Raw genomic sequence first — 51838 nt, 5'->3', positions numbered from 1 at the left:
TGCATTGTAAAAAACAAAAGAAATAGTATTTTTCAATTCATCTAATACAAGTAGTGTAGTACAACCTCTTTACCATGAAAGTTGAACTTACAAATGTAGAATTATGTACAAAAAATGCATTCAAAAATAAAACAAGGTAAAACTTTAGAGCCTAGAAAGTCCACTCAGTCCTACTTCTTGTACAGCCAATCACTCAGACAAACAAGTTTGTTTACATTTGCAGGAGATAATGCTGCCTGCTTCTTGTCATCTGAAAGTGGGAATAGGCATTCGTATGGCACTATTATAACCGGCATCACAAGATATTTACGTGCCAGATATGCTAAAAATTTATATCTTCCTTCATGCTTCAACTACCATTCCAGAGGACATGGATCCATGCTGATGACGGGTTCTGGTAGATAATGATCCAAAGCAGTGCGGACCAATGCATGTTCATTTTTATCATCTGAGCCACCAGCAGAAGGTTGATTTTCCTTTTTGGTGGTTTGGGTTCTGTAGTTTCCACATCAGAGTGTTGCGTTTTTAAGACTCCTGAAAGCATGCTCCACATTTTGTCGGTCCCAATTTTTGGAAGGCACTTCAGATCCTTAAAGCTTGGGTCGAGTGCTGTAGCTATCTTTACAAATTTCACATTGGCACCTTCTTTGCATTTTGTCAAATATGCAGTGAAAGTGTTCTTAAAACAAACAACGTGTGCTGGGTCATCATCCGAGACTGCTATAACATGAAATATATGGCAGAATGCGGGTAAAACAGCAGGAAACATATAATTCTCCCCCAAGGAGTTCAGTCATAAATTTAATTAATGCATTATTTTTTAATGGGCATCATCAGCATGTAAGCATGTCCTCTGGAATGATGGCTGAAACATGAAGAGGAATACGAATGTTTAGCATATCTGGCATGTAAATACCTTGCAATGTCAGCTACCAAAGTGTCATGGAAATGCCTGTTCTCACTTTCTGGTGACGTAAATAAGAAGCGGGCAGCATTATCGCCTATAAATGTAAACAATCTTATTTCTCTTAGTGATTGGTTGAACAAGAAGTAGAACTGAGCGGACTTATAGGCTCTAAATTTTTACATTGTTTTGTTTTTGAATGCAGTTATGTAACAAAAAAATCTACATTTGTAAGTTGCACTTTCACAATAAAGAGATTGCACTTCAGTACTTGTATGAGGTGAATTGAAAAATACTATTTCTTTTATTTATCATTTTTACAGTGCAAATATTTGTAATAAAAAATAAATACAAAGTGAGCAGCGTACACTTTGTATTCTGTGGTGTAACTGAAATCAATATCTTTGAACATGTAGAAAAATACCCCAAACTATTTGATAAATTTCAATTGCTATTCTATTGTTTAATAGTGCAATTAAAACTGTGACTAATTTTTTGAGTTAATCACATGAGTTAACTGCAATTAATTGACAGCCCTAATAAAAATATATTAATTTCTTTCCTAATAATCTTATTTTTCTATGGGTATGTCTACACTACGGAATTAGGTTGAATTTATAGAAGTCGGTTTTGTAGAAAGCGCTTTTATACAGTTGATTGTGTGTGTCCCCACACAAATACTCTAAGTGCATGTAGTCGGCGGAGTGTGTCCACAGTACCGAGGCAACCATTGACTTCCGGAGCGTTGCACTGTGGGTGGCTATCCCACAGTTCCCGCAGTCTCCGCCACCCATTTGAATTCTGAGTAGAAATCCCAGTGCCTGATGGGGCTAAAACATTGTCATGAGTGGTTCTGGGTACGTATCGTCAGGACCCCCTTCCTTCCCTCCCTCCGTGAAAGCAAGGGCACACAATCGTTTTGCACCTTTTTTCTTGAGTTACCTGTGCAGATGCCGTACCACGGCAAGCATGGAGCCCACTCAGCTAACCGTCACCGTATGTCTCCTGGGTGCTGGCAGACGTGGTACTGCATTGCTACATAGCAGCAGTTTATTGCCTTTTGGCAGCAGACAGTGCAGTATGACTGGTTGACATAGTCCTGGGTGCTCTTTTAACTAGGCGCCTGTGCAAACATGGGAGTGACTCAGCCAGGTCAGCCTTGTTTCGTCTCATGGCAATTCAGTCCCGCACTGTCTTTTAATCTGCAGCTAGCAGAAGATGATGGCTAGTGGTCATACTGCACCGTCTTCTGCCGCGCATCCAGGTGTTGACGATGGCTAGCAGTCATACTGCACAGTCTGCTGCCAGCAAGATATATAAAGATAGATGAAGTGGCTCAAAACAAGAAATAGACCAGATTTGTTTTGTATTCATTTTCTCCTCCCTCCCTCCCTCTGTGAAATCAATGGCCTGCTTAACCCAGTTCTGAGTTCTATCCTTGAGGTTTTGAGTTCTGTCCTTGAGGGGGCCATTCAGTTTCTCGCAAAGCCACCCCCTTTGTTGATTTTAATTCCCTGTAAGCCAACCCTGTAAGCCATGTCGTCAGTCACCCCTCCCTCCATCAGGGCAACGGCAGTCACCGTGCCTTTTTTCTGTGCAGATGCCATACCATGGCAAGCACGGAGCCTGCTCAGATCACTTTGGCAATTAGGAGCACATTAAACACCACACACATCATCCAGCAGTATATGCAGCACCAGAACCTGGCAAAGCGATACCGGGCGAGTAGGTGACGTCAGCGGGGTGACGAGAGTGATGAGGACATGGACACAGACTTCTCTCAAAGCACGGGCTCTGGCAACGTGGGCATCATGGTGCTAATGGGGCAGGTTCATGCGGTGGAATGCTGATTCTGGGCTCAGGAAACAAGCACAGACTGGTGGGACCGCATAGTGTTGCAGGTCTGGGATGCTTCCCAGTGGTTGCGAAACTTTCGCATGCGTAAGGGCACTTTCATGGAACTTTGTGACTTGCTTTCCCCTGCCCTGAGGCGCAAGAATACCAAGATGAGAGCAGCCCTCACAGTTGAGAAGCGAGTGGCAATAGCCCTGTGGAAGCTTGCAATGCCAGACAGCTACCGGAGTGGGCAAATCTACTGTGGGGGCTGCTGTGATGCAAGTAGCCAATGCAATCAAAGATCTGCTGATATCAAGGGGAGTGACCCTGGGAAATGTGCAGGTCATAGTGGATGGCTTTGCTGCAGTGGGATTCCCTAACTGTGGTGGGGCCATGGACGGAACCCATATCCCTATCTTGACACCGGAGCACCAAGCCGGCGAGTACATAAACCGCAAGGGGTACTTTTCAATAGTGCTGCAAGCACTGGTGGATCACAAGAGATGTTTCACCAACATCAACGTGGGATGGCTGGGAAAGGTACATGACGCTCGCATCTTCAGGAACTCTGGTCTGTTTCAAAAGCTGCAGGAAGGAACTTTATTCCCAGACCAGAAAATAACTGTTGAAATGCCTATAGTTATCCTTGGGGACCCAGCCTACCCCTTAATGCCATGGCTCATGAAGCCATACACAGGCAGCCTGGACAGTAGTCAGGAGCTGTTCAACTACAGGCTGAGCAAGTGCAGAATGGTGGTAGAATGTGCATTTGGACTTTTAAAAGTGCGCTGGCGCAGTTTACTGACTCGGTTAGACCTCAGTGAAACCAATATTCCCACTCTTATTACTGCTTGCTGTGCGCTCCACAATATCTGTGAGAGTAAGGGGGAAGACGTTTATGGCGGGGTGGGAGGTTGAGGCAAATCGCCTGGCTGCTGGTTACGCAAAGCCAGACACCAGGGCAGTTAGAAGAGCACAGAAGGGCATGGTGCACACTAGAGAAGCTCTGAAAACCAGTTTCATGACTGGACAGGCTACGGTGTGAAAGTTCTGTTTGTTTCTCCTTGATGAAACCCCCCACCCCTTGGTTCACTCTATTTCCCTGTAAGCTAACCACCCTCCCCTCCTCCCTTCGATCACTACTTGCAGAGGCAATAAAGTCATTGTTGCTTCACATTCATGAATTCTTTATTCATTCATCACACAAATAGGGGGATAACTACCAAGGTAGCCCAGGAGGGGTGGTGGAGAAGAGAAGCACCAGGAGGGGTGGTGGAGGAGGGAAGGACAAGGTCACACAGCACTTTAAAAGTTTAAAACTTATTGAATGCCAGCCTTCTGTTGCTTGGGCAATTCTCTGGGGAGGAGTGGCTGGGTGGCCGGAGGCCCCCCCACCGCATTCTTGGGCATCTGGGTGAGGAGGCTATGGAACTTGGGGAGGAGGGCAGTTGGTTACACAGGGGCTGTAGCGGCGGTCTGTGCTCCTGCTGCCTTTCCTGCAGCTCAACCATACACTGGAGCATACTGGTTTGATCCTCCAGCAGCCTCAGCATTGAATCCTGCCTCCTCTCATCATGCTGCCGCCACCTTTCAGCTTCAGCCCTCTCTTCAGCCCTCCACTTACTCTCTTCAGCCCGCCACCTCTCCTCCCGGTCATTTTGTGCTTTCCTGTGCTCTGACATTGTCTGCCTCCACGCATTCGTCTCTGCTCTGTCAGTGTGGGAGGACAGCATGAGCTCAGAGGACATTTCATCACGAGTGCGTTTTTTTCGCCTTCTAATCTTCACTAGCCTCTGGGAAGGAGAAGATCCTGTGATCCTTGAAACACATACAGCTGGTGGAGAAAAAAAAAAGGGACAGTGGTATTTAAAAAGACACATTTTATAGAACAATGGGTACACTCTTTCACGGTAAACCTTGCTGTTAACATTACATACATAGCACATGTGCTTTCGTTCCAAGGTCATATTTTGCCTCCCCCCCAGTGCGTGGCTAGCCCCTCCACCCTCCGTGGCTAACAGCAGCGAACATTTCTGTTCAGCCACAGGCAAACAGCCCAGCAGGAACGGGCACCTCTGAGTGTCCCCTTAAGAAAAGCACCCTATTTCAACCAGGTGACCATGAATGATATCACTCTCCTGAGGATAACACAGAGAGATAAAGAATGGATGTTGTTTGAAAGCCAGCAAACATACACTGCAATGCTTTGTTCTACAATGATTCCTGAGTACGTGCTACTGGCCTGGAGTGGTAAAGTGTCCTACCATGGTGGATGGAATAAGGCTGCCCTCCCCAGAAACCTTTTGCAAAGGCTTTGGGAGTATACCCAGGAGAGCCACGAATGCCAGGGCAAATTAATCATTAACCATGCTTGCTTTTAAACCATGTATAGTATTTTAAAAGGTACACTCACCAGAGGTCCCTTCTCTGCCTGGTGGGTCTGGGAGGCAGCCTTGGGTGGGTTTGGGGGGTACTGGGTCCAGGTCCAGGGTGAGAAACAGTTCCTGGCTGTTGGGAAAAATGGTTTCTCCGCTTGCTTGCTGTGAGCTATCTACAACGTCCTCCTCATCATCATCTTCCTTGTCCCCAAAACCTGCTTCCGTGTTGCCTCCATCTCCATTGAAGGAGTTAAACAACAAGGCTGGGGTAGTGGTGGCTGAACCCCCTAAAATGACATGCAGCTCATCATAGAAGCGGCATGTTTGGGGCTCTGACCCGGAGTGGCCGTTCGCCTCTCTGGTTTTCTGATAGGCTTGCCTCAGCTCCTAAAGTTTCAGGCAGCACTGCTTTGAGTCCCTGTTATGGCCTCTGTCCTTCATGCCCTGGGAGATTTTGACGAAGGTTTTGGCATTTCGAAAACTGGAACGGAATTCTGATAGCGCAGATTCCTCTCCCCATACAGCAATCAGATCCCGTACCTCCCATTCAGTCCATGCTGGAGCCCTTTTGCGATTCTGGGACTCCATCATGGTCACCTCTGCTGATAAGCTCTGCATGGTCATCTCTGCTGATGAGCTCTGCATGGTCACCTGCAGCTTGCCACGCTGGCCAAACAGGAAATTGAAATTCAAAAGTTCGCGGGCCTTTTCCTGTCTACCTGGCCAGTACATCTGAGTTGAGAGTCCTGTCCAGAGTGGTCACAATGGAGCACTCTGGGATAGCTCCCGGAGGCCAATACCGTCTAATTGCATCCACAGTACCCCAAATTCGACCCAGCAAGGCCGATTTCAGCGCTAATCCCCTTGTCGGGGGTGGAGTAAGGAAATCGATTTTAGGAGCCCTTGAAGTCGAAAAAAAGGGCTTCGTCATGTGGACGGGTGCAGGGTTAAATTGATTTAACGCTGCTAAATTTGACCTCAACTCCTAGTGTAGACCAGGGCTATGTAAGAAATGACTGTAGTTTCCATAGTGATGACGTGACCATAAATAGGAGGGCCATGTGACTATGAATGAGAGGAGTGGTGTTTCATGAGACACTCTATTATGATAATTAATAACATATATTTGAGAATTCCTAATCTAGCTAATTATCACTCTAGTCTGATACAGGGAAGATGGTGTAAAAGAGGAGGAATCCCTGACTGGAAAGGGTGATAGCAGGAGAAGAAATTCGGTCTCACTAGAAGCATGATTGTTCTAATTTAGGCCCTAATCCTGCAAATACTTATACACATTTTTAACTTTAACTTTGACTTCAGTGAGACTATTCATGTCCTTAAATTTAAGGATTTGCTCAAATTTGCAGGGCTGAGCCCTTACTGTTTAGATACAAACTTCAACTTAACCATCTTTCTTAACCAGCCTGCCTTAGTCCTCCTGCTGCGACGCTGATCGGGAGCTGCCCGAGATAAGCCTGCGCCCCAACCCCGAACCCAGTGAAAGTGAGTGAGGGTGGAGGAGGGTGAGCGATGGAGGGAGGGAGTGGGGGGCTGGGCCTCAGGGAAGGGGTGGGGTAGGGAGAGGGCAAGAGTGTTCAGTTTTGTGCAATTAGAAAGTTGGCAACCCTATGTCCTGCCAGGATGATATTAAATGGATGGTGGTGTGATATATCTTTTTGCAGCTCTGTAAGAAAATCAAGCCAAATATAGGAGAGAGCAGAGATGTGCTTAAAGTGGCTGTTTCTGCCTCAGTTCCATATACATTAATTGGAATTTTCCATTGATGTGGGATCAGGATTTGGCCTGTAATCTAGTAGAGGGGTTTGCAACCTTTTTCTTTCTGAGGGCCATCCCCCCGACATGCTATAAAAATGTCATGGCCCACCTGTGCCACAACAACTGTTTTTTTGCATATAGAAGCCAGGGCTGGCATGAGGGGCAGCAAGCTGGGCAATTGCCTGAGGCCCCATGCCACAGGAGGCACCGCAAAGCTAAGTTGCTCAGGCTTCAGCTTCACTTCGGGGTGGTGGGGTGCAGATCCCTGGCTAAGTTCCCTCTAAGTTGCGTGGCCACGTAGCTGCCTATTAAGCCCTGTACAGGGGCTTAGGGTTGTGGCCGGGAGAGACACCTCTCCCAGCCTGCCTCAGCATGGAGCTGCCGTGGCGGGGAGAGACACCCCTCCCCCCGGCGCTGGCCCCAGCATGGAGCTGCCGTGGCTGGGGAAGAGGCGCCGCCCTCACCCCGCTCACCCCAGCGCGGAGCTGCCTGCCCTGGACTTGCCGTGGCCGGGGGAGAGGACCCCCTCCTTTGGCCCAGTCCCACTGGAGCTGCCGCAGCCAGGGAGATGTGCCTCTCCTCCAGCCCCGAGCTCCTACGGTGACAGAGGGCTGGGGAGGAGTCCTCTCTCCCCACTGTAGCCCCTGGGCAGCCTGCACCCCAAACTCCTCATCCCTGGCCCCACCCCAGAGCCCACACCGCAACACTCTGCCCCAGCCCTGAGCCCCCTCCTGCACCCCAAACTCCTCATCCCCAGCCTACACACCCCTGCATCCCAACCCTCTGCCCCAGTCCTGAGCCCCTCATCCTGCCCCTTCCCACCCCTTGAACCTCTCATTCCCACCCCAGAGCCTTCACCCCAAGCCAGAGCCTTCACCCCCACCCCAGCCCTGAGCCACCTCCCACACCCCGAACTCCTCATCCCCAGACCCACCCCAGAGCCCTCATTCCCTCACCCCCACCCTCTGCCCCAGCTCTGAGCCCTCTCCCACACACCCAGGGCCGGCCCACAACATTTTGGCACCTGAGGTGGGGAGCTCAAATGATGCCCCCATGCCCCCTCACTTAGGCCAAAACTTTGAAAGATCTCAATTCTGCCTTCTTCCTGTTCTACTCCTCTCATGGTACTGCTCTGCTACCTACCCCAATAAAGGAGAACTAACAACTTAAAATGCCTTGTTCAAAAATTTTAAGTAACACTTAACTTTCAAACGCCTGAACAGGAAATGTAAATTTTCTTGCCTGCATAGTAAACACTGGCATTTTTATCTGTTTGAATAATCAAAGTGGTGCTTTCCTTGCCTTCTTGGTTGCAAAGATTTGAACTGCTTCCTGAACATCCACAGTCTGGGCCAGCTCATGCTCTATTGAGACGGTTTTAAGGTCCACCAGCCTCTCCTGTGTCATTATGGAGCGTAGATGTGTTTTTATTAACTTCAGCTTGGAGAAGCTGCGTTCTCCACTGGCAAATGTTACAGGAAGTGTTAGAAGTATGCTTAGAGCAACAAAAGCATTTGGAAAGAGGGTGGTCATCTTATTTGTGCACAGATGCTTATATTCCAGAACAGCCTTGGGAGCTGATCCCGCTGAAATGTATCTTGAAAGGGTTTTCAGTTCATCACCTAAATCACTCGCATCAATATCGCACGTCATCATGTGTCAACACTGTCTCTAGTGCCCTGCATTGCTGGTGTAGGTCTTCTTCGGGTATAGTGAGAAGTTTTGGAACATCCCAAATATACCCCTGTGTTCCTTAAGCTGTATGAAACATTCTTCAACTGACTGTATTGCACAATCTAGCACATGGTTAAAGAATTCAACTTTGAATTGTTGTTTGGGGTCTCTTATGGGATTATCCTGTGTCTCTTAATCAAAATGTCTTCTTCGGTGACTCTTTTATTCTTGAATGGGTGGAAAATAGCTTCAGTGTGAAGTTCCTCTGCCAACTTCTGTGCACTCTTCAGAACGTTTTGAAATCCTTCATCAGACCGGTAAGTCTGTAGGTATGACTTTGCTTTGTCTAGTTGTTCCATTGCTCCAGATATATCAAGGTCAACACCTTGGAGTCTCTTGCTTACAACATTTATTTCAAACAGTATGTCATGCCACAACACTAAGCCACACAGAAATTTCAAGTTATGTATTTTTCTGGTGATTCCATTTCCCTCTGCCACTGTTCTCCAATGAGCAGTTCCTGCCATAGCATTATCCTCCATAATGGCAACTATGGCATCATCTGTCTTCCCAATTTGGTGTTCAATAGGCTTAATCACCTCCACTCAGCTTTCCCATCATGTGGCACTCAGTGGTTTCAGTGTCAGAGAGGATGTTCCCAGATGTTACTTCGAAATTTGCCATTTATGAGTTGATGCAGGGAAAAATACATAGATGCTTTGAATTACATTAAAAAATTCAGCAGCCTCACTCGAAGCTGATGCTGCATCACTGGCCACCAAGTTCAATAAATGAGAACTGCATAGGACAAAAAAAGCTCAAGGGTTTAACTCTAAGTGTCTGCACTTCTCTGTTCTGTCCTCTCATGTTGGCACCATTATCGTAGCCCTGACCTCTTTCATGTCAGCTATCGCAATTCCCGTATCTTCCAGCTTTTTAAGAAGCACATTTGTCATACCAGCTCCTGTAGTATCATCAATGTCAATTGTGAAGGGGCAAGGCCAGATGGCTATAGAAAAGTAGTGGGAGATAGATATATTAGCTCCAGGCTAAACAAATCCCTGGTACCAGGATAAGTTAAATGGCAGCTGCTCCAGGTCAATTAAGACACCTGGGGCCAATTAAAAACTTTCCAGAAGGCAGGGAGAACACTAGGTTGATTGGGACACCTGAAGCCAATCAGGGGCTGGCTGAAACTAGTTAAAAGCCTCCCAGCCAGTCAGGTGAGTGTGCATGTCAGGAGCTGTGGGAGGAAGTTGTGCTGTTGGAGAGACTGAGCAGTATACACCATAACAGGCACAAGGAGGGAGGCCCTGAGGTAAGGCTGAAGTGGAGCCTGAGGAAGTGGGGGCTGCTGTGGGGAAACAGCCCAGGGAATTGTATGTGTCATGTTTCTAAAAGGTCAGCTACCATAGCTGATACTATTATGGTCCCTGGGCTGGAGCCCGGAGTAGAGGGCGGGCCTGGGCTCCCTCCTTTGCCCCCCCCACAATTAATCACTGAGACTGGGAGACAACAGAGACTGTGCAAGGGAGGGTAGCTTCTTCTCACCTCCCTCGCTGGCTTATGATGAAAATGGCTCAATAGACTGAGACCCTTGTCTCTAGAGAGAGAAGGGTTACATGGAGGGTCACAGTGAGCCTCTGAGGCTAGCGAAATCTGCCAGGAAACACAGGACCCACGGAGACAAGGACAGAGCTTTGTCACACAATAAATTCTAGAAAATGCTCTCTGACAGTCACCATTGCAGGGACATGTTCACTAGGTTCTGTTGTTGTTACAAAACACACCATTAAAGTCATTTGTTCCGTATGGCTGATGTCAGGTGTGCAGTCCAGAATAACAGAATAATATCTTGCTGACTTCAGATGTGCCACAATCTTCTGTTTGACTTTTGTTGCCAGTAACTGTATGATCTTATTTTGAATAGTTTTTCCAAGTTAGTGGTGTGTGTACATTTCTTGGGTGGTGACTCTTCTTAGATGCTCCTGGAGTACAGCATCAAACTCAGCCGTCAGCGCCACAATTTGAAAGAAGTTTCCATTGTTTGGCACATACAGTTGATCTGAAGTGCCCCACAGTGCTCAGTTTTGGGCAGCAAGCATTCTCACAATGGCAATGAGCCTTTTCAGAACATTTTGCCAGTAAAGAGACTCTGATGCAATCTTCTCTTGAAGCTGATCATCTATGGTGGCCTTTAACCTTCATCTCATCTCAAGCTCTTTCCACCTCTGGAATGCTCTCTGGTGATTTGCTGCCTTCTCATGACATGCCAGATTTCTAGCCAGATTTTTCCAGTCCTTTGTTTCTGTTTTCTTTTCCAATGTGGCTGGAACATTAGACCTGAAGAGTTTGCAACAAAAACACTATGCAGCATTCTGGGTTTTTGAGTACATAAGCCATGGCCTCTCCACTTTGTCACCATTGGGGATTTCATGCCAGTAATGTGTTGGATGGAAACTTCTATTTTCATTGTCTTTGGGGAACATGAGTTTTTTCACTTGCTGTGGCCCATGCAATACAAAGAAGTCCCTCTGGCTACTGCTCAAGTGGGTCCACAGTCCTGGATCATCTAGTCTTAAGGAACTAAACTCATCAGCAGCTGTTTCTTGCGCCTCCACCACACTCTTCTCTGATCTACACTTTTCTTCAGGAATGTGCATGGTTACATCCATTTGAGATGGAGATATGGATGCTGCAGTAGCTGCCAGGTCACTCTGACTAACTGGAAGATCAGGCATCTCCTCACCACTCACTTCCTCACTGGGGGTGGAAGGCTCACCACGAACATTTGTGTCTATGTATCTCAGGAGAGCTCCTGCCTGCTTAGATAGGAAAGTTTCCTTTGCTTTTCTTTCTTTTTCTGAATGCTGCCCCAGAGGGGCGTTTTCTTCTTTCACTCATGACTGCTGTTCTGTGCCAGCTATAGTGGATCTCAACACTCAATTGAAGGGGACAAATGAGCAGGCTGGTGGCAGGGCCTGAGTGAGGGAAGATATCAACGCCTTAAGGATCTAACTAGCTCCTACTACTTCAGTTGACTGCCTCTTCTCCTCAAGTGGGTTCAGGGAAGCAGTAGGAAACAGGAAGCTCCTTGAGAAGCTGGTGTTAAGCAGTCCAGGCTCCTGGGGGTGCTAGAGAGGTACATAAGAGGCTCCTCCTCCTCTCTCTCCCTGCAGCTCCTGCTGCTTTCTGTTATTCCCTCTCACCTTTTCTCCTGCCTGCCTGTTATGTCTCTTGTCCCCTCCTTCCTCCAGCACAGCACTCCACCATCTCTGTGCATCTAGAGCAGAGAGAATACATGTGCACCAGCAGCAGACACAATTTTCTACACTCTGGGTCCTTTTGACAACTGTATGTGTTTTGCATCTTCCCACCCTCCTGTGTAACTTGTTTTATTTTTCACTTGGACCAACAAAGAAATTTTATGCAACAGGAAAACAACCAAGCTTGCAGTGTTCCCTTCATGCTATAATGTCACAAAATGCCATGTAATAATTCAATCGACAATGCCAAGTAAGAGGTGTGGGCTAAAAATAACACAGTCTCAGCATCCATTCATAACTTGCAGCTAAGACAAATGTATTTACTTTAGATTTAAAGTCCAAAATGTCTCATCTAGATGTAGAATGTCTCATTACATGTAGATTCAGGAACAGTCGTTCACGACAAAAGTCTGGTAACCTTGTGCATTGAGATGTGTGATGTTTGCATTTAGCTGTGAATTTACAGCATAGTGATACAAAGTCACAGGATTCTGTTACAGACATTAGCCAAATCGACTTTGCAACGCCCACTTTGGTTTGTCAGACTCAAACAAACAATGCTGCCTCACACAGGTTTGGAGTTTTCCCAAAGCACTAATTAAAGCCTTGTCTGAACATGATCAAGTTCAGAGAGAAGTGGCTGCTATGTCTATAACCATAAAACTTGATGCTAACAAGAGAAAGACGAAGCATAACATAGGCCAAGGACATATGGAAAACGTTCACAAATGGCTCGTACATGTACTAGGCTTCAAAACTAATCAAGCAATTTTATAAGGCAATCTAAAATGTAACTGAAAACAAGAGAAAGGCCTGTAAGGAAGGATCAGTTAAAACCAACTATTTTCATACGTCTTAAGCAACATTTTCCTTACACTTCCCATTCTGTATTGGACATTAAGGAGAAAAGGGGAAAAAACCTGCTAGAAATACTATGCAGACATTACTGGCCAGTTCCTAATAGGTCAGACAGGAATTTTTGTAAATGAACATAATTTTCTCTAATGTGCCTGTTTACCACTGTACTCCAGGTGCCAAAGCATCCTCTGCATTAGTACTTCAGCCTGACTTTTAAAAATACACAGTTCTGGTATGCATGTTCTTTCTACTCCTTTAAAAACAACGGAAACATGGCAAGACAAACACTGGAGCAGTCGAGTACATATAGTTCAATGTACTCTTCCCCCTGTAGAGCCAAAATAATTACTGTTACCATTACTATGAATCAAACACTAGTCACAATTTTTCAACATGTATATAAAAGAAAATAGGCCAAAATTTGCAAACCTGGGTGCCTAAGGTTAGGCTCCTAATTCTATATTTAAGCACTTACATAGAAGTAGCCAAATGTTCAGAGGTGCTAAGCAATGCCAGCTGCCATTGAAGTCAATGGGAGCTATAGTTGATGAGCACCTTTGAAAATTAGGGCCCCTCTAGTTAAGTGTCCAAATATGGATTTAGGAGTCAAATTTCAAGCACTCATGTGTGAAATTTTTTGGTCATGCCATTATATTAATAACATTTCAAATGGTGATGTCTTCGTCAGGTATCTGGTCTTGCAGATCCCATACTGATGTTTCAATAAACCAGTCTGTTTAAGGCTCATGGAATTTTAGACAAGGATAGTTTTGCATTATCAGGGATTAAATAGGGAATAAGAACATATCACTGCCAACAGCAGCCCCATAATTGTATTTCAAATGTCACACAGATCTAGTTTAGAATGAACAATGACTGTCATTAGGGCCCAATCCAATGTGCACTAGTCAATGGAAAGACTCCCATTGACCGCAGGGAAACTGGATCAGGCCCTAGTGACCAAAGTGATGTGCTGTTTCCCTGGCAATAGCATTCACAGCATTGAAGTTAACACTAATGCCACTGGAGTTGCAGCCACTTGCACCAGGTATGAATTTGACCCATAATACCAACCTCAGGTTTATATAACAGAAAATACCCTGAGATCTAATATGATAATGGGAAAACCAAGTAAGCTTGAATTGCCCATGTTTACATTTTCCAAATAAAGATTAATAAAATCCTGTTGTGACCTAAAAAAACCCAACACCACAACAAACCTTGAAAGAGTTTACATTATTACTGGATAGTTCTCTGCTTGTGAAGTACTATGGGGTGGGGGGGTTCATACTAACAGCATCAGTATTATACTTCTACACTCTTCTTTCAGACAATACTAAGTCACCACAACATCACAAGAGCTTTCTTCTTTACTCTGTGTTGTCAAAGCACTGCGAATTAAAAGACAATGAAAAACCAGTGTAATACTGCTGGAGTCAGCCAAATCTGAAGTCAGTCAGATTTCAGAATTTGCACAAAAATATTAGTTCCCACAAAGTAAACTGGTGATATGCCAACCAATATTCAAAAGCCACATGATGAGGACTTGTCTTCAAGACTTGTCATCTTCTCTGAGTGTCTCAATAATTGATAGGAGTTGATGAAATGTGGGGCGCTTTTCTGGTAGCTATATGAAAACAAAACAACTTATGTGGTTACTTAACACTGAAAATATAACATAGTTACTGTAACATTCATTTTTCTTAGCTCAAACATGCAGAATTATGGAGAGGTAATGGCATTTATGTGGCAAAGCAATTAATGATTCCAACCACTGTATGCTTTAAATCTTTCTTCTATTGCTATTGTTTTCATTTTTCTTTCTCTTTAAAATTTTTGTTCAAGTAGAACTTATTTTTGTCATGTTTGGTGTGAGTCATATAAAAACTAACAATCACCATTTTATGGTAGCACCAATAATGTGCCAGGCAGTTACTAGATACTCAAGAAGGGACATATCACTGTTTAAAGACAGGTAAACAGAGGCAGGAAGAAGAACAATAAATTGGGAATTTTTTTGTTCTGTAGGCGGCATGGCAGCATTGATCTTTAAGAGAAACTTAAATATGGATACAGAATGATCAGTGTTTGACCTACAAACCTTGACAGTGCTCTAACATTTAGAATTTCAGGCATAGAGACGTTATGATGAATCACTCAAATTCTAAATCTGTCATCTAATTTGAGGCATATTTTAAAGTTATCATCATAAGTGAATGGTACAGCTTCCTTAAAAGGAAAATCAGCTAGTTCTCCTTCATGCTTAATTTTCCACACATTGTCCTCTTATTAATTATGGGCCCTTCCTCTGGTGTACTGTAGTTGAGGGCTTTATGGAAGCTAGTTTCTCTCTACAATCGATGTTCTTTAACAGAAATAGTTTCCTGTATTGCTTTTTTCAGCTGACCATCATGAAGCCCATCAATTGTTTTAGATAACATCTCCAATGCATATGGACCAATGTACGTACCTCATGCCAGCAGCTGTACATTAACTGGTATATGGTCTCTGAGGCGAGTTGTGGTCGGTAAAGCCGATATCCCTCAGAAACCTTCTCAATCACTTGAACGTTATCATACAGTTCATAGGGTTGCTTTCCCAAAGTGAACACCTCCCACATTAAGATCCCTGCAGAAATTTCCAGGGTTGAAAGACAAGAAATTTAATGAAAAACCATTCCAGATCTTAACTTAAGCAATACTCATCTATCAGAATGGTAATAACAGATGAAACTTCTAGCAAAAATTATTTTTCTAGCAAATGTATGGGGCTGATTTGTATCCAGGGTATGATGAACGATATTAGTGTTAGTGATGCTGTACTCAATGGCAAAAAACATGCTGTTGTAGTGGTAGGTGAAGTTGAATGATACAGATGTTTGATGGGGTTGTTCAGTGATAATGCCCAAGACATGGCTATTTAAGAATTGTCCTATGTCAACTTTACAAAATAATATAGAATAAGTACTATGGGCATTTTGTAGATGATTTTCTCACGTGATTTTACAGATGTTTTTAAGGGACTGGGACATTTAGTCCTTTAGTGTTAGAAGACTTAAATAAGATTCCCAAAGGACTTACAGTGGTTATATATAAGGCTGCGAGTCTGTCACAGAGATCTTGGACATCACGGATTCCGTGACTTTCTGTGACTTCTGACTTCCGCAGCTGCCGGTGTGGCAGACCCCAGGGCTGCCCGAACAGCTGACCCCGGAGCCAGCTGCTGGGGTGGCCCTGGGGCCAGCCGCACCGGCCGCTGCTGGAGGAGCCCCAGGCAGCTGGCCCTGGGGCCGCCAGAGCAGCAGTGGTCACGGAGCAGCAGCGGTCCCAGGGGCCACCCCAGAGACCATCAGAGCAGCAGTCCCCATGGGCCTTGGAGCAGTGGGGGGCAGTCAGCCCCTGCTACCAGAGTAGGGGCTAGTCATCGGCCCCTCCACCCCCATCCAGAGCATCAGTGTCCTCGGGGCTCCCAGAGCAGTCCGCCCTGGGGCCCCAGGAGCTGCTAAGTTTTAGTTGGGATATTTATAGTAAAAGTCATGGACAGGTCACAGGGCCGTGAATATTTGTATATTGCCCATGACCTGTCCATGACTTTTACTAAAAATACCTGTTACTAAATCTTAGTCTTAATTATATACCAGGGGTCGGCAACCTTTCCGAAGTGATGTGCCGAGTCTTCATTTATTCACTTTAATTTCAGGTTTCGCGTGCCAGTAATACATTTTAACATTTTTTAGAAGGTCTCTCTCTATAAGTCTATATATTATATAACTAAACTATTGTCGTATGTAAAGTAAACAAGGTTTTCAAAATGTTTAAGAAGCTTCATTTAAAATTAAATTAAAATGCTGATCTTACGCTGCTGGCCCCCTCAACCCTCTGCCAGCCTGGGGTTCAGTTCACCTAGGCTGGCAGCAGGCTGAGCAGGGCCTGTCGCCAGAACCCCAGACCAGCAACGGGCTGAGTGGGGCCAGCAGCCGGGACCCCAGACCAACAGTGGGCTGAGCGGGACTGGCGGCCGGGACCCCAGACTGGTAGTGCGCTGAGCGGCTCAGCCTGCTGCCACTCAGCCCGCTGCCGGTCTGGGATCCTGGCCCTGCCCACACAGAGTGGGTACCTACCTTCTCCCTGGTTCTAGCCCATTGTCTTCCTCTCTCCCTGCACTGAGCTGAGGGTGGGAGGGCACTGAGCACAGGGCTGGGGTTGAAGGAGCAGGCTGGGGGTTGGGGTGTAGGGCCTGGCCAAGAGGTAGAATGAGGGAGGGGGCTCAGGGTTGGGGCAGGAGGTTTGAGGGTGGAGTGCTTACCTGGGCAGCTCCCATTTGGTGCAAGGGGTGCAGGTGGGAATGTGGGGGTGTGTGTGCAGAAGCTCCTGTTTGGTGCTCAGGGTGGGGGTGGCAATGTGGGGGGTTTAAGAGTCAGGGCATCAGGTGTGGGGGGGTGCAGGAGTCAGGGCAGAGGCTGGGGGCATGTGAGGGGGGTGCAGGAGTTAGGGCATGGGGTGTGGGGGGGCTGGGTATGTGGGGGGGCTGGAGTCAGGGCTGGGGTTGTGGGGGGTACAGGGGTCAGGACAGAGGGCTGGATGTGTATGAGTGGGGTGCAGGGGTCAGGGCAGAGGGCTAGGAGTGTGTGAGGGGGGTGCAGGGGTCAGGGCAGAGGGCTGGGGGTGTGGGCTGGGGTCGTGGGGTTGTTCCCAGCCCCCTGCCCAGAGCGGCTCACTGCAGGGGGCTGGAGGGGATATGCCCTGATTCCACCCCCCTTCCCCAAGGCCCCGTCCCCACCTCTTCTCTGCCTCCTCCCCGAAGCAGCGATCGTGCTGCGGCTCGGCTTCTCCCCCTCTCAGGAAAGGGCCATCAGCTGATCGGCGGCCGGGAGGGAGAGGAGGAGGGGCAGGAACCCAGCACGCTGGGGGAAGAGGCAGGAGCTTGCCTGCCCTGCAGCAGTAGCCGGCAGAACCAAGCTTCTTCACCCTGTCCCCGGGGGTGGAGAAGAGCGGGCCAGGGCGGGCAGGAGTTGTAATGGCACTCTGCTGCCTGCCAGGGTCCTGGCCTGGGTTCGGCAGCGGGCTGAGCAGGGCTGGCGGCTGGGACCCGGCAGGCAGCAGCGTGCCATTAAAAATCGGCTCGCGTGCCATCTTTGGCACGCGTGCCATAGGTTGCCAACTCCTGCAGTATAACATAATAGTATAGGGCACATGCAAAACATTTTCAGTATTGCAGTCTTTCTTTTAATGGGATAGGGTGACTAGCTGGAGACAGAGCTGAAAGAAAGAAGAATTTGGAAAAACCTCTCTTCTATCTTGTTCACTACAGCTCAGTGCCAGGTTGCCATGAGAAGATCAGCTGTTTGAGCTCTCCTGGCTGGAAACAGGTTTGCATCATGTTCTAAGTTCTGGCAAGAAGCTAGCATTGCACATGTATCCCGTGATTACACAGTATGGCATGCTCTTCCATGCTACAGGCTAGGCTTGAGATTTATGAATCTGCTACAACCTTTGAACTAACTGAACAGGTCTTTTAGCTTAGGCACTAGAGGCTGGTGCTTTTAGAGCCAGAGGACTCAGGTTCGGTCTCTGCTCCAGCGACCCACCCCAGGCATTGGACTAAACACATATTGTACAACATACGGGTAGTGGACCAAATTCTAGCCTGTGCACCCACAGAGAAGCCATTAAGATTACATCAGTTTGGTCTATTGTTGTTGCATGGTAATATTAAGCAGAATATACACGCTATACGTAGTAAATACCTATCTTAGACTTTTGCATAGTAGTTGTTAAAGTCTGTCAGTCATTTTTTTGGCTTTTCAAATATGCAGTCAAGTTTGCATTTTTTGAGCTTATTAAGCATCTCCAATATGAAAGGTCAAATCCCATACGTACCAAAGGCCCATACATCCGACTTGCTGCTAAACTTAGTATAATGAAAAACTTCTGGTGCCGACCACTTCACTGGAAACTTAGTTCCTAATGAACTTACATACAGGTCATCCAGAACATACCTGCAAGGGAAGAGCCAGTCTTCAGGCTATGACAAATAGCTAGTGAAATATTGCTTCCTGCTTCTGCCTGGAATGCCCCACAACAACTCCCCAACAAGCCTGTGAACAAAGCCTGGCCAGAAACCCAGGTCTCCAGAGGTAACCCAAACGCTAACCTCAAGCTACAGAGGTATGTTGCTGCAATCAAATTATCAAGGGACTCCTTATCATGTCTTTGCTAGAGGGATCAGAAACCCACGTGAATCTCTCACAAAGGGGGCATTATAAAAACTCTCTTGCACACAGAGAACATTGTTGAGATTTCTTTGACAAGCATGAAACAGTGATGTGCATACATTACATTTGCCCTCTAACCTTTAGAGATGCCAGGAGTCTGCACCTTCTGTTTGTCGTCTCATTGAAAGCCCCAGAATGGGTTACAATCATTAACTCAATGGGACTAAAGAGAACTAGATAGTCCCTGTGGTTTAACTTTATTAATAACAGTTCATTCACTGTTGGTTTCATGGCAGCACTGGCTGACTAACACCAATAAACCATTCAGGATTGACATTATTGCACTACAGTGGTTGAAGATTCAATCTGTAGCTTACCTAGCCATCCCAAAGTCAGACACCTTCACAGTAAGATCACTGTCAACCAAGCAGTTCCTAGCAGCCTTTAGTGGGAAAACAAGAAAACAGACTGAGTGACCGAAATTCAAGTGAAATAAGAGTTTGGTTATTTTCAAACAGTATTTCTTTCCTGCAGAATTCCTTTGTAAGGGTCCCTGGGCTAGAACCTGGGTCTGTAGAGCCTGGGACAGTTACAGTCAGGGGGAACTGTGGAGAGTAGGTGCCGCAGGAAGTACCACCCAAGTACGTGCCGCCCTCTGATTGGCCAAGTGCCCCTGTTTAGCCTCAGGGGTTGCCCCAGGAAGTTGTCTGGACAACCACACACAGACTTTGGCTTGCTACAACTCCAGACTTTGCCTTGTCCCCTGATCTCTTATCCAGCCTAACTCTGACCCTGATTCCTGCCCCCTGATTCCAGCCTGGTGCTATCTCGACTTCCGCTCTCTGACCCCGGCCTGACTCTGATCCCAACTCTTGCTTACTGAACCTGGCTCTTGTGATTCATGCAACTCCTGCTCAGTGACCACTGTTCCTCACATGCAGACCATGGTGTAAATGTGACTACTAGACCACATTGCCTATGCCCTCATCACGTATATCCATGAAGTTCTTTGATTTAAAAAATGATGCACTATTTTTAATTTGTAACGATAATAATAGCTAGCTCTTCTATAGCACTTGTCATCCATAGATCTCAAAGTGCTTTACAAAGTATCATTATCCGCATTCTACAGATGGGTAAACTGAGGCACAGGGATGGGTGGTCACCCAGCAAACCAGTGGCAGAGCCAAGAATTGAAGGCAAGTCTTCTGGGTCCCAGACCAGTGTTCTAGCCATTAGGTAACACCTCATCAAAAGTTGCTAGTACATCAAAAGCAAGAACAACATGTGTATAATAGGAGAATGCTGACTTGGTTATTTACTATTCATTATAAAGAGAATGGAATATTGAGAGATAATTTAAGCAGTATGAGCAATGAATAGGCCAGAAAAGCACCGATCTGCACAGACTTATTTATGTGAGCATTTACCTAGAGCTATCATCCCTGCCCTGAGGGTTATTAATCCCAGGGATATGGTTCACCTCCTAAAGCCAAGTTCTGCTTTTATTCTTGGCTCTCTATGGGTTGTAACAATCAGTAACAAATTTTCAGAAATTGCCTTTATAATTGAATTTTGTACTGATAAACTGCTCGGCATCCTGGATTTCGGAGTTGAATGTCCAAACTGGTTAGTTACATGTCCAGTTACTTGATTTGTGTACACAAATAAATAATTGCAAACACTAAAACGAATATTTAAAATGATGGTTGGCGGTGGAGATGTTGGGCTGAGGCTCCTTTGAAAATATAGCTCTCTCTATATTGTAGATTCTCACACATTTTCCAGTGGCTACAGTTAGAACGCACAATGTCATGACTGAGTCTGGAACATGAGTCTCCAGGAGCTAGGGAGAGTTCTCTTTCAGTGATCTCACACCATAACCAATCTGATTCCACCCGACCCTGTCTGCCAGTGTTCTTGCACACACACTCCTGCACAAACGGTGGGCCTAGATACAAGGTCCTGATTCTGCTCTCAGTTACACTAGTGTAAAGGAGAGCTAGATCACTATAAAACCAGGGTGAATAATAGAAGGAACAAGACACAACTGGGTAAAATAATGGCTTATTACAACAAAATCTGAACGGTCCAAGTTCTTGACACAGCAGCTGTTCTTATAATAGTAACAAAACACCACTAAACAGAACCTTCTATTCCAGTGGCCTACATGTCCACACTATTACCCTTGTTTTATGCCAGTGTGAGTTACACTGGTATAAAATAGGAGTAACAGAACACAGAATCAGGTTCTAAATCTCCTCCTCCTACCCGGCTGGAGCTTACCAAGTCTCGATGAATGAACTGCTGGCTCTCTAAGAAAGTCATAGCTTCACAAATGCTATAACATATTTCCAGCAGCTGAAAGGGTTGCAGTTCCTTTCCGTGACTCCTCAAGTAGTTAAGCAAGCAGCCGTTAGCCATATATTCTGCCACTATATAGAAGGGATATGTCTCTGTGCAAACCCCATAGAGCTTAACAAGTTTGGGATGATTAAGTTTCCTGAAACAAAAAATTAAGAAATAAATATGTTACTCTATGTTGTGAGCTTTTATTCCTTATCATTACCTTGACATTTGTAAAGTAACTTTTGGAGCAATACAAATAAATAATGATTAATAAGAGTTCTAGCCTAGTTAGTAAAGTTTGGGTTTGATCAATGAAATCTCAGACTTAAAAATTTCCCTTTCAAGCAGAGGTTAATTTCGTTCTCCATGCTAGCATGAAACAATTGCACAAATAATCAGGAATGGTGAAACTGACTATTTTAGGTTCCAGTAGTGCAGACTTCTGAGCCTGTGCACCGCCCCACTGGCACGCACGGAGAAAGCTGAGTTAGTGTATTGGCAACTGAGATTTAAGGATTCCATGCCACAGAATGGACTAGGCCCTTGAAGAGGGAACTAGTCCAGCCCACCTGTGCCTTATTAACAGCCTCTCAATATGGGCCAGACAAAGTGCAGCTGATCTCTATAAAGAGCCGGAGGAAGGCAGGAAACAAGAAGGGAAAGCTGTGGCAGAGAGTGAGAGACTCCTGCAGGGAAGATCATGCAATCAGGGGAGTTGCTCCAGCTACGAAGGGCTGAGGTTGGCCTGCTGAAGCAGGGAAGATCCTGAGACACTAGGAGAGTTTTGAGACAGTACCTCGGGGAGGATGGGTTGTCCCCAGCTTAAGTCTGGGGAAGCCTCATTTTGAACTTTTTGCTAGTAAAACCAGCCTCCATGGAGGGGTACCACTGAACAAAGAGAAGCCTTTTTTGACTTCTTGAGGAGTCCAAGAGGGGAAACTGAAGCACGGCATAACAGAGTCATCCCAGGTCACTAGAAGGCATTCAAAAAGTGGCTATGTTCCTACTAAGCGAATGTAGCAAAGTAGAATCAGCTATTATAACCATTTCAGCTAGCCAACTGACAGGAGCACAGCACATTTCCTTATGTTGTGACATACCTGAAATGCCCTGAATAAAACTACTTGCAAACTGGTATCTGACTGTGGAGATTGGGGCGGTTACCTCCCCATTGCCAACGTGAAATATACTGCAGATGCATTCACTGGTCTGATATGTCCCACCTACTCATGCATAGGTCATTCCCACTTGCTTCTGATGACAGAAATAGATAATTCCATACATGCATGTTGAAGGAGGCATTTCAATAATAAAGTACATGTTTAAATCACACATGCAGAAGCTCAGCAGTCAGTGAAGCTGAAGAGCAGTATAACACTGGTTACTGGTAACCCCAGCAATCTCTCTACTATTCTGTTGATGCCTCTCTAAATGTGATGCCCTAGGTGGTCACATACTCAGCCTATATCTAAAGTTGCCTGTGGTACTTATGGTTTTATTTTGAGGAGGAACTTCTTTTTCGATGACTTTTTTCGGTAAAAGAAGCAGTGAGAGATAAAAAGGCATCTTTTAAAAAGTTGAAGTCAAATCCTAGTGAGGTAAATAGAAAGGAGCATAAACATTGCCAAATTAAATGTAAAAATGTAATAAGAAAAGCCAAAAAGGAGTTTGAAGAACAGCTAGCCAAAAACTCAAAAGGTAATAACAAAATGTTTTTTAAATACATCAGAAGCAGGAAGCCCGCTAAACAACCAGTGGGCCCCTGGACAATCGAGATACAAAAGGAGCACTTAAAGACAATAAAGTCTTTGCAGATAAACTAAAAGAATTCTTTGCTTCAGTCTTCACGACTGAGGATGTTAGGGAGATTCCCAAACCTGAGCCGTCTTTTGTAGGTGACAAATCTGAGGAATTGTCACAGATTGAAGTGTCACTAGAGGAGGTTTTGGAATTAATTGAGAAACTTAACAGTAACAAGTCACCAGGACCAGATGGCATTCACCCAAGAGTTCTGAAAGAACTTAAATGTGAGATCGCGGAACTATTAACTACGGTTTGTAACCTGTCCCTTAAATCAGCTTCTGTACCCAGTGACTGGAAGATAGCTAATGTAACGCCAATATTTAAGAAGGGCTCTAGAGGTGATCCTGGCAATTACAGATCGGTAAGTCAAACGTCAGTACCGGGCAAATTAGTTGAAACAATAGTAAGAATAAAATTGTCAGACACACAGAAGAACATAAATTGTTGTGCAAAAGTCTACATGGTTTCTGTAAAGGGAGATCATGTCTTACTAATCTATTAGAGTTCTTTGAGTGGGTCAACAAACATGTGGACAAGGGGGATCCAGTGGACATAGTGTACTTAGATTTCCAAAAAGCCTTTGACAAGGTCCCTCACCAAAGGCTCTTACGTAAATTAAGTTGTCATGGGATAAGAGGGAAGATCCTTTCATGGATTGAGAACTGGTTAAAAGACAGGGAACAAAGGGTAGGAATAAATGGTAAATTTTCAGAATGGAGAGGGGTAACTAGTGGTGTTCCCCAAGGGTCAGTCCTAGGACCAATCCTATTCAACTTATTCATAAATGATCTGGAGAAAGGGGTAAACAGTGAGGTGGCAAAGTTTGCAGATGATACTAAAGTGCTCAAGATAGTTAAGACCAAGGCAGACTGTGAAGAACTTCAAAAAGATCTCACAAAACTAAGTGATTGGGCAACAAAATGGCAAATGAAATTTAATGTGGATAAATGTAAAGTAATGCACATTGGAAAAAATAACCCCAGCTACACATACAATATGATGGGGGCTAATTTAGCTACAGCTAATCAGGAGAAAGATCTTGGAGTCATCGTGGATAGTTCTCTGAAGACGTCCATGCAGTATACAGTCAAAAAAGCAAACGGGATGTTAGGAATCATTAAAAAAGGGATAGAGAATAAGATGGAGGTATCTTATTGACCTTATATAAATCCATGGTACGCTCACATCTTGAATACTGCATACAGATGTGATCCCCTCATCTCAAAAAAGCTATACTGGCATTAGAAAAGGTTCAGAAAAGGGCAACTAAAATGATTAGGGGTTTGGAACAGGTCCCATAGGAGGAGAGATTAAAGAGGCTAGGACTTTTCAGCTTGGAAAAGAGGAGACTAAGGGGAGATATGATCGAGATATATAAAATCATGAGTGGTGTGGAGAAAGTGAATAAGGAAAAGTTATTTACTTGTTCCCATAATATAAGAACTAGGGGCCACCAAATGAAATTAATGGGCAGCAGATTTAAAACAAATAAAAGGAAGTTCTTCTTCACTCAGTGCACAGTCAACTTGTGGAACTCCTTGCCTGAGGAGGTTGTGAAGGCTAGGACTATAACAGGGGTTAAAAGAGAACTGGATAAATTCATGGAGGTTAAGTCCATTAATGGCTATTAGCCAGGATGGGTAAGGAGTGGTGTCCCTAGACTCTGTTTGTTAGAGGGTGGAGATGGATGGCAGGAGAGAGATCACTTGATTGTTACCTGTTAGGTTCACTCCCTCTGGGACACCTGGCATTGACCATTGTCAGTAGACAGGATACTCGGCTGGATGGACCTTTGGTCTGACCCAGTATGGCCATTCTTATGTTCTTATGGCTATTCTATATTACTGAGATGACTTGTGGAAGAGCCTTATTTGCAATGTTATTTCATTAAGCAAAGTGCAGCTTACATCATGGTGTGAGCTTCCTCTATGAATTCATCTTCTGACATTGATCCTTCTTTAATCATCTTAATGGCAACATCGTACTTTCCCTTCCATTTTCCCCACTGCACCACTCCAAACTGGCCACTTCCTAATTCCTTGAGCAGGACGATTTCCTCTCGTTTCAGCTCCCAGATCCCTAGAGGGACAGAAGCAATCCCCTTTAGCTACCAGACTGATATATGCAGTCCTGGGGTCCTAAAGGTGTCCATTTGTTTCTTTTGCAATGCATGAAAGTGTGCCACATGAAGTCTATGGGTTTTGTCTGCAAGTGGCAGCAGAAATGGGTACCCTGCAGCACAACCCCAGAGTGCCATTTGATACCACAGCTGAGGTATGTTAGTTCACAAAACCAGACAAAGTTTGTGTGACTTATGAAGGACTTTTGGGCCAAACAATTGAAGTATCGCCAGGCTGTTTTTCAGTTGGCTTTACAAACAAATGCAATCCCACCACATAATGTGCTAGAACATAATCAGAAAGGGCCAGATTGAGATGGCTGTGGCATGGGTGTGCAGATTGAGGGAGTGCACAAGGAGCCAGTCACTTGACCCCAGAGGGAGTTGTGGAATGTGGTCCCATGGCCTCCCAACATCCACACACATAGCTGCCTTGGGAGTAGGCTGCATGCGCTGGTGGGTGGTGACTACACTAGCATTAAGAATAATGCACCTGTGCACTCCCCATACAAGGGAGGGACTGATCACGAAAGAACAATCCCTCTCTAAACTCTATGTGCTGCAGGGTGGTTCTGCATTACCTCTGACACAGAGGTGGATCTAAGTGACTGCCAACCAGAGAGTTTAAAGCTTCTGCAGCCTTCTATAAGGCCAAGATTGGAAGTAAGGAAAATCATAATGGTTTCTTTTTATTGACAAATTATGGTGGTGTGACGATGTGAGGAATCTATCTGTACAACCTAAGGAATTCTGTGTGAGATTATGAACTCTCTCTCTGTGTCTTTATCAAACTCTATTTGGAATGTGCAGCCCTTTGTCTTCTCTGTTGTCCTTTTACCTCATCTTGGACAGAAATTCCATGGGAGTGACACAGGACTGGCAATAGAGGGTTGTGAAATCTGGGTGGTCCTCTATTCAAATACAAGTGCTCTAAGCAATAGGCAGCTTCCTACCCAGGAAAAAATAGTCTGTCAGGGGAGAGGTAACCTGGCCACAGAGTCATCTGGTAGGGGTCTGGGATCACCTGTGGAGGCTGATCCAGGAGTCACAGGACAGAAGGACTGGAAGGTTATAAAAGGGCAGGAGCCGTTTTCCTGGGGGTCTTTGGCCATTTTCACCAGCTCAAGCAGAGGGAAGCTGCTGCAGGAGCCTGATGGGGAAGTGGGGACCCCAGCCCACCTGAACTCTGATGGACCCCAAGGGAGAGGTGAGTTAGTGGGGCATTGCATTCGGGGTGTTCAGTGTTTTCTAAATGATCTGTACCCTCTTGTCCTTTCTTTCTTAAGTAAAGAGCAATGGTAGTTTAGAATCTTGTGCAAAATCTGTCTGTGTAAGTTATGTACAACACCTACCACATGTCCCGGAGGGGTTAACCTGTTTACCCAGAGTGCCTACAAGGCTGGAGTTCTGGGAAGAGCTGTGCATAAAATGGGGGGGGGGGGGAGGGGAATTGGGAGGGTCACTCCTGGTTGCAGAGGCTCGGCAGTTGGACCACAAGGTCTCAGCTCTCAGAAGCGAGTGCTAAACAGAGAATCTTCATCCCAAGAGTGTGCCTAGAGCCCCCAAGCCAGGGGAAGTCCCTGGACTCCATTTAGACTCTAGAGCACTGGTTCTCAACCTATTTACCATTGTGGGCCACATATGCAGCTCTCTCTGTGTCATGTGGTCTGCATTCACACAATATATATACTACCTGTATGGCCCTGAGGATGACACATGGGCCGCAGCTGTGTTCTGCGCCCCGCAGATTGAGTACCACTACTCTAGAGGATTAGAGGATTTGAGGATTCAGCATTTGGATTCCCTCACAGCAGTCTGGTGAGTGTCCAGCAGGGGGAGCTCAACCAGTGCTGTGACAGGTGGCAAACAGTGACAATAGTTTTAAAAGGGAAAATCATCTCCATACCATTTCCTAAGGATGATGTCGATGGGACCTTATTTGCTTTTGTAGTCACAGCATGTCGAAGCCTTGTAATCATACCTACAAAGAAAGCCAGTTAATGATCACAATACATGCAGCTCTCTTAAATAACAATAATAAAAATCCTAGGCAACTAACACCCCCCCCCATGAACAAATTCTCAAGATCAACACCTAAAAGGGGGGTAAATTTATTCTTAGTATTTAGACCATTCAGTATAGCAAGAGATTCACCATAAATACTAGAAACCCAACAACCTGAGTCTCTCTAAATCTATCTATGGTAGGAGAAAAACATATGATAGGAGAAAAACACATTCAGAGTCACCAGAAGGGGCAAGGAGAGACAGACGTGGTTTACCTGCTGAGTTATGCTGATGATAGTGAATTAGTTGGGGAACTGAATTAAAACAGTAATTTTCAGCCAGATAATATTTGTTTTCGTAGTTTGTGTGCACATGGTAATGTTTGACAGTTCCATTTTTATCTCTGAAAAATAGCACAAAGTATTCTTTATGTAAAAGCCTTGTTAAGTGGACTCAGTAAAGTCCAAGTCTTATTTAGTTAATTAGACAGGTAGTCACCAGACTCATGAGGCACCAGTTACAATTTTGATAATATTTTTTCTTTGCTGCTATCAGCTGTCATTTAGTTAAGGGGACTCTTTGCTTAATAAGTGGTATCTAAATATTTACTCTAGTAAAGGGGCTATGATAAAGTTAATTGGGCCACCCAGAGTATGATGCATCACTCCAGCCCTCCTCCAGAGCATCACTCCAGCCCTCCTTTACTTTCTGTTCTGTGTGTTCCCACTCTATTGTGATGCAGTTGAATAAAGCAGCAAGTTCCCCAGCCTGCAGTCCTGTGAGTGAAGTGTTATTTTTTTTGCACTGAGTGGTCCCTTTACAAAACTACGTGTTACAAATTCTCCATATTTCCGTAGCTTCCAATACGTAGTATTCAAAATGCTGGTCATATTTATAAGGGATATCGGCTGTCCCACTGCAGGACACTAACTGCCTAGGAATAGGAAAAAACTTTTCCCATGAAAATCATAGAACCATAGCGTTAGGGTCATATAGTCTAACTCCCTGCCAAGATACAGGATTTATTGTGTCTAAATGTTATTTAATGCAAACAATGGTGGTGAGGAATCAGGGTATTATATCTTCCTCTGTTGCATCTGGTACTGGCCACCTCTGATTACAGGACATTTGACTAGAAGGACCAGTGGTTTGATCCTCTAAGGCAATTTTTCTGAATGTTTACAGTTCCATTTCTAACCACTCCTTCCTTTTTCCTACCTCTCCCAAGCTTGATCTTCCCCCCGCTTCCCCATTTCTCTCTCTGTCTCTCTCTCTCTTCAGTTTCCCCTCTCCTTCCAGCCATTACATTCATCTCCCATACAACATATCCTTGGAGATGCTCCATGTTCAGCTGGCAATGAAATAATAATATATCTACCAGCTCTCCCCTACTCTCTCTCCCCTGCAATGAGCACACCTCTTTGTGGTGCTTTCTGTCACTATAGCACTGGACTCAGCAAAAGGGACCAGAAGGTTAAGGCATGGATGGATTTAGAGGGATAATACTGTTTAAAAGCCTGTTTCCAAACTTGCCCAAAGTTCAGCCCAGATCTGGTGAAGTAACTTTGGTATGGAATGACTCCCCAAATGAACAAACCCGACTCCCCAAAGGAACAAACCCATGGAGTGGACAATGGAAATGAAGGCAATCCTTTGAATACTCACTCAAGAGCCTTGCTGAATACAGACATGGTGTACTTGCCCACTCGGCTTGAATTTCGAACCATAAAAGAACCTTCTTTCCCCTAATAATAATAATTAAAAAGGGAGGAAAACATCACAAGAAACACCCACTATTGGAGAAATATTTTGTAACTTTGCCTTGATGCATTTCCATAATGCCTTAAACTCACATCAGTTTTCCACTGCCTCAGTATATCTGGGTGACTAAACAGCTAGAGAGATTTTCAGTGCATATTCATTTTTAGGCTATTTTTAATGTGAGCGGCAGCTAAATCCTACTTCTTCCCTCTTTCCCATCCCCCAGTTTGGCACTATAGATTTCTGCTTTTGAGGATGGTCTCCCAGGTAGGTGCTGAGATTCTGGTTCCCAATAGGACTTTCCTAGCAGTACATGTAGGAGCGACATTGGTCTTGTGCTGGAATTTGGTTGGTGTGTGGCTGGAACAAGACACTTACAAGTCCAGCTGTAGTCTAAGATTCAATGCTGCAAGATGCTGCACAACCTCATGTCCCATTCAGATCGATGGGATTTGGGACTGTTTAGCCCCTGATTGGACCATAGGTGACTAGTCCTTCTACTGGTGCCCCCTTCCTCCTAGAAATACACAGTGATTTGCCAGGATTATACTTCCTTTCTGAACTTCTGGTGCAGGCAGCTGGAAGGAAAGTTGGGCCATGGCTCCGTCGAGCATGGTGTGAGCTGCAAGTGGCTGAGCACCAATGGGACAGGCAGTACACAAGGAGTGAGTGTCACGGGAGCTCGGAGGTGTAAGAGGTAAGTGTACTAGCGGCTAACATGCCATGTCTCCGATGGAACAGAATATGGCAATGCCATTGTCCAGTCGTCTCCATTTGTACACGTCATAGAATCCCCCCACAGTATTCTCTGATTGGCAGTCTGTGCTCCAGAAATACCAACATTTGAAATAGCAACGTAGAGTATTGTATGTCAGGAATGAAAGCCACTGGCAGAGCTTTGGGGGAGGGCGCTGCCTGCCCTTTGCCTAGTTTAGATTAGTGCCATTACTTAGCCACCTCTAGGGACCTTACATTCACCCACAACCTAATTACTCCTATATCTCCAAACTACATTAATACCTATGTCAGTTTCTGCCACTCTCACTGTAATACTAAAGTTATTTAAAGAACATTCGCACCCTCTAGAGGCGAGGAGCAGCACTGATAACAATAGATTTAGAGAGGGGTTTAAACGCAGTTAATAAAGATATTTCCAGTACCTTCTGTCGCAGCAGTTCCTCTGACTGGGCCCTGGAGATATCACCAGCATACCAGCTACAACAAGAAATATTGTTTACAGCATGATTTCCGAATAATGGTTTGGCAAAGTAGACCAATGAAAAACCCATACAAGATGCCTCATTTTCAAATTTGCTTTTAAAAAGCTTTCGAATTATCTATCTTGCATAGCCCCCAGTAGTAGCAGCAGCATGTTAAAGAATGGTCCATTTTCAAACACAAAGTTCCTCACCAGTGTTTTTAATAAAATCTCGGATCATTAAAATTAAGCATCTGGGGTGGCCGCTGCCTCTCCACGTTCCCTGTTCAGGAGCTTCGGGTCACTGAATCAATGTAAATAGCCCCACTCCTCTGGCCCTCTTCACCCGGCTCTAACTGGGGCCAGCATGGCACCCTGCTCTGCAGCCTTCAGAGAGTGAGGATACTTTCTTTTTTGGCAACTCTGCCATGGAGAGCCCTGCATGCACCCCCACACTGGGGGGACTTTCAACTGAAAAGCGTAACCCCTACAACGTTCAAACCTCTTTGTGATAGGCAGGCTTTACCTTACATAATATGCTCATGAGCGGCAAGCTCCCAGACGCAGGAGACAGCGTCTTCATACATGTTTTCAAGTGACACTCCCCTCAGCCTCATCACAGGGATCAGTCTTTTGTGAGCACCCCCTTTTATCGGGATATCAGACAGGCTTTTCTAAAAGCCTCCCCATCTGCTGCTTTGTTGGGTGAAAACATATTCATTCCATTGGAAGCCTATGGAAGATTATTTATAATAAGGATGATTTGTATCACAGAAGGGTTGAGAGGGGGATAAAGGCTCCACTGTGCTAGGCACTCTGCAGACATCTAATGGAAAGATGGTCCTTGTCCCAAAGAGCTTAAGATTTACACATGAAAACACTCCACATACTCACTCATGCTTAGCAATGCTCTCCTCTTCTTCTGATGAATGGTCACTTCCACTGGAGTTTCTCCTACAAAGACGAAACACCCCATTGAAATCATGATTAAATACGCAGACCTTCCTCAAGTCAAAACCCAAATTAAATGTAGTCACACTGAACTAAGGCTAGGCTCAGCCCAAAGTGGATTTTTCCCCCTTTAGGCAAATTTGAGGATATATTTCATTTTCTTTCCATTTCTCTTTTGGTTTGGTGAGGGTGAAAAAAGTACACACTTTCCCATGGTAAAATACTCTAACCTCAGTTTTAGAGCTGCAGCTGAATGTTGCAAATGAACATGTTGCAGGTAGAAAGTCCTTTATAAGTAGTCATGCCTTGGCTAGCTGTGGGAGGAAATTTTAACTTGAGTTTTAAAAATTATCATTTGAAAAATCAGGAGCCTGCTCAGAGGGCATTCACAAGACTTCTGAGCAGAGCCTAAAGCGGCTTCGCCCCCTTTGTGATAATACCTAGTGTGCTGCAAGACTTAAACACTTTCTCGGCTCGTCCTGCTAGGCAGAGGGGCTGAACCTCTCTGATGCAGTTGTTATGAGGAGATTGTAATTGCCTCATTGAAGCTTACACAGAAATTCTCCAAAACCCCACAAGCTCAAAATCGTCCAATAAATGTTTTTAACATCAGGGACAGAATTAAAATAGCACATGCCAAAACAAGTTACAACATAGCAAATACCTCCCCTCTCCTCTCCCTAACCCCAACAACAAACCAATAATTTAGGATTCTAATTTTTACTGCATTCTACGGCATTCAGGAAATTATAGGAAATTATATGATCACATTTTACAAAAAAGTTGTGGGCCTGATCCAACTCCGCTTACTCAGACAAACCTCTTTACAGTCTATGGGATTACTCAAATGCTCCCTGCAAACACTCAGGCAAGTGTTTAATTTTATGCACAACGTAAGTGTTTGCAAGATCAGGGCCAAAGACACTTAAAAAAATGGGTCTGATCTGGCAGGCTTCATTTAAACAAAATCATGTTACTTTCTATGGGACTACTCACATGCATAATGTTACTTACATATGTAAATGTTTGCAAGGTTGGGGCCTTAATAGTGAAGTGAGAATATGTAGGGTGAAATCCTGGCCCTATTGAAGTCAATGGCAAAACTTCCATTGATATCAGTGGGGCCGATATTTTACCGATAATTTTTTTCATTAAATATGTATACAGCAAGGAGATGAAGATATAGTCTAGCTGATATCATTCATGACACTTTATGCAGGGTACTCAGAAAGCCATAGAATGATCATAAACCAGTGAAACATTCTGGAAATGTGGCCTGGTCTTTCCTAAAATGGTGAGGTGAAAATTTAAGCACTGAGTGGCTGGATGTTGATTTACCCAGGTTCATCATCATCCCAGGAGATCTCTTTCAGATAGGGACTTGGTGCGAAGCCTTCATTCCTGCAAATTAAACAGTTCATGATTCAGTTATCTTGTATAATTCCATCTTAAATTTGACCTTTTCAAATAGGAAATGGGATTAAACAAACTCACTCACTAACTTTTTATAGCGTCAGAGAGATTTTCATGTTTAAAATATTTTAAACTAGTCCTGGTGTTTATATGCCACATAGAGGAAGGCATGGGGAATTTTGTTGTTGTAGGAAATTATTTTTTAATACATTAAAATCTGTAACAGCCATTGAAATAACTTCCATCTTAGCGATAGGCTTTCTCAGCAGGAGTGGAGCAGGCAGTTTGTAGGTAGGGCTGCTCAATCATGTTTTGATGTACTAATGGCTGCCAGCAGCGGGTTCTCTGATCCAAAAACAATTCCCAGACATCAAAAAGTCAATGGCTGTACCAAGCACTCTCTTTCAGGTTCAATTCAGTCAAGCATCTTTATGAAGCAAAGCAGCTCGGGCTGTGAGGAGACCACCTGAGGCACCAGGCAGCATGGCAGGGCAGAGCTAAACTGTGTCGACTGAGGCGGTTTTCTGGTTGGAGACACAGGGCAACCGTATCAGTTGCAAGCTGTGTCTGTTGGAGGGACAGAAAGACAGGACAGTAGCAGTGAATGTGACCGTGACTGAAGCAGAGAGACTGGGCATCTTGAGCAGAGAACTCAACGGAGTGGAAGACTTGAAGATTGCTGAGTAAGGGAACTGCCTGCTGTTTGTTTCCTCCTGTGTTAACGGAAAGAGGACAATGTGGGTCATTCGTTTCGGTAAATAAAAGAGATTACACCAAAAATATACCTGACTTGTACTTTCAATTTCTCATCCTAATAGCAACGGCCCTCCAAGGCCCTGACTCCAATTAGTCACACAGGTCAAAGGGAAACACCATGCATAATTCTCTTTCTCTCTCTCTGCTCCTTCCCTTCAGCTCAGGATGCAGTGTTTGAGCTGTGAGAGCCTGGAGCTGATTGCATCAGGTGTATACATACACCACTTAGCCATCAACCAAGCAGTCATGCACTCTGCACTCTGTGCATTAAACTGGGTAGCCCCTCACACATACTAATTTGTTGCTGGCCTTCTGCTTTCTTTGATTCCATGGAACTTTTTACAGTGTGATGAATATCAAGCTGGGTATTGTGTGTTAGAAGCTAATGTTTCTTTATTTGTTTCTTTCTTTATTTACAAATTGTACTTGAATCAATGAGTTATTAGTCGACCAGCCAAAACTCCACTCAGTCCAAACTCTCTTCAGTCTGTCTGGGACCTCTCTCAGCTGAACATAGGTATTACTCCCAGCTGGAGATTAATGAGAAAATACCTTCCTTTAATTTGCTGAAGGAGGTTCCTCCCTTTGTGGACCACAAGGGAAATAACCAAGAAAATCTATAGAAAGGGGTCCCCAGTCATTGCGGTAAAACATTAAGGGCTTGTCTACATGGGGGTTTTAATCCAGACCAAATCAAGTTAATGTGGTTTGAAAACACTTGTGTACACATGACGCAACCAATCACTGTGTATTAATTCCACATCTATCAGGTGTTCTGGAGTTGTCCTGCCCAGTGGACTAGGTTCACTTCAAATTGTATTAGTTTGGTCTTTTGTTTGTATGCATGCAGTTGCTGTGCACCACTTCTTGTATGCTTCCACTGGCAATCCCATAGTGCTTTGCAGGTTGACCATTACTGACCTGTCTGTTTACTTGTGTGCACACCCTGCCCTGGGATCAAGTTTACAGGATGTCCCTTCCCCCTTTTAAAAGCTGGTGCAGAGCTAGATTTTGCTATTTGCTCCTGGATCCCAGTGTATCATTCTGGTGATACCACTGCGATAGGGCTCCAGAAGCCCACATCATGCCTTGTGCAGCCCCTTGGATCTCAGCTGAGACCCTGGATCTCATCATCATCTAGGGGAGCAGCTTTGGTTCAGGAAGCTCTTTGCGGCCAGCTACAGGAATGAGCAGTTTTTTGTGGACACTGCAAAGCAGATGTCTGTGAGGAGTCATGAGTGGGTTGCCACCCAGTGCTGGATAGAGCAAGCAGCTCAGAAGAAAATACATTGAAATGAGGGATAAAAGGAGACAATCTGGCAGGGGACATGTGACCTGTCCATTTTTTGATGAACTGGACAGGCTTCTACATGATTATAGTATGACCCTTCCCAGGCACTATTTGGAGCCTGCTGCCTGTGTTCTGCCCTCCACCCACGATGACTGGCTCAACCAGTTGGAAAATGAGAAGGTGGATGCCGGAGAAGAGCTGCCCTGGAAAACCAGGATCTTTTTGGGACTAAGAATGCTGACGATGGCCAGCTGGAAAGCCCGCCCCAATCCTGACCTGCTACAATGGACCCTGATTCCTCTGTCGGAGCCAGAGTCCCAGCCAGAAAACCAGGCTGCGACCGAAGAATCAGATCCCTTGGAGGGAACTTCAGCAGGTTGGAAACCTGTCCTTTCAATTTATTATTATTGTTGGCAGATGTGAATTAGAACCCTCCCGTTCCCTACCCCCTTTTGCTATTTCAAAATGGCACATATCCTGACCCTCTGTGCCCCGTCCCACGGCAGAGTTGAATACAGAAAGCATTCATTTGTGCAAAATCCCACAGTTTGTTGAGACACTGGTTACAGGAAAATAATTGGGGTTAGTTTTCATAGTTCACCTGAGGTATGAGTGCACATTGCATGGGCAGACCAGGCTGAGGTACAAATGCCATGTAACAAGCAGCTTAGCGGATAACCATAGCAGCCCCCCAACCTGAAGCAAATACTCACCAGCAACTACACACCACACAACAAAAACACTAACCCAGGAACCAAACCCTGCAACAAACCTTGCCTGCATATCTATTCAAGGGCACCATCATAGGACCTAACCACGTCAGCCACACTATCAGAGGCTCGTTCACCTGCACATCTACCAATGTGATATATGCCGTCATGTGCCAGCAATGCCCCCCTACCATGTACATTGGCCAAACCGAACAGTCTCTGCACAAAAGAATAAATGGATACAAATCTGACATCAGGAATTACAACATTCAGAAACCAACAGGAGAACACTTCAACCTCCCTGGTCGCTCAATAACAGACTTAAAAGTAGCAATTCTTCAACAAAAAACTTCAAAAACAGACTCCAACGTGAAACTGCAGAACTGGAATTAATTTGCAAACTGGACACCATCAAATTAGGCCTGAATAAAGACTGGGAGTGGATGAGTCATTACAAAACCTAATTTTACCATAGCAATCTCCCCCTACTGTTACTCACACCTTCTTGTCAACTGTTTGAAATGGGCCACCCTCATTACCACTACAAAAGTGATTTTTCTTCCCTTGATATTCTACTGATAATTACGTTGTCTCATTAGACTGACCCCCCCAACCTGGTAAGGCAACTCCCATCTTTTCGTGTACTATGTATAAATATACCTTCTACTGTATTTTCCACTTCATGCATCTGATGAAGTGGGTTCTAGCTCACAAAAGCTTATGCCCAAATAAATTTGTTAGTCTCTAAGGTGCCACAAGGACTCCTCATTGTTTTTGCTGATACAGACTAACACGGCTACCACTCTGAAACCTGTAACCATAGCAGGGCGTTTCTGGTTTTCTCTGTGCTGTCTCCATGTCTGCAGGAGAGGTATAGCAGAACTTAAAACTGAGAAATTGCTGAATTTTGTTTAGCACGCTATACAGAATAGTTGCATGCCCAGTCCCCACCCCCTAGCATAGCTTGCAAGCCCCTTCCACTCCTGCAGCACTTCTGGGGGGCCATCCTGGTGAATAACTTCACACCATATGTCGCTGGTCTGCCTTTTGCCTTTAAGAATAAGGCCATTCTGTGCCTCCTCGTCACCCTCCTCAGCATAATGTCACTGAGAGTCAGGACAGCCTAAAGGGGATGTAAAGAGGATTACAATCTAGCTCGCCCCCTGATGCTCCCCATAGCCCTCCCTTTGCACCACAGACACGCCTCCAGTGCCCAAACAAATCTGCAAAAGCAAACCTGGAACATGGCTCTGACCACCCCCACCCCTACCAACAGCCTGAAAGTAGATACAGGACACTGAAATCCAAATGCAGCCAGCACCTTCTCTCCATGCAAACCACTGACCATCTTTGAGATTCCCCCAAGACTGGGAAGAGACTCGGGGAGGAAAAGTCACATATACAAAGAAGCTATTAGGATTTGTCTGGCATATAAACAGTACACAACTGTTTTTTCCCCTTACTCCCACAATCCCTGCAACAGCCAGACCATCAAGGCCTCTATATACTGCTGACAGGCTGGTCAACCTGACGGGGAGAAAAAGGAAGACTCGCAATGAGACATTTGCAGAACGCATGGCTGAGTCACAAAGGAAAACCAGACTGGCTGAGAGGTGGAGGCAGTACATGAGGACTGAGTGGGAGAAAGAAATGCAGCTCTCCCAGGAGATAGTGACAGTGGCCAAGAACAGAGACCAGAGAAAGCATGGCTGTGGCTAAGGTCAACATCGCCATGGCCAGGGAGCACACGGTAAAACACAGACAGATGCAGAGGCAGCTCATGGATGCTGTCCTGAGCCAGAATGCCATTCACTTCTCAGATCCAACCTCTGGGCACCGAGAACACTGACTCCTGGGACCTCTGCGGCACCTTTGACAACTTTGAGCCATGGCACTCAACCCCAGAATCTAGAGGCAAGGTGTATTCTCGCTTGTGACTTTATGCAAACCCCCCACCCCCCAGTGTTGTATTTGAAATGTTCACACTGTTGCATTAATGAAATGTTTGTGTACAGTTGGTTAGCTAGTAGATTGGTTAGTTAAATGCATTTCCAAATACAAATACATTATTTTTTCCATTGGCTTCATTAAAACCTTATTATTGGTTTTTGTTGTTGTTTCATAACAAAAACAGTTCACAGTGCATCCATTATGAGTCATCATTGCATTTAACACAGAAAATCCTTTAAATAAAGCTGAAATAATTCATAGGGTTTTACATAAGTACACACTTCAATCACCTACACACAATCCCCCAGTGCTCACAATGTCTGTATCCCAGCACAAGCCCCCTGGGCTGCCACATTCAGGCACAAGACTCAAAATATGAAAACAGGCATCCCTGGCAGCATTCTCCCAGCTGTTAGTGTTCTCTAGGGGATACTCTGCTGGCTGCTTGAACCTCCAAGCAAGTCTGTCTTAACATCAGCCTCCCACCCATCAGCATGGTTCCTTCCCCCCTTGCTCTCACAAATATTGCATAGAAGCATGATGTGCAGCTAAAATGCTTGGAAAAAAAATTCTGCAGCTTCCAAGCTATTCCATGAACAGCACCATCTGCCTTTCAAATGACCTAATATACACTCGACCCTCATTCTGCAATTACTGAGGCAATGGTTAAAATGTCTCCTCCTTCTGTCCCAGAACAAGTGTATGGCTTCATTAGCCAGGGCATCAGGGGGTAAGCCAGGTCTCCCAGAATAATCAGCCCAACCTCCATACTATTAATGTCCACAATGCTTCTGAGGGGGAATAGTCTTTTCTCCATTAATCTAAATAGAACTGAGTTCCAAAAGATCCTAGCATTGTGGATGCTTCCAGAGCACCCTGCATTTATGTCTGTCATGCTGCCATGGGAGTCCACTTGTCCTTGGTGAAGCTTGGAGAAGTACCCTCTTCTGTTTATAAATTCTGCAGCCCGGTGGGAGAGGGGGGCAAAAGATAGGCATATGGGTCCCATCACTTGCCCCTATACAGTTTGGGAACCCCATGCATGCAAAGCCATCAGTAATCTCCTGAGCATTATACAGCTTCATGACCCAATTAGACAGCACCTGATCAATGACCTAGTAGAGAATGGTCCCAATGATTGATCTCCCTGCACTGGATTGGTTGGCTACAGACTGTTAACATTCTGGGGTGGCCAACTTCTGGATGGTAGCTATGACCTGCTTCTCCACCAGTGTGGGGCACAGCATGTTGGCACGCTGTTGCTGCAGCTCTAGGGTCAGTTTCATGCAGATCTCAAAAAAGGTTTCCCATCTGGTAGTTCTATGGCCACTGCTGGTCACCCCGGCTCTGCAGAACGATCCTCTCCCACCAATCCACACTGGTTTCCTGAGCCCAGAAGTGGCACTGAATGCTGTGCAGGTGATCCAGGAACTCGCCCTCTTGTTCCAATGGCATCCTCCTGTTCTTCTACCTTGTCCTGCTGCCCCCGCAGTAGAGTATCCCCCTGATGCTGGAGGAGCTGTTGCTGATGCCATAGGATATTCTCCGGCTCCCATGTCATTCTCTTGGGCGGTGCAACAGGCATTCGGCCAGCTCTGAGTGCTGTAATACAGCCCAAGCAGCCTGTGCATACTCATGCTTATCACCATAGCAGTGTGCAGCATTGTGGGGTCCATGCTGGATGACAGTATTTTAGAAATGTTGCGAGCCCGCCCAGAAAGGAAGTATGGGGCGGAGACGGTGAAAACGTGATTTTTTAAATAAAATTGAACCTGCCTGCCTTTCCACACTTCACAGAGAAAGTAATCCCAGGATTCATGCTGCTCAGCAGGGAAGCCCAGACGTATCCCTTGGAAATACATTCCATGGGACACCTCTGGAGAATGCTGTGCCCTCAGTTTGCAGCAAACTGCTGTCATGTGTTCACATGATGTGAACTGAAAATGGAACAGTTGTTCCATATGCACACTGTTGGTGCAACTCACATCCTGCCAGTTACATGATGTGCAACAGAAAGCTTCGGGTTAACTCCCTTTCCCAGCCCTCCGCCCCAGGTGGATACCCCAAAGGTGAAAAGTGCTTCTTTCCTAATAGTCTCCATTGACTCTAAAGTTGCCACTGCTATTGCAGGTACATTCCAAAATAAAAACCACTAGAGACTGTTCAGATAATAGGCTACTCAGCGATTATTGTCACTCTTGCCTGATCTGGTAGCTAAAATTCTAGTTATTTCACAGGGAGAAGTGGAAGTAGGTGAGATGGAAGCAAAGATGGGGCAGGACAGATTTTTGAACAGCCTTAAGGAATGCAACCCCCCTTCTTTGTACATATGGTTATATGGTTTGCAAGTAGTGGACTTTTTGTGAGCCTTTGAAATGAAAATGATAAATCCTGAGGAGGCTTGACTTGCCTCTAAATTCCACAATACACATGCATCAGAGAGACACTGTACATGTCATGTATATAAGATTGTGGCAAGGGTCAAAGAGGGGCAAGTTAAAGGAGAAAAGAATGGAAGTTGTAGAGAAAATTAAGGCTCATGAGATCAGCTGGAGCAAGTTTAAAAAGCCACCAGGGTAGTTCTTAACCGGATCCTGGAATGCACCAGTGCCAGCAGGGTTGTTTAAGGATGGGTGTGATGTGGAATGAGGGTCATTGCTGAACAAATATTCTCTATTAAGTGTGCAAAGTAAACTTACCCTTCCAGGTCCCTTACTTGCCACCAGTCAGGATCCTCTTCTTTCAGAACATAATACTTGTTGTTCCTGATGAGCTGGATATCAGAGTTTCCTTTGGGTTCATAGTCATACTCTGCCACAGTGATCTTCAGTGAGGATTTACCAGGTGCTAGAACTGGAGGCAGACTGTCATGCTTCAACTTTTGAAGGCAGAGGAAATAAAACTACAATGAAGTGCATTGCAGTAGAAAATCATTTTTAGCATTTATATTGCAGTTTGCATCTTCAATAAGCTCTGTGACGGCGAAGAAATTAATGCAAGCTAACAAGAAATGCATAGTGGGCTGAAGTATTTTTTCCTTCATCTGTTTTAAAACACATTCCAACAGCTGTAGTCCAATATAAATAATGAACTACAAACCAAACTCTATTACAATAATATTCAAGGCTTGGTCCTGCTTTAATATATGTGGAGTTGTTTTTTTTGTAAAATTAGCAACAGCACAGACTTTATGTTACAAGACCCAAGGAGCATGGTTTTGTATTATAGCTGAGAACAGGATTCAGCCCAGTGGGTTAAAAATACACCAGAAGAGGTAAGGACATTCTCAGTTGAAGCTAACAATTTGTGAGCTCACAATGAGCTCAAACTGCAACATGTTGCAGGTGGCTCAGCACAGAGGATGAATTTACATAACCTGGAATGGTAATAGGATTAACTGATACTTATACCTGGGGTATATCTACACTGCAAAAAAAGGTGTGTTCCTAACTCAGGTTAGCTAACTTGGGATAAAATAGCAGTGAAGACATGGCAAGTTGGCATTTAGCTTGGGTTAGCAGCTCAAGTTCAAGCCTATAAGTTACCCTGGGGTTGAACTCAAAGTACTAACCCAAGTTAAAAACACATCTTTTTTTGCAGTGTAGACATACTTGTAGTGTACATTGTGAGTCATGAAGCGTAAGTACCTTCCACCGTATGGAAGTGTGCTGATAGCAGACCGGACCAAAAGACTCTGCTGTAACATGATACGATAGCATGTCACATTTTTTAAAAATGTGCCTTAGGTCAATAACAAGTATAATAGTCACCGTTAAAAATGAAATCAGCATTAGCCAACTGTTACTGCACAGTGGGGCCTGTTATTTCCTTTTCTAAACACGGTATGGAAGAAATTGATATTTCAGATAATCAAGGCTGATTATTTGTCATGGAATAAAATGGGAAGAGTCGGGGCTTTGCTGCAGCAGGAAATGCAAATGTTAGTTTAAAAGAGGACAGTCATGGCACACAACTTATTTTGCTTAATATTAAGTTGTCTGTCATACGGAATTATGAGAAAGTCAAATAATTGTTTAAAACTAGGTAATAACAAGCAGCTTAAAATAATTAAAAACTCGTAGTCAAATACAGTGGGCCTATGTAGATCTAAGCTTGCAAAAATTCCCAGAGGAGTCCTGGTTTAGTGGTGGGCTGGCTGGGATTATAAAAACCCTGAATTTTTGTTGAAAAAAAATCCTGTCAGTGGCGGTTCCAGTCTTGGAAGGCATGGCCATCACAAACATATAGATTTGCAGGTAATATACCGCCCTAAGCCCTAGTCGCCTTTCAGTGACGTCAGTAGGAGTTTTGCTGTTGACTTTAATAGCAGTAGGAATGAGGCCTAAAGATAACATTTTCAGAAGTGCCCAAGTCACTTATGAGCCTAAGTCCCATTGACTTTCAATGAGACTTAGGTGCCTACGTGCCTGCCACTTTTGGTTACCAGCTTGGATTTGATGTGGAGAGCACACTGTGGATAAGTTCAATTTTCCCCAGAGGGGTGTGTGTGTGTGTGTGTGTGTGTGAGAGAGAGAGAGAGAGAGAGAGAGAGAGAGAGAAGAGCAGGCTAGAATCCTCACACTAAGGCCATAGAGTAATTAATAGTGGAACTCCTCAATGGCTCTGGCTGCAACCTCAGGGATGCAGGAAGGGGGTAAGGGAATGACTGGAGTGAGGGCTAGGACTGGCCAGTTGATCTGCCCCTGCCCACTGGCTAGGAGGCGTGAGGGCGCAGGAGAGAAACAGCAAGGGCTACAAATGGGGTGCAGAGGACTAACAGACGTGAAATGCTGCCTCTCATGGCAGGAAACAACTGCTGCTCCCAAAGAGTCGGGAAACTGTCTGGCGGCTCCAAGGCACATTCATGCCCATTAACCCGGCTGATGGTCCCCAACTCCCATAATTGCTCCTGGAGTAGCCTCTTCTGTCAGGCCCCAGCATAAGAGGGCAGAGGTATGATGTTGGTCTGAGGAAAAGGGACACCAGAGACCCAGGGATGTGGGGAGAAGGACAGCACCAAGAACAACCTGGACAGGGAAGAGGGGGACAGAGTCCCTAGAGATTTGGAGGAAGGGTGAGGGGAGGGGCATAAGCCAACAGAGACTTGGAAGGACTGTTAGGAGATTATGGTGTTCGGTATGTTGAGCAATTTGAATGGGTGGTAAAAGGGGAAAGGGAAAAAAGGAGAAAGTTATTCAAAGTTTTGTTGGGGGCTTGCACTAGTAGTTGCTGGACTAAGTAGATGCTGCTCCCTGTCATTTGACAACTTTTGTAGTCCTGACCTGTGCCATGTGACTGGGGCCAGGAAATAAAGTTGCTTTGTCTCTGACAAGCACTGGAAGGTATTTGAGCTTTATATTAGGGCCCACTTTGAATTTGTATTTGGGGACCCATCTGAGCATTGTTATGCCCCTGCTTTTTAAATTTCCCTTTCAAAACATCTCCTTGAGAATGAGCTAGGAAGTCCTAATATGAGTCAACCCGTTCAGTGGCTGATATCCATGACTGATAATCTCTTTAGATAAACAAAATCCTTCGACAGGAGTCAGGGAGGATGGCCCATGGCATTTGAAATTTGTTTATTCACAGTCTCAGTATCCTCAAACTTCGTTATCAGAACCAGGATCAAAAGCCCATTTGCTCAGTTATAAATGCTTTCCAAGTCCCTACTCAGACAAAAATACTTAAAGCCGCATTGACGATTCTTATGATTTTATCATGAGTCGTGTGATATTTGGTACGTTTCTTAAATCCCCTGCTGCTGGAGTCAAGTTATTGCGTGAGAATCTCAGCTTTCATTTTAAAAAAAGTTTCTATGCTGGTGGTTGCAGAGAAAAGCTGGAAACTGTGATCTGAGTGTATCCTAGATCAGGGATCGGCAATCTTTGGCACGCAGCCCGTCAGGGAAATCCGCTGGCAGGTCAGGACAGTTTGTTTACCTGCAGCGTCCACAGGTTCGGCCAATCGCAGCTTCCACTGGCCGCGGTTCGCCGTTCCAGACCAATGGGGGCTGCGGGAAGCGGCATGGGCCAAGGGATGTTCTGGCTGCCACTTCCCGCAGCCCCCATTGGTCTGGAACAGCGAACTGCGGCCAGTAGGAGCTAAGATCGGCCGATCCTGCGGACGCTGCAGGTAAACAAACCGTCCCGGCCTTCCAGGGGCTTTCCCTGACGGGCCACGTGCCAAAGGTTGCCAATCCCTGTCTTAGACGTATGACATATAAGTGAGCTCTTAGTCACAAGCCCTCTCCCCAGTTCCAAGCCTGAGTGACTTGTCTGGACACGGATGCATTTGGTGGAGATAACCCCAATCCCCGGCCATGGAACAACAGTGAAGTGGCACTCCAGTCACTACCTGGGCCTAAGTGCTGGAGTGACCTCCATGGATCTTGTGCTCTACAGAGAGGAAAGGACCAGAGAATCAGTGTAGTAGCCGATCCTCAAGCCCCATCCTGACTCTTGTCTCTGACAACCACCACCCTTCCCTCTAACAGGCCTCTTCATGACTATAACAGGAGCCTCCATGGAGCTGGACTCCGTGGCTGGCAGAGGCTGCACATTTCCTGTACAGACACACGTAATCCTGCCCTCCCCCCAGTACAGGGGCACTGCAGCATTTCCACTCAGTAGGAGGCCCTCTGCAACTTCTGGAATGGGAAGGATTTGGGCTCTAGAGCAACAATTTTGGGCCCAGGCCTGCTCTCACTGAAGCCTGTGGGGTAAAATTCCCATTGACTTTAATGGAAACAGGCACATAAAAGCAAATCTGTTCAAACAACTTCACAAGAAGCAGAGGTTTGCTATGGCCCAAACTGACATACGCATACTGCAATGCATTGAAACTATCTGAGACTTTCCCAGCTTTGCAGGCACTCCTGCGTGACAGCCCAGAGGGGAGCGTGGGCAGGGTGAGGAATGAGTGGAGAAAGGGTAGAGCTGGAGGACTGCTAAGTGCACCCTCCTGTCCTTCCCCGGGTTGTGCTGGTGGCCACTAAGGACATTGGTGCTACTCAGTGACTAGATTGGAGTAGCCGCTATTCAACAGCTGTCTGGGGGAGAAGGTTCCTTATTCCTTCCCCAGTGGATCTCTCCATCATTTATGTGGGCTGGATGCTAGAGAGTGGATTTGCCCGCAAAAGCAGAGTTCATTGTAGGCAGATACTAAAAGTTTGTCACCTACCGGTTTTGCAGGGACAGGAGGCAGCGGTTTCACAGAGCTGGTTGTGCTAGGTAGACTCATATCTATAACTGGGGGGAAAGTAAAAATAACACAAGCCATTTACTGCATGACTCCAAGGCTTTGCGTGCAATAGGCTTTTTCACTTATGTAGCTTCACTAGTGGCAGCAATGGTGGGACTATTAGAGGAGACAAACAGAACTGGTGATCACCAGTGTTTTACCTCCACGTTGGGTTAACGTGCTTTAGGGAATGTGATAGTTAATATGTTGGAGGCTGCCTGAGATTTTCCCTCCACTAGCCCTCTCACATTGTTGGCATCACAAGTGCAGCTGCACCATCAACAATAGCTGGTTTTCTGAAGCAAATTTAGCATAGACACAACACCCTCTTGCCTTCTGTAGTATTTCAGACAGAGACAAGGTGTTTGATACATGATGACCCTACTTTTTGGAAGGTTTCTTTTTCTACCTACTACTTTGTGTAGAAGTCCAGTGGCAACCAAATAGTTACTTGTGGCAGTGTGTGGGTTTTATAGCATTATTTGCATATATCGTGTTTGGTTTGGAAGTTACAGAAGGCCATTCAAATGACAAAAAACCAACAACTGGCAACTCTTTAAAATAGTAGGGCATTGTTCAGTGTTCCTCCACTGTGTCCATACATAGGACACCGATGTTAATTCTGAATAGTGCAGCTACATTTTCAAAAGGGGCCTCTTATATTTTCACTTGCAATCTCTCACATACAAATTGGGCTCTTAGGTGTTTTGGCTTTTATTTTCAAATATGTCCCTTAAATATGGGTTGCCTGTCATTTTGAGTACCCATCTTGAAACAACTGGGACCTGATTATCAGGGGGGCTGAGCACTCTCAATGTCAATGGAAACTGCAAGAGTTCAGCACCTCTGAAAAATCAGTATTTCAATATCAAGGTAGGCTCCCAAACCAGAGGCACCCAAAACAAGTGTCCACTTTCAAAAAAATGTAAGCCTCAACTATCCAATGTGCATGCAATAATGTGTGTGTGGGAGGGGAGGCAGGGTGCTTACGAATATGTAGATCCTGGCATGCACCCATTTTGAAAATTTACTCCTCAGGTTCTTTACGGTGACTAATAAATGAGTTAACTAATTGTGATGAATTTCCAGTCAAGTATTTTAAAAATGTATATTTAAGTAAAATACATAAAATGCTCCTTCATTCAGTAAATACATTGTTCCAACATACTGCAGCTCAGATATACCATGTTTGGTTTTAAATGGTGCACAGGAGGGAAATGCACAAATGTTCTATGAGGTTCTGGAATGTACCTTTATTTGAAACAACTGCTCCCCAGAACCATTTTGTGGAATAATTTGACTGGCAATTTTTCCTAACTAAACTTGCTCCTCAGCACAGTACATTTTATAAAGGTAAAATGATTTTTCAGCTATTCTTTTGATCCCCCTGTGCTTATTGTAATCCTATTTCTTGTAAACGCACATTCCACAGAGTACCAGAAATAGGCTTGTGGGGGAGAATGTTGCATTGCTTAGAAAAGTCGCCACCATAAATATAGATATAATGAGAAAATTCAGTTTTACTTTGGATTAATTATGAAGTTAAATTCTTTATAACTGACACACCAATGTTGTTAGTAGATAATTTGGCTGTTAGAAGTCAGCCATAAAGACAAGTTCTGATATTTTTTTCTCCCAGTCCCATAACAACAGCAACAACAACTCAGGATACTAAGTCAAAGAAGGAAAGAGAAAGAATTTCTTTTTGGTGCATTTTGGAGGTACAGTAAAAAATAGTTATGATCTCAGCATGGGTATTTCACATACTATGTTATTTTCCCCTAGCCATATTATCAAACTGCACAGTACAATTGCGATGCTGTTAAAAGACGTTAAGAACAAACATCAAGAGGAATAATTGACCAGATCTTTAGATTTACCACCATTGACTACAATTATCCTTGTAGATTTACCAATATCATGAAAAGCACCATTAAGACTAACAACATATCAAAAAGCAAAATGGCTCATTACATTTCTTCCAGATGGTACATCCAAGGGCTGCTTTACATGTCTGGTTGCAGCAGAGAAACTTCCCATTGGTGAAGAATTCTTTGTGATACTTGTTTAGTAAATTAGGATTGTCTTTAATCTCTGGAGAGCACAGGAGGGGAAGAAGAAAAAAAAAAGAACTTCAAAAGGTTTGCTGGTAGCATGTTCTCAGTAAAGTAAGACAAACTGATACAATAAAGGAATTCAGTAACTGTGAATCAAGATCATGGAGGAGACTTGCATTTTATAAAGACTTAAAGATGTTTCTAGACTGTCCTAAAGCCCATTTAACTGTGTTGAAAAACCTAATAAAATATTTTATGTATCAAAAATATGAAGAGTGATTTCATTTCTAATTCATATCATAGAAATAAACTAGACAAACTATAGGTGTTCAGTACCCCAAATGGCAAATTTCAGCACAAAACTGACCTGTTAAAGGAATGTACCGTTAAAATGTAACACTTTCCATTTATCAAACCTCTTAAATAAACATTTGTTACTTTATATATAAAAAAAATACTCCAGTGTTCTATAGAAATGGCCCAAAACAGTATAACTGGCAATAGGGATACTGTAGTTTTTTAAATCAGTTTTGTAGTATTTGTTTTAAAAGATAATGAAACAAATAATTTTAAAAGTGTAGGGCATGGGTTTATAAATAATTGCTTAAAGTTAAGCTCCTAAATCCCTGGTTAGGCACCTGAATTTACAGCCTGGTTTTCAAAAATGCTGCACACGCAGAAGCATGGGAGCTGCTGCATGATTGTTCAAAATCTTGGCCACAGAATTTTGCTACCAGTTTTTATAGCTAAACTTGATTTTAAAAGTTCCTTAGAAAATTGCAATCACTTTGGTATAATGCACGTCACAAGATTTATGCAATATTTCACTAAACAAATGGTATTCCTCACATACTCTCTTTAAAAAACATATCTTGTTTGAATAGCACGCTTATTAATATGTTCAGCTGAGAATATTGGACCAAATCCTGAGGTCCTAAGGTCAGATCTTTCTCCCATCAGGAAAAAAACAATTTACGGGACAATAAGCCCCATGAAGAGACAAATCCTGGAGTTTCCAGCACATAATTCTGGTGGGTGAATGGAATGAGCAGAGGATTCAGCTACCAAAAACTCAATCTGCCAGACGTCAGGGCCATGAGTGGGGAAGTCTTTATGCCTCCAAACTGCCTCCTGGTTTCCTGTGGTTCTTCCCTATTCCCTTGCCAGTCTGGATCCCTGCTGGCACCTGCCTCCAGGATCCCCTCCCCAGAGGGGCTTTCAAAACCAAATTTTTCTTCAGAAGACTTACTCAAAATAATCTGTCCCTGGTTTCTAGAAGAATCAATGCATGTAGCCTATTGAATCCTCCCACTTCTGCCCAGATTGTCCAGGGACAATGTTGCAGCAGTAGTTAATATATCTTCACTTCCATGTAGGCAAGGAGAGAGCCACACCCTCAGAGTCACCTCTACCCATCGGCCCACAAGGAAGAACTGGGGGATAAACAGGGCCTGACTCAAAGTCCTTTAAAGTAAACGGAAAGACTCCTATTGACTTTAATGGGTGCTCCTGCAATGTGTAGTATGTGGATCGACTCCCCCTCCCCTGAGGAGTCCTATTGACTTCACTGTGGTTTACTGGGCCCAGCACTCTGCCTACACACTACTTATTGCATGGACGGAGCCTTGCTCAGTTAAAGACCACAGAAAGAATCAGAACAAACTAAGTAAAGACTAGAGCTGGTGGGGAAATGCCAGCAGGGAAATTTTGTGAATTTTTTCCTCCCCCCCATTTTTCATTGACATTTTTTAAATATTCTCATCCACTGCAGTCCTGTTGCATGGCAGAGCGAGATTGAGGCTGAAAAATGGCTGACAAAACCGTTGCATTAAAATAAGAAACTAGATTCATCTGCTCCCCTTATTCAGATGATTTCTCTGAACACACAAGCTCCCCTTCCCCCCCACGTTAAAAAAGAGTTGCTTCACAAGATAGTAAAAACAAATGTTACCTGTGTGCAAAGCTTTCAGCCACTGACTTCGGCTCTCTTCGTTTGCTGCATAGACATAGAGAAGGCCATCCTTGTATACAATCTAAAAGAGGCAGGAAAACAATTCATTCTAGTTATCCTGGGCTTCACATCTGACTCAAAGTTCATTAGCTTTTTTTTTTTTTAAATAAAGACCTAGAGTAATGGAAACAAAGAAGTAAAGGACTTAGAACCCAAGGATCAAGCTCTGCAGGCTTGTTCACACCAAAATGCATGCAGCCCAGGCAGGGTTGCCAATTTTGGTTGGATATATTTTTGGAGATTTCATCACATGACATAATCTTTAATTAAAGATTAATCTTTAATTCCTGGAAACTCCAGCCTAATCCTGGAGGGTTGGCAACCCTAAGCCCAGGACAGTGAAGAGCCAGAGCAGAGTTATATAGTTATACTCCTATTTCACATGAATGTGAGCTTGCATTATGGGCCTGAACCAATCTTGTTCCCAATGGCAAAACTCCCTTTGGCATTAGTAGGCAAACAATAAGACCCTACATTCAGTAACTTGCACATTCTCATTAGAACCGGGAAGTACAGTATGTACCTTTCATTCCTCCCCCACGCCTCCCCCCACAGATCTGAGTGTATTAGGTGCTCATGAGAGTAACAAACTAATTTAATATAAAAATATTATTTAATGAGGGTTGGGGGGTATCCAATCTGAGATAAGTCAGGCAGTGATAACACTGCTGCCCTCTCTTGGGGTTACCCCCAGGGGTAGCAATTATTGGGTGTTAATTAATGAACTCCTCTGCTGCCCAGGTCATGCACCCTTTCCAAGCCACGGTTGCCAATTTTAGACTATAGCACCTCACCCTTCTCACAAAGGGAAGTTGCAGCTGCTTTGCACTGCTGTATATTCTCCTCATGGACTCTCTGCCCCCCAAACTCTCTGCTCTGGCATTGGAATGAACCTATCTCTGAGAATTAACACATACAAATGACAGCAAAGTCAAAGTTATGGCTTTTGCAGCAGATATGACTTTGCTTCCATGCACATATGTAGTGTTTGGTATTACTGTATATGTTTATAAAGATAAGGTTTAATGGAGATGTGCAGTTTGGATGAGGTACAATTGCTGAGGAACTGTAACTTTGAATTTCTGGAGTCTGGTACATTTAAATGGTCAGCCTACAGTTTCAATATCAAAAGGCCAAGTTCTGCACTTCTTTTTGCCACTAAAGTGAAAGGAGGTGAGGTGGGGAAGGTTAAAAAGAAAAAATGAATTGTGATCAGTATTGCACAACAAAATAAACATATTCAGTATTCAAATAAATGCACCATTATTGTGTGTGTATAGGATCACACCAAAATAAATAAACTATTATACACACATGAATGCAGAGATAGGTCCTGATCCAAATTCTACTGAAGTCAGTGAAAAGACTCCCGTTGATTTTGATGGTTGTTGGGTCACGTTTATAGTAAAAAGGATTCATTTCCAACCTGCTGTAAGTTTTTGGAACAGTCAGCAGTGACACAAGTCCTTATTTGTCCTAGAAATAATGGTTCACCACAGTAAAGATCAGTCTTGTATTTCTTGATCTTACCTGAAATGGATATTGTCTCTCCAAAGGTGCCTGTTCCTCATGATTCACTGTCTCAACACATCGAATTTTCTTAATGTCAATTGATCCTTTTTTGCTTCCTTTTTTCTAAGAATAAAAGCCGAAGCAGGACTACTCATCATTCTAAACACAAGACTTTCGTCCTCAAATCAAAAATACTTTATGGTCACGACAAGTTTTATAAAACCACACTTAATCAAGCTGTGTATAATTGCACACTTCAGATTGGGTAAGGTAGAGTTCCACTTTTGTTAAACTGGTTGGGAAAGACATCGAGAACCCTCCATCATATCTTATCCTGCAATCCATACACTGACAAAACTCCCTTTGAAGTCAAGGTATAAAGACAACAGGATGGTCCCTACATCTGGTACATGAACTTTGGTATTACAGTGCAAAAGCAGAGATGGAGGAAGGAAAATGCAAAAGTCTCTAGTGGGAAATGGGAGTCTGATTTTGTATTACATTATTTTGTTAAGATACTGGCACCAATCCTGCAACTCTTATTCACACAAGGAGTTGTAACTCACAGGAGTAATCCAAATGTGCTATCAGGAGTGCAGATGGTAACAATGTATTTTAATCTCTTCAGAGCTACATCTGAATGCACAAAAGAGGCCACTGTGCTGAAAGTACCGACCATTTTTTGGATACATAATCACTTTTTAAAATACAATCACGCTTTAGCCTTTTATTTTATATCATTTATGGGCCAAATTCTGCACTGAGCTATCTCCTGTATAAATGATTTCCAAACCAATGCCAGATATATAACTCACCACAGAGAACCTGATTCAAGAAAACATCCCTATTCAAGGCATGTGCTTAACTTTAGGCATGTGCTTAAGTCCCATTGATTTTGATGAGAGTTAAGCGTATGCCTAAGATTAAGCATGATTAAGTTCTGTCCTGAATAGGGGTGGACTTAAACACATTCTTAAGTGCTATCCTGAATCAAGGCCAGATTTTGGTCCCATACCATTTTTAAATGCCACTTGGAACAAAATATATCACTACCCTTACTATATGATATCTAATCAAAGCACATTGAGGAAGAAAATCCAGAGGCATAAACTTACTTTAGAAAAATATGTACCTCTGTAGTTAGGAAAATGATTTCTCACCTCTTTGTCATATTCATAGTAAGAGAGGTTTGTTTTTGTGAGAACAAACAGTCGTTCTTTGTAATTAACTGGTGAAATTTTTTTCTTCTGTTGTGACTTCTTTAAAAGAAGCTCCTCTAGAATTGATTCCTGCTCCATTTTATTGCCCTAAAAATTGGAAATAGTCATTTTAATAATAATAGTTGTGAAAAGATTAACAAAGACAACTATGTCCTTTACTAATGGATTGTAAAGCATGTTACAAAATGAATTTAAGATATATTTATTGCATGTTCTAACAAGCTGTTATGAAGAGTGTATTTCATATTTTATAAACAGCTATGAGTGTTTAGTTTTTTCACTCAGACAAAAATAAACATGGTTATAGGAAATTACAAATTTAAGATAAAAGAGTAGCTCCAACTGAGACATTTTCAGTTCTTTTGTTGCCTGAGAATTTCTCCCTTTAAGTCTTGCACTGTTTGGCAAGGAATTGAAGCTATGTTAAGCACAAATGTATCATATCTGAGACACAGGAAGAAAGTAATTATAGCAACAAACACACAATCCTTCATATCACAGATGAGAAAAAGCATAATTGATCACAGTGTTTCCTAGACAGGTAATTTCTAATTTCTTTCTTTGCATTGAAAGAAACATATGGATA

The 51838-nt window shown here is 44.2% G+C and overlaps 1 protein-coding gene across 1 annotated transcript; it reads right to left on the bottom strand.

Annotated features, from left to right (window-relative positions):
- Window positions 1-14244: 14244 nt before the first annotated feature.
- Window positions 14245-51330, bottom strand: BMX (BMX non-receptor tyrosine kinase). Its single transcript, XM_077811742.1, has 18 exons — window positions 51193-51330; window positions 50051-50155; window positions 48461-48542; window positions 46427-46546; window positions 44393-44460; window positions 39913-40091; window positions 32463-32494; window positions 31037-31067; window positions 30105-30159; window positions 28849-28928; window positions 27459-27586; window positions 27084-27158; window positions 24966-25137; window positions 21193-21409; window positions 19284-19348; window positions 18572-18690; window positions 15163-15320; window positions 14245-14319 (listed from the first exon to the last, which is right to left on the bottom strand). Exons 1-18 carry the CDS (start codon window positions 51328-51330, stop codon window positions 14245-14247), a joined length of 1899 nt encoding a protein of 632 aa, XP_077667868.1.
- Between the last annotated feature and the right edge of the window lie 508 nt (window positions 51331-51838).

The sequence above is a fragment of the Eretmochelys imbricata genome, chromosome 1, assembly GCF_965152235.1.
Source record: "Eretmochelys imbricata isolate rEreImb1 chromosome 1, rEreImb1.hap1, whole genome shotgun sequence".
Lineage (NCBI taxonomy): Eukaryota > Metazoa > Chordata > Testudines > Cheloniidae > Eretmochelys > Eretmochelys imbricata.
Note: the sequence above shows the minus strand (reverse complement) of the source record. Positions and strands in the feature narration are given on the sequence as shown.

Bases quoted from the DNA above. Each gene is read 5' to 3' on its own strand.
- BMX (XM_077811742.1), bottom strand. From the start codon at position 51,330: ATGGAGCAGGAATCAATTCTAGAGGAGCTTCTTTTAAAGAAGTCACAA. The intron at 28,929-30,104 runs GTACTGGAAATA...TATTATTATTAG, and splicing joins AGGAACTGCTGCGACAGAAG to GGGAAAGAAGGTTCTTTTAT. The intron at 15,321-18,571 runs GTACGTATGGGA...AAATTTCTGCAG, and splicing joins GTCGGATGTATGGGCCTTTG to GGATCTTAATGTGGGAGGTG.